General features: G+C 46.6%; 1 long non-coding RNA gene and 1 pseudogene across 1 annotated transcript; one reads left to right on the forward strand and one right to left on the reverse strand.

Moving 5' to 3' along the window:
- Positions 1 to 22537: 22537 nt before the first annotated feature.
- Positions 22538 to 30223, reverse strand: LOC144148345 (uncharacterized; annotated as a pseudogene).
- Positions 30224 to 35503: 5280 nt separating this feature from the next.
- On the forward strand, positions 35504 to 60264 carry LOC144149078 (uncharacterized). The gene is made up of 2 exons (XR_013318173.1): positions 35504 to 35714; positions 59942 to 60264. It is a non-coding gene; the product is annotated as an uncharacterized LOC144149078 (long non-coding RNA).
- Positions 60265 to 72089: the final 11825 nt, after the last annotated feature.

Genomic DNA, 72089 nt, shown 5'->3' on the forward strand with positions numbered 1-72089 from the left:
CGGGAATCGAACCCACAACCTCCGCATAACGCGTGCGGTGCTCTACCATTCAGCTAGTTCCGCGGCGACTTCTCTCTCGACTATAGCGCGGGGTTTTGTATTTTACGATTGCTCAGAGCCCGGTCAACTAGCGCCGCCCCTCGACCACCGCGGGAAGACGTAGAACGTCTTTTTCCCTGTGGCCGCACGTAAGACGTGGTCGGAAGTCGGGGATAGCCAAAGGCATTTCAGACTGCTGAAGCCAGAACCCTCGTAATGCATTTTCTAGAACAGAGACTTACGGGACGAGGGATTCCCTAAGGACACATATCAAAGTTGCAGTCCTCATTGCCAGTGCTCTTTGGCGTTTTAACAGTGTTTTATAGTGCCGAATGAGCTATGATTGCCTTTTTTTATGGAGGAATAGATAATTGAAAATTCAAGTCGAGAAAAAATGCGCCGTTTTTTTCCGGAAGCGGGAATCGAACCCACAACCTCCGCATAACGCGTGCGGTGCTCTACCATTGAGCTAGTTCCGCGGCGACTTCTCTCGCGACGATAGCGCGGGGTTTTGTATTTTACGACTGCTCAGAGCCCGGTCAACTAGCGCCGCCCCTCGACCACCGCGGGAAGACGTAGAACGTCTTTTACCCAGTGGCCGCACGAAAGACGGGGTCCGAAGTCGGGGATAGCCTAAGGCATTTCAGACTGCTGAAGCCAGAACCCTCGTAATGCATTTTGTAGAACAGAGACGTACGGGACGAGGGATTCCGTAAGGACACATATCAAAGTTGCAGTCCTCATTGCCAGTGCTGTTTGGCGTTTTAACAGTGTTTTATAGTGCCGAATGAGCTATGATTGCCTTTTTTTACGGAGGAATAGATGATTGAAAATTCAAGTCGAGAAAAAATGCGCCGTTTTTTTCCGAAAGCGGGAATCGAACCCACAACCTCCGCATAACGCGTGCGGTGCTCTACCATTGAGCTAGTTCCGCGGCGACTTCTCTCTCGACTATAGCGCGGGGTTTTGTATTTTACGACTGCTCAGAGCCCGGTCAACTAGCGCCGCCCCTCGACCACCGCGGGAAGACGTAGAACGTCTTTTTCCCAGTGGCCGCACGTAAGACGTGGTCGGAAGTCGGGGATAGCCAAAGGCATTTCAGACTGCTGAAGCCAGAACCCTCGTAATGCATTTTGTAGAACAGAGACGTACGGGACGAGGGATTCCGTAAGGACACATATCACAGTTGCAGTCCTCATTGCCAGTGCTGTTTGGCGTTTTAACAGTGTTTTATAGTGCCGAATGAGGTATGATTGCCTTTTTTTATGGAGGAATAGATAATTGAAAATTCAAATCGAGAAAAAATGCGCCGTTTTTTTCCGGAAGCGGGAATCGAACCCACAACCTCCGCCTAACGCGTGCGGTGCTCTACCATTGAGCTAGTTCCGCGGCGACTTCTCTCTCGACTATAGCGCGGGGTTTTGTATTTTACGACTGCTCAGAGCCCGGTCAACTAGTGCCGCCCATCGACCACCGCGGGAAGACGTAGAACGTCTTTTTCCCAGTGGCCGCACGTAAGACGTGGTCGGAAGTCGGGAATAGCCAAAGGCATTTCAGACTGCTGAAGCCAGAACCCTCGTAATGCATTTTGTAGAACAGAGACGTACGGGACGAGGGATTCCGTAAGGACTCATATCAAAGTTACAGTCCTCATTGCCAATGCTGTTTGGCGTTTTAACAGTGTTTTATAGTGCCGAATTAGCTATGATTGCCTTTTTTATGGAGGAATAGATAATTGAAAATTCAAGTCAAGAAAAAATGCGCCGTTTTTTCCGGAAGCGGGAATCGAGCCCACAACCTCCGCGTAACGCGCGCGGTGCTCTACCATTAAGCTTGTTCCGCGGCGACTTCTCTCTCGACTATAGCGCGGGGTTTTGTATTTTACGACTGCTCAGAGCCCGGTCAACTAGCACCGCCCCTCGACCACCGCGGGAAGACGTAGAACGTCTTTTTCGCAGTGGCCGCACGAAAGACGTGGTCGGCAGTCGGGGATAGCCAAAGGCATTTCAGACTGCTGAAGCCAGAACCCTCGTAATGCATTTTGTAGAACAGAGACGTACGGGACGAGGGATTCCGTAAGGACACATATCACAGTTGCAGTCCTCATTGCCAGTGCTGTTTGGCGTTTTAACTGTGTTTTATAGTGCCGAAGAAACTATGATTGCCTTTTTTTATGGAGGAATAGATAATTGAAAATTCAAGTCGAGAAAAAATGCGCAATTTTTTCCGGAAACGGGACTCGAGCCCACAGCCTCCGCATAACGCGCGCGATGCTCTACCATTGAGCTTGTTCCGCGGCGACTTCTCTCTCGACTATAGCGCGGGGTTTTGTATTTTACCACTGCTCAGAGCCCGGTCAACTAGCGCCGCCCCTCGACCACCGCGCGAAGACGTAGAACGTCTTTTACCCAGTGGCCGCACGTAAGACGTGGTCGGAAGTCGGGGATAGCCAAAGGCATTTCAGACTGCTGAAGCTAGAACCCTCGTAATGCATTTTGTAGAACAGAGACGTACGGGACGAGGGATTCCGTAAGGACACATATCAAAGTTGCAGTCCTCATTGCCAGTGCTGTTTGGCGTTTTAACAGTGTTTTAAAGTGCCGAATGAGCTATGATTGCCTTTTTTTTATGGAGGAATAGATAATTTAAAATTCAAGTCGAGAAAAAATGCGCCGTTTTTTTCCGGAAGCGGGAATCGAACCCACAACCTCCGCATAACGCGTGCGGTGCTCTACCATTGAGCTAGTTCCGCAGCGACTTCTCTCTCGACTATAGCGCGGGGTTTTGTATTTTACGACTGCTCAGAGCCCAGTGAACTAGCGCCGCCCCTCGACCACCGCGGGAAGACGTAGAACGTCTTTTTCCCAGTGGCCGCACGTAAGACGTGGTCGGAAGTCGGGGATAGCCAAAGGCATTTCAGACTGCTGAAGCCAGAACCCTCGTAATGCATTTTGTAGAACAGAGACGTATGGGACGAGGGATTCCGTAAGGACACATATAAAGTTGCAGTACTCATTGCCAGTGCTGTTTGGCGTTTTAACAGTGTTTTATAGTGCCAAATGAGCTATGATTGCCTTTTTTTTATGGAGGAATAGATAATTGAAAATTCAAGTCGAGAAAAAATGCGCCGTTTTTTTCCGGAAGCGGGAATCGAACCCACAACCTCCGCATAACGCGTGCGGTGCTCTACCATTGAGCTAGTTCCGCGGCGACTTCTCTCTCGACTATAGCGCGGGGTTTTGTATTTTACGACTGCTCAGAGCCCGGTCAACTAGCGCCGCCCCTCGACCACCGCGGGAAGACGTAGAACGTCTTTTTCCCAGTGGCCGCACGTAAGACGTGGTCGGAAGTCGGGGATAGCCAAAGGCATTTCAGACAGCTGAAGCTAGAACCCTCGTAATGCATTTTGTAGAACAGAGACGTACGGGACGAGGGATTCCGTAAGGACACATATCAAAGTTGCAGTCCTCATTGCCAGTGCTGTTTGGCGTTTTAACAGTGTTTTATAGTGCCGAATGAGCTATGAATGCCTTTTTTATGGAGGAATAGATAATTGAAAATTCAAGTCGAGAAAAAATGCGCCGTTTTTTCCGGAAGCGGGAATCGAGCCCACAACCTCCGCGTAACGCGCGCGGTGCTCTACCATTGAGCTTGTTCCGCGGCGACTTCTCTCTCGACTATAGCGCGGGGTTTTGTATTTTACGACTGCTCAGAGCCCGGTCAACTAGCGCCGCCCCTCGACCACCGCGGGAAGACGTAGAACGTCTTTTTCCCAGTGGCCGCACGTAAGACGTGGTCGGAAGTCGGGGATAGCCAAAGGCATTTCAGACTGCTGAAGCCAGAACCCTCGTAATGCATTTTGTAGAACAGAGACGTACGGGACGAGGGATTCCGTAAGGACACATATCACAGTTGCAGTCCTCATTGCCAGTGCTGTTTGGCGTTTTAACAGTGTTTTATAGTGCCGAAGAAACTATGATTGCCTTTTTTTTATGGAGGAATAGATAATTGAAAATTCAAGTCGAGAAAAAATGCGCCATTTTTTCCGGAAGCGGGACTCGAGCCCACAACCTCCGCATAACGCGCGCGATGCTCTACCATTGAGCTTGTTCCGCGGCGACTTCTCTCTCGACTATAGCGCGGGGTTTTGTATTTTACCACTGCTCAGAGCCCGGTCAACTAGCGCCGCCCCTCGACCAGCGCGCGAAGACGTAGAACGTCTTTTTCCCAGTGGCCGCACGTAAGACATGGTCGGAAGTCGGGAATAGCCAAAGGCATTTCAGACTGCTGAAGCCAGAACCCTCGTAATGCATTTTGTAGAACAGAGACGTATGGGACGAGGGATTCCGTAAGGACACATATAAAGTTGCAGTCCTCATTGCCAGTGCTGTTTGGCGTTTTAACAGTGTTTTATAGTGCCGAATGAGCTATGATTGCCTTTTTTTTATGGAGGAATAGATAATTGAAAATTCAAGTCGAGAAAAAATGCGCCGTTTTTTTCCGGAAGCGGGAATCGAACCCACAACCTCCGCATAACGCGTGCGGTGCTCTACCATTGAGCTAGTTCCGCGGCGACTTCTCTCTCGACTATAGCGCGGGGTCTTGTATTTTACGACTGCTCAGAGCCCGGTCAACTAGCGCCGCCCCTCCACCACCGCGGGAAGACGTAGAACGTCTTTTACCCAGTGGCCGCACGTAAGACGTGGTCGGAAGTCGGGGATAGCCAAAGGCATTTCAGACTGCTGAAGCCAGAACCCTCGTAATGCATTTTGTAGAAGAGACGTACGGTACGAGGGATTCCGTAAGGACACATATCAAAGTTGCAGTCCTCATTGCCAGTGCTGTTTGGCGTTTTAACAGTGTTTTATAGTGCCGAATGAGCTATGATTGCCTTTTTTTTATGGAGGAATAGAGAATTGAAAATTCAAGTCGAGAAAAAATGCGCCGTTTTTTTCCGGAAGCGGGAATCGAACCCACAACCTCCGCATAACGCGTTCGTTGCTCTACCATTGAGCTAGTTCCGCGGCGACTTCTCTCTCGACTATAGCCCGAAGTTTTGTATTTTACGACTGCTCAGAGCCCGGTCAACTAGCGCCGCCCCTCGACCACCGCGGGAAGACGTAGAACGTCTTTTACCCAGTGGCCGCACGTAAGACGTGGTCGGAAGTCGGGGATAGCCAAAGGCATTTCAGACTGCTGAAGCCAGAACCCTCGTAATGCATTTTGTAGAACAGAGACGTACGGGACGAGGGATTCCGTAAGGACACATATCAAAGTTGCAGTCCTCATTGCCAGTGCTGTTTGGCATTTTAACAGTGTTTTATAGTGCCGAATGAGCTATGGTTGCCTTTTTTTATGGAGGAATAGATAATGGAAAATTCAAGTCGAGAAAAAATGCGCCGTTTTTTTCCGGAAGCGGGAATCGAACCCACAGCCTCCGCATAACGCGTGCGATGCTCTACCATTGAGCTAGTTCCGCGGCGACTTCTCTCTCGACTATAGCGCGGGGTTTTGTATTTTACGACTGCTCAGAGCCTGGTCAACTAGCGCCGCCCCTCGACCACCGTGGGAAGACGTAGAACGTCTTTTTCCCAGTGGCCGCACGTAAGACGTGGTCGGAAGTCGGGGATAGCCAAAGGCATTTCAGACTGCTGAAGCCAGAACCCTCGTAACGCATTTTATAGAACAGACACGTACGGGACGAGGGATTCCGCAAGGACACATATTAAAGTTGCAGTCCTCATTGCCAGTGCTGTTTCGCGTTTTAACAGTGTTTTATAGTGCCGAATGAACTATGATTGCCTTTTTTTATGGAGGAATAGATAATTGAAAATTCAAGTCGAGAAAAAATGCGCCGTTTTTTTCCGGAAGCGGGAATCGAACCCACAACCTCCGCATAACGCGCGCGGTGCTCTACCGTTGAGCTAGTTCGGCGGCGAATTCTCTCTCGACTATAGCGCGGGGTTTTGTATTTTACGACTGCTCAGAACCCGGTCAACTAGCGCCGCCCCTCGACCCCCGCGCGAAGACGTAGAACGTCTTTTTCCCAGTGGCCGCACGTAAGACGTGGTCGGAAGTCGGGGATAGCCAAAGACATTTCAGACTGCTGAAGCCAGAACCCTCGTAATGCATTTTGTAGAACAGAGACGTACGGGACGAGGGATTCCGCAAGAACACATATCAAAGTTGCAGTCCTCATTGCCAGTGCTGTTTGGCGTTTTAACAGTGTTTTATAGTGCCGAATGAACTATGATTGCCTTTTTTTATGGAGGAATAGATAATTGAAAATTCAAGTCGAGAAAAAATGCGCCGTTTTTTTCCGGAAGCGGGAATCGAACCCACAGCCTCCGCATAACGCGTGCGGTGCTCTACCATTGAGCTAGTTCCGCGGCGACTTCTCTCTCTACTATAGCGCGGGGTTTTGTATTTTACGACTGCTCAGAGCCCGGTCAACTAGCGCCGCCCCTCGACCACCGCGGGAAGACGTAGAACGTCTTTTTCCCAGCGACCGCACGTAAGACGTGGTCGGAAGTCAGGGATAGCCAAAGGCATTTCAGACTGCTGAAGCCAGAACCCTCGTAATGCATTTTGTAGAACAGAGACGTACGAGACGAGGGATTCCGTAAGGACACATATCAAAGTTGCAGTCCTCATTGCCAGTGCTGTTTGGCGTTTTAACAGTGTTTTATAGTGCCGAAGGAACTATGATTGCCTTTTTTTTATGGAGGAATAGATAATTGAAAATTCAAGTCGAGAAAAAATGCGCCGTTTTTTCCGGAAGCGGGAATCGAACCCACAACCTCCGCATAACGCGTGAGGTGCTCTACCATTGAGCTAGTTCCGCAGCGACTTCTCTCTCGACTATAGCGCGGAGTTTTGTATTTTACGACTGCTCAGAGCCCAGTGAACTAGCGCCGCCCCTCGACCACCGCGGGAAGACGTAGAACGTCTTTTTCCCAGTGGCCGCACGTAAGACGTGGTCGGAAGTCGGGGATAGCCAAAGGCATTTCAGACTGCTGAAGCCAGAACCCTCGTAATGCATTTTGTAGAACAGAGACGTATGGGACGAGGGATTCCGTAAGGACACATATAAAGTTGCAGTACTCATTGCCAGTGCTGTTTGGCGTTTTAACAGTGTTTTATAGTGCCAAATGAGCTATGATTGCCTTTTTTTTATGGAGGAATAGATAATTGAAAATTCAAGTCGAGAAAAAATGCGCCGTTTTTTTCCGGAAGCGGGAATCGAACCCACAACCTCCGCGTAACGCGCGCGGTGCTCTACCATTGAGCTTGTTCCGCGGCGACTTCTCTCTCGACTATAGCGCGGGGTTTTGTATTTTACGACTGCTCAGAGCCCGGTCAACTAGCGCCGCCCCTCGACCACCGCGGGAAGACGTAGAACGTCTTTTTCCCAGTGGCCGCACGTAAGACGTGGTCGGAAGTCGGGGATAGCCAAAGGCATTTCAGACTGCTGAAGCCAGAACCCTCGTAATGCATTTTGTAGAACAGAGACGTACGGGACGAGGGATTCCGTAAGGACACATATCACAGTTGCAGTCCTCATTGCCAGTGCTGTTTGGCGTTTTAACAGTGTTTTATAGTGCCGAAGAAACTATGATTGCCTTTTTTTTATGGAGGAATAGATAATTGAAAATTCAAGTCGAGAAAAAATGCGCCATTTTTTCCGGAAGCGGGACTCGAGCCCACAACCTCCGCATAACGCGCGCGATGCTCTACCATTGAGCTTGTTCCGCGGCGACTTCTCTCTCGACTATAGCGCGGGGTTTTGTATTTTACCACTGCTCAGAGCCCGGTCAACTAGCGCCGCCCCTCGACCACCGCGCGAAGACGTAGAACGTCTTTTTCCCAGTGGCCGCACGTAAGACGTGGTCGGAAGTCGGGAATAGCCAAAGGCATTTCAGACTGCTGAAGCCAGAACCCTCGTAATGCATTTTGTAGAACAGAGACGTATGGGACGAGGGATTCCGTAAGGACACATATAAAGTTGCAGTCCTCATTGCCAGTGCTGTTTGGCGTTTTAACAGTGTTTTATAGTGCCGAATGAGCTATGATTGCCTTTTTTTTATGGAGGAATAGATAATTGAAAATTCAAGTCGAGAAAAAATGCGCCGTTTTTTTCCGGAAGCGGGAATCGAACCCACAACCTCCGCATAACGCGTGCGGTGCTCTACCATTGAGCTAGTTCCGCGGCGACTTCTCTCTCGACTATAGCGCGGGGTCTTGTATTTTACGACTGCTCAGAGCCCGGTCAACTAGCGCCGCCCCTCCACCACCGCGGGAAGACGTAGAACGTCTTTTACCCAGTGGCCGCACGTAAGACGTGGTCGGAAGTCGGGGATAGCCAAAGGCATTTCAGACTGCTGAAGCCAGAACCCTCGTAATGCATTTTGTAGAAGAGACGTACGGTACGAGGGATTCCGTAAGGACACATATCAAAGTTGCAGTCCTCATTGCCAGTGCTGTTTGGCGTTTTAACAGTGTTTTATAGTGCCGAATGAGCTATGATTGCCTTTTTTTTATGGAGGAATAGAGAATTGAAAATTCAAGTCGAGAAAAAATGCGCCGTTTTTTTCCGGAAGCGGGAATCGAACCCACAACCTCCGCATAACGCGTTCGTTGCTCTACCATTGAGCTAGTTCCGCGGCGACTTCTCTCTCGACTATAGCCCGAAGTTTTGTATTTTACGACTGCTCAGAGCCCGGTCAACTAGCGCCGCCCCTCGACCACCGCGGGAAGACGTAGAACGTCTTTTACCCAGTGGCCGCACGTAAGACGTGGTCGGAAGTCGGGGATAGCCAAAGGCATTTCAGACTGCTGAAGCCAGAACCCTCGTAATGCATTTTGTAGAACAGAGACGTACGGGACGAGGGATTCCGTAAGGACACATATCAAAGTTGCAGTCCTCATTGCCAGTGCTGTTTGGCATTTTAACAGTGTTTTATAGTGCCGAATGAGCTATGGTTGCCTTTTTTTATGGAGGAATAGATAATGGAAAATTCAAGTCGAGAAAAAATGCGCCGTTTTTTTCCGGAAGCGGGAATCGAACCCACAGCCTCCGCATAACGCGTGCGGTGCTCTACCATTGAGCTAGTTCCGCGGCGACTTCTCTCTCGACTATAGCGCGGGGTTTTGTATTTTACGACTGCTCAGAGCCTGGTCAACTAGCGCCGCCCCTCGACCACCGTGGGAAGACGTAGAACGTCTTTTTCCCAGTGGCCGCACGTAAGACGTGGTCGGAAGTCGGGGATAGCCAAAGGCATTTCAGACTGCTGAAGCCAGAACCCTCGTAACGCATTTTATAGAACAGACACGTACGGGACGAGGGATTCCGCAAGGACACATATTAAAGTTGCAGTCCTCATTGCCAGTGCTGTTTCGCGTTTTAACAGTGTTTTATAGTGCCGAATGAACTATGATTGCCTTTTTTTATGGAGGAATAGATAATTGAAAATTCAAGTCGAGAAAAAATGCGCCGTTTTTTTCCGGAAGCGGGAATCGAACCCACAACCTCCGCATAACGCGCGCGGTGCTCTACCGTTGAGCTAGTTCGGCGGCGAATTCTCTCTCGACTATAGCGCGGGGTTTTGTATTTTACGACTGCTCAGAACCCGGTCAACTAGCGCCGCCCCTCGACCACCGCGCGAAGACGTAGAACGTCTTTTTCCCAGTGGCCGCACGTAAGACGTGGTCGGAAGTCGGGGATAGCCAAAGACATTTCAGACTGCTGAAGCCAGAACCCTCGTAATGCATTTTGTAGAACAGAGACGTACGGGACGAGGGATTCCGCAAGGACACATATCAAAGTTGCAGTCCTCATTGCCAGTGCTGTTTGGCGTTTTAACAGTGTTTTATAGTGCCGAATGAACTATGATTGCCTTTTTTTATGGAGGAATAGATAATTGAAAATTCAAGTCGAGAAAAAATGCGCCGTTTTTTTCCGGAAGCGGGAATCGAACCCACAGCCTCCGCATAACGCGTGCGGTGCTCTACCATTGAGCTAGTTCCGCGGCGACTTCTCTCTCGACTATAGCGCGGGGTTTTGTATTTTACGACTGCTCAGAGCCCGGTCAACTAGCGCCGCCCCTCGACCACCGCGGGAAGACGTAGAACGTCTTTTTCCCAGCGACCGCACGTAAGACGTGGTCGGAAGTCAGGGATAGCCAAAGGCATTTCAGACTGCTGAAGCCAGAACCCTCGTAATGCATTTTGTAGAACAGAGACGTACGAGACGAGGGATTCCGTAAGGACACATATCAAAGTTGCAGTCCTCATTGCCAGTGCTGTTTGGCGTTTTAACAGTGTTTTATAGTGCCGAAGGAACTATGATTGCCTTTTTTTTATGGAGGAATAGATAATTGAAAATTCAAGTCGAGAAAAAATGCGCCGTTCTTTCCGGAAGCGGGAATCGAACCCACAACCTCCGCATAACGCGTGAGGTGCTCTACCATTGAGCTAGTTCCGCGGCGACTTCTCTCTCGACTATAGCGGGGGGTTTGTATTTTACGACTGCTCAGAGCCCGGTCAACTAGGGCCGCCCCTCGACCATTGCGGGAAGACGTATAACGTCTTTTTCCCAGTGGCCGCACGTAAGACGTGGTCGGAAGTCGGGGATAGCCAAAGGCATTTCAGACTTCTGAAGCCAGAACCCTCGTAATGCATTTTGTAGAACAGAGACGTATGGGACGAGGGATTCCCTAAGGACACATATCAAAGTTGCAGTCCTCATTGCCAGTGCTGTTTGGCGTTTTAACAGTGTTTTATAGTGCCGAATAAGCTATGATTGCCTTTTTTTTATGGAGGAATAGATAATTGAAAATTCAAGTCGAGAAAAAATGCGCCGTTTTTTTCCGGAAGCGGGAATCGAACCCACAACCTCCGCATAACGCGCGCGATGCTCTACCATTGAGCTTGTTCCGCGGCGACTTCTCTCTCGACTATAGCGCGGGGTTTTGTATTTTACCACTGCTCAGAGCCCGGTCAACTAGCGCCGCCCCTCGACCACCGCGCGAAGACGTAGAACGTCTTTTTCCCAGTGGCCGCACGTAAGACGTGGTCGGAAGTCGGGAATAGCCAAAGGCATTTCAGACTGCTGAAGCCAGAACCCTCGTAATGCATTTTGTAGAACAGAGACGTATGGGACGAGGGATTCCGTAAGGACACATATAAAGTTGCAGTCCTCATTGCCAGTGCTGTTTGGCGTTTTAACAGTGTTTTATAGTGCCGAATGAGCTATGATTGCCTTTTTTTTATGGAGGAATAGATAATTGAAAATTCAAGTCGAGAAAAAATGCGCCGTTTTTTTCCGGAAGCGGGAATCGAACCCACAACCTCCGCATAACGCGTGCGGTGCTCTACCATTGAGCTAGTTCCGCGGCGACTTCTCTCTCGACTATAGCGCGGGGTCTTGTATTTTACGACTGCTCAGAGCCCGGTCAACTAGCGCCGCCCCTCCACCACCGCGGGAAGACGTAGAACGTCTTTTACCCAGTGGCCGCACGTAAGACGTGGTCGGAAGTCGGGGATAGCCAAAGGCATTTCAGACTGCTGAAGCCAGAACCCTCGTAATGCATTTTGTAGAAGAGACGTACGGTACGAGGGATTCCGTAAGGACACATATCAAAGTTGCAGTCCTCATTGCCAGTGCTGTTTGGCGTTTTAACAGTGTTTTATAGTGCCGAATGAGCTATGATTGCCTTTTTTTTATGGAGGAATAGAGAATTGAAAATTCAAGTCGAGAAAAAATGCGCCGTTTTTTTCCGGAAGCGGGAATCGAACCCACAACCTCCGCATAACGCGTTCGTTGCTCTACCATTGAGCTAGTTCCGCGGCGACTTCTCTCTCGACTATAGCCCGAAGTTTTGTATTTTACGACTGCTCAGAGCCCGGTCAACTAGCGCCGCCCCTCGACCACCGCGGGAAGACGTAGAACGTCTTTTACCCAGTGGCCGCACGTAAGACGTGGTCGGAAGTCGGGGATAGCCAAAGGCATTTCAGACTGCTGAAGCCAGAACCCTCGTAATGCATTTTGTAGAACAGAGACGTACGGGACGAGGGATTCCGTAAGGACACATATCAAAGTTGCAGTCCTCATTGCCAGTGCTGTTTGGCATTTTAACAGTGTTTTATAGTGCCGAATGAGCTATGGTTGCCTTTTTTTATGGAGGAATAGATAATGGAAAATTCAAGTCGAGAAAAAATGCGCCGTTTTTTTCCGGAAGCGGGAATCGAACCCACAGCCTCCGCATAACGCGTGCGGTGCTCTACCATTGAGCTAGTTCCGCGGCGACTTCTCTCTCGACTATAGCGCGGGGTTTTGTATTTTACGACTGCTCAGAGCCTGGTCAACTAGCGCCGCCCCTCGACCACCGTGGGAAGACGTAGAACGTCTTTTTCCCAGTGGCCGCACGTAAGACGTGGTCGGAAGTCGGGGATAGCCAAAGGCATTTCAGACTGCTGAAGCCAGAACCCTCGTAACGCATTTTATAGAACAGACACGTACGGGACGAGGGATTCCGCAAGGACACATATTAAAGTTGCAGTCCTCATTGCCAGTGCTGTTTCGCGTTTTAACAGTGTTTTATAGTGCCGAATGAACTATGATTGCCTTTTTTTATGGAGGAATAGATAATTGAAAATTCAAGTCGAGAAAAAATGCGCCGTTTTTTTCCGGAAGCGGGAATCGAACCCACAACCTCCGCATAACGCGCGCGGTGCTCTACCGTTGAGCTAGTTCGGCGGCGAATTCTCTCTCGACTATAGCGCGGGGTTTTGTATTTTACGACTGCTCAGAACCCGGTCAACTAGCGCCGCCCCTCGACCACCGCGCGAAGACGTAGAACGTCTTTTTCCCAGTGGCCGCACGTAAGACGTGGTCGGAAGTCGGGGATAGCCAAAGACATTTCAGACTGCTGAAGCCAGAACCCTCGTAATGCATTTTGTAGAACAGAGACGTACGGGACGAGGGATTCCGCAAGGACACATATCAAAGTTGCAGTCCTCATTGCCAGTGCTGTTTGGCGTTTTAACAGTGTTTTATAGTGCCGAATGAACTATGATTGCCTTTTTTTATGGAGGAATAGATAATTGAAAATTCAAGTCGAGAAAAAATGCGCCGTTTTTTTCCGGAAGCGGGAATCGAACCCACAGCCTCCGCATAACGCGTGCGGTGCTCTACCATTGAGCTAGTTCCGCGGCGACTTCTCTCTCGACTATAGCGCGGGGTTTTGTATTTTACGACTGCTCAGAGCCCGGTCAACTAGCGCCGCCCCTCGACCACCGCGGGAAGACGTAGAACGTCTTTTTCCCAGCGACCGCACGTAAGACGTGGTCGGAAGTCAGGGATAGCCAAAGGCATTTCAGACTGCTGAAGCCAGAACCCTCGTAATGCATTTTGTAGAACAGAGACGTACGAGACGAGGGATTCCGTAAGGACACATATCAAAGTTGCAGTCCTCATTGCCAGTGCTGTTTGGCGTTTTAACAGTGTTTTATAGTGCCGAAGGAACTATGATTGCCTTTTTTTTATGGAGGAATAGATAATTGAAAATTCAAGTCGAGAAAAAATGCGCCGTTTTTTCCGGAAGCGGGAATCGAACCCACAACCTCCGCATAACGCGTGAGGTGCTCTACCATTGAGCTAGTTCCGCGGCGACTTCTCTCTCGACTATAGCGGGGGGTTTGTATTTTACGACTGCTCAGAGCCCGGTCAACTAGGGCCGCCCCTCGACCATTGCGGGAAGACGTATAACGTCTTTTTCCCAGTGGCCGCACGTAAGACGTGGTCGGAAGTCGGGGATAGCCAAAGGCATTTCAGACTTCTGAAGCCAGAACCCTCGTAATGCATTTTGTAGAACAGAGACGTATGGGACGAGGGATTCCCTAAGGACACATATCAAAGTTGCAGTCCTCATTGCCAGTGCTGTTTGGCGTTTTAACAGTGTTTTATAGTGCCGAATGAGCTATGATTGCCTTTTTTTATGGAGGAATAGATAATTCAAAATTCAAGTCGAGAAAAAATGCGCCGTTTTTTTCCGGAAGCGGGAATCGAACCCACAACCTCCGCATAACGCGTGCGGTGCTCTACCATTGAGCTAGTTCCGCGGCGACTTCTCTCTCGCCTATAGCGCGGGGTTTTGTATTTACGACTGCGCCGAGCCGGGTCAACTAGCGCCGCCCCTCGACCACCGCGGGAAGACGTAGAACGTCTTTTTCCCAGTGGCCGCACGTAAGACGTGGTCGGAAGTCGGGGATAGCCAAAGGCATTTCAGACTGTTGACGCCAGAACCCTCGTAAAGCATTTTGTAGAACAGAGACGTACGGGACGAGGGATTCCCTAAGGACACATATCAAAGTTGCAGTCCTCATTGCCAGTGCTGTTTGGCGTTTTAACAGTGTTTTATAGTGCCGAATAAGCTATGATTGCCTTTTTTTTATGGAGGAATAGATAATTGAAAATTCAAGTCGAGAAAAAATGCGCCGTTTTTTTCCGGAAGCGGGAATCGAACCCACAACCTCCGCATAACGCGTGCGGTGCTCTACCATTGAGCTAGTTCCGCGGCGACTTCTCTCTCGACTATAGCGCGGGGTTTTGTATTTTACGACTGCTCAGAGCCCGGTCAACTAGCGCCGCCCCTCGACCACCGCGGGAAGACGTAGAACGTCTTTTTCCCAGTGGCCGCACGTAAGACGTGGTCGGAAGTCGGGGATAGCCAAAGGCATTTCAGACTGCTGAAGCCAGAACCCTCGTAATGCATTTTGTAGAACAGAGACGTACGGGAGGAGGGATTCCGTAAGGACACATATCACAGTTGCAGTCCTCATTGCCATAGCTGTTTGGCGTTTTAACAGTGTTTTATAGTGCCGAATGAGCTATGATTGCCTTTTTTTATGGAGGAATAGATAATTGAAAATTCAAGTCGAGAAAAAATGCGGCGTTTTTTTCCGGAAGCGATAATCGAACCCACAACCTCCGCATAACGCGTGCGGTGCTCTACCATTGAGCTAGTTCCGCGGCGACTTCTCTCTCGACTATAGCGCGGGGTTTTGTATTTTACGTCTGCTCAGAGGCCGGTCAACTAGCGCCGCCCCTCGACCACCGCGGGAAGACGTAGAACGTCTTTTTCCCAGTGGCCGCACGTAAGACGTGGTCGGAAGTCGGGGATAGCCAAAGGCATTTCAGACTGCTGAAGCCAGAACCCTCGTAATGCATTTTGTAGAACAGAGACGTACGGGACGAGGGATTCCGCAAGGACACATATCACAGTTGCAGTCCTCATTGCCAGTGCTGTTTGGCGTTTTAACAGTGTTTTATAGTGCCGAAGGAACTATGATTGCCTTTTTTTTATGGAGGAATAGATAATTAAAAATTCAAGTAGAGAAAAAATGCGCCGTTTTTTCTGGAAGCGGGAATCGAACCCACAACCTCCGCATAACGCGTGCGGTGCTCTACCATTGAGCTAGTTCCGCGGCGACTTCTCTCTTGACTATAGCGCGGGGTTTTGTATTTTACGACTGCTCAGAGCCCGGTCAACTAGCGCCGCCCCTCGACCACCGCGGGAAGACGTAGAACGTCTTTTTCCCAGCGGCCGCACGTAAGACGTCGTCGGAAGTCGGGGATAGCCAAAGGCATTTCAGACTGCTGAAGCCAGAACCCTCGTAATGCATTTTGTAGAACAGAGACGTACGAGACGAGGGATTCCGTAAGGACACATATCAAAGTTGCAGTCCTCATTGCCAGTGCTGTTTGGCGTTTTAACAGTGTTTTATAGTGCCGAAGGAACTATGATTGCCTTTTTTTATGGAGGAATAGATAATTGAAAACTCAAGTCGAGAAAAAATGCGGCGTTTTTTTCCGGAAGCGGGAATCGAACCCACAACCTCCGCATAACGCGTGCAGTGCTCTACCATTCAGCTAGTTCCGCGGCGACTTCTCTCTAGACTATAGCGCGGGGTTTTGTATTTTAAGACTGCTCGGAGCACGGTCAACTAGCGCCGCCCCTCGACCACCGCGGGAAGACGTAGAACGTCTTTTTCCCAGCGGCCGCACGTAAGACGTGGTCGGAAGTCGGGGATAGCCAAAGGCATTTCAGACTGCTGAAGCCAGAACCCTCGTTATGCATTTTGTAGAACAGAGACGTACGAGACGAGGGATTCCGTAAGGACACATATCAAAGTTGCAGTCCTCATTGCCAGTGCTGTTTGGCGTTTTAACAGTGTTTTAAAGTGCCGAAGGAACTATGATTGCCTTTTTTTATGGAGGAATAGATAATTAAAAATTCAAGTCGAGAAAAAATGCGCCGTTTTTTCCGGAAGCGGGAATCGAACCCACAACCTCCGCATAACGCGTGCGGTGCTCTACCATTGAGCTAGTTCCGCGGCGACTTCTCTCTCGACTATAGCGCGTGGTTTTGTATTTTACGAATGCTCAGAGCCCGGTCAACTAGCGCCGCCCCTCGACCACCACGGGAAGACGTAGAACGTCTTTTTCCCAGTGGCCGCACGTAAAACGTGGTCGGAAGTCGGGGATAGCCAAAGGCATTTCAGACTACTGAAGCCAGAACCCTCGTGATGCATTTTGTAGAACAGAGACGTACGGGACGAGGGATTCCCTAAGGACACATATCAAAGTTGCAGTCCTCATTGCCAGTGCTGTTTGGCGTTTTAAGTGTTTTATAGTGCCGAATGAGCTATGATTCCCTTTTTTTATGGAGGAATAGATAATTGAAAACTCAAGTCGAGAAAAAATGCGCCGTTTTTTTCCGGAAGCGGGAATCGAACCCACAACCTCCGCATAACGCGTGCAGTGCTCTACCATTCAGCTAGTTCCGCGGCGACTTCTCTCTCGACTATAGCGCGGGGTTTTGTATTTTACGACTGCTCAGAGCCCGGTCAACTAGCGCCGCCCCTCGACCACCGCGGGAAGACGTAGAACGTCTTTTTCCCAGCGGCCGCACGTAAGACGTCGTCGGAAGTCGGGGATAGCCAAAGGCATTTCAGACTGCTGAAGCCAGAACCCTCGTAATGCATTTTGTAGAACAGAGACGTACGAGACGAGGGATTCCGTAAGGACACATATCAAAGTTGCAGTCCTCATTGCCAGTGCTGTTTGGCGTTTTAACAGTGTTTTATAGTGCCGAAGGAACTATGATTGCCTTTTTTTATGGAGGAATAGATAATTGAAAACTCAAGTCGAGAAAAAATGCGGCGTTTTTTCCGGAAGCGGGAATCGAACCCACAACCTCCGCATAACGCGTGCGGTGCTCTACCATTGAGCTAGTTCCGCGGCGACTTCTCTCTCGACTATAGCGCGTGGTTTTGTATTTTACGAATGCTCAGAGCCCGGTCAACTAGCGCCGCCCCTCGACCACCACTGGAAGACGTAGAACGTCTTTTTCCCAGTGGCCGCACGTAAAACGTGGTCGGAAGTCGGGGATAGCCAAAGGCATTTCAGACTACTGAAGCCAGAACCCTCGTGATGCATTTTGTAGAACAGAGACGTACGGGACGAGGGATTCCCTAAGGACACATATCAAAGTTGCAGTCCTCATTGCCAGTGCTGTTTGGCGTTTTAAGTGTTTTATAGTGCCGAATGAGCTATGATTCCCTTTTTTTATGGAGGAATAGATAATTGAAAACTCAAGTCGAGAAAAAATGCGCCGTTTTTTTCCGGAAGCGGGAATCGAACCCACAACCTCCGCATAACGCGTGCAGTGCTCTACCATTCAGCTAATTCCGCGGCGACTTCTCTCTAGACTATAGCGCGGGGTTTTGTATTTTAAGACTGCTCGGAGCCCGGTCAACTAGCGCCGCCCCTCGACCACCGCGGGAAGACGTAGAACGTCTTTTTCCCAGCGGCCGCACGTAAGACGTGGTCGGAAGTCGGGGAAAGCCAAAGGCATTTCAGTCTGCTGAAGCCAGAACCCTCGTAATGCATTTTGTAGAACAGAGACGTACGGGACGAGGGATTCCGTAAGGACACATATCAAAGTTGCAGTCCTCATTGCCAGTGCTGTTTGGCGTTTTAACAGTGTTTTATAGTGCCGAATGAGCTATGATTGCCTTTTTTTATGGGGGAATAGATAATTGAAAATTCAAGTCGAGAAAAAATGCGCCATTTTTTCCGGAAGCGGGAATCGAACCCACAACCTCCGCATAACGCGTGCGGTGCTCTACCATTGAGCTAGTTCCGCGGCGACTTCTCTCTCGACTATACGACTGCTCAGAGCCCGGGGTGGCGCTAGTTGACCGGGCTCTGAGCAGTCGTAAAATACAAAACCCCGCGCTATAGTCGAGAGAGACGTCGCCGCGGAACTAGCTCAATGGTAGAGCACCGCACGCGTTATGCGGAGGTTGTGGGTTCGATTCCCGCTTCCGGAAAAAACGGCGCATTTTTTCTCGACTTGAATTTTCAATAATCTATTCCTCTATAAAAAAAAGCAATCATAGCTTATTCGGCCCTATAAAACACTGTTAAAACGCCAAACAGCACTGGTAATGAGTACTGCAACTTTGATATATATAACTATATTTATATATATATTTATATATATATATATATATATATATATATATATATATATATATATATATATATATATATATATATATATATATATATATATATATATATATATATATATAGTAAAAAATGGGTATAGCTTCTAACAAAACTGTTTATTGGTTTATTTGTCGACGTTTCGATCGGATGCCGATCTTCCTCAAGACAACATTTCGCATTTCTGTGCTCGTATTTATAAGCTCGTCGTCCAACGACGCCGAAAAAAGAGAGAGGGGGGATTTGGGGAAAAAGGTAGCAACAAACACGCTCTCGGCGAGGTGAGGTGAAGGTTTGCAAAAAAGAGAGAGGGAAAAACAAAGGAAAAGAAAGGAAACGCAAAACAAAGATAAACCCAAACATGCAGAAAAGAGAGAGGAGTACACAACTCTTTCACAAACACTGTCCTCCTTCGTTCGTCAGCTTGTAGAACGAGTGACAGGTAGCGCCCGCTTCAAGGGGGGCCGCTCTTCTTAAGAAACGAAAGCGCAAAGCAGTAACAGGGGCGCTCTCACACCATCACTGGAAGGCACAGAATTCTAATGGTCACTGACCTTACGGGAAGAGTTTACAGGAAGCGGGCGCAGCCGCACACATATCTCAGTGACGCCAACCCCAGAAAACAAACAGGCTGGCTCGTTAAGAGTGTAGGTACGATCTCCACACTGTGGCTCAAAGCATGCACGATTCCGCCTACCGGCAGGACGGGCGAGCGCCATTCATCATTCTTAGCTATATTCTTCTGCCCTGCCCGGGCAGCCGACAGGGTCGTCCCTGACCATGAACCAGGGAGGAGCTTAACTAATCCTCTAACCGCACGCGGGAGTCGCGCGGGTCCTTTGTTGGAGTAAACGGCGGCGGGCGCCTCGATGTTGTTTGTGGCATATGCCGCCTTTGCGGACACCCCAGGGAATAAATAAAATAAGAATAGCTTGATTATTTGTTTAAACGACACAGAGACTAACAATTTAGATAGGGGATTATTCTGCAGCCAGATTATCAACAGCATGTATAGACGACATAATGCCCGGGATAACATTCGTTCCTGCCTTTACGGTGTTGTATTTGTAAATAATGTAAAATTCACATTGTTCGCGTTCTCTTATAGTAGAAAATCCACTCTGTAAAAGTGTGACCCTGATGGAGTCGAACGGGTGGTTTTCGGAGTTAATATGGCGTGATAAGGGTAGATCCGGGAGTGAACGAACATGTGCGCGATGGTTGTTTAAGCGCATGCGGAATGCCGTGTCCGTCTGGCCAATGTATTGGATGCCACAAACACCGCACTCCAGAAGGTACACCACATTAGAAGAGTCGCAGTCAAGTGTCGCGTGAATTAGATGCTTGAAATTTGAGTTGGTGCTTTCTGCAACCGTGGTTGTCTGCATGTGTTTACATACGCGGCACCGTGCCTTTCCGCATGGTCGACACCCACCCTTGGGTGCCCTCTCAGTTTTGGCGTGTACAAGGTAATCTTTAATATTTTTGGGGCTCCTGTATACGACCCGAGGAGGGGTGGGGAAGATTTTCGAAAGCCGTTCACTCTGTTGTAGCATGTTGAAGTGCTTTTTCAAGATTTTGTTTATGTTTCGGGAGTTGCCCCCGAACGTCAAAACTAGGTTGCCTCTCCCCTTCTGGTTTAGTTCCTTTTCATGGTGCAGCAACTCTTGGCGATCAAGGTTGACCGCTTTGCAAATAGCGTCGTTTACTATGGGTGGTGGGTATTGTTGCTTCGCGAGTACATTGCGCAAGTTTTCTGCGTTTGGCTCGAAGTCCTCGGTGCGGGAACAAATTTTCCTAAATCGGTGGGCTTGCGAGTATGGGACACTCGTTTTGCAGTGGCGCGGATGACAACTGCCGAAGTGCAGATACTGCTGCCTATCGGTAGGTTTTTTGTACACGGTAGTGATCAGTTCTCCATTGTCTGTATTTATACGCACGTCAAGGAAATTGATTTCCGCGGTTGAATAGGTATAAGTGAATGCGATGCTTGGATGGGCCTTGTTGAAACACTCGATGAAGTCGATTAAGTCATCCTCCGTACTGGTCCAAATAAGGAATACATCGTCCAGAAAGCGTTTGTAAAAGAATGGCTTAATCTCACGGGTTGATAGAAATTTTGTTTCGAGATCGTTCATGAATATATTAGCGTAGTTGGGTGCCATTCGAGTACCCATCGCAGTGCCGTTTATTTGTAGGTAATACTGATTGTGGAATTCAAAGCTATTTAATTCCAGCACTAGCTTGGTCAAAGTTTCAATGACTTGGGGGCTTGGCGACTCATGGTCCCGATGTATGCTCTAGGATTCAACCAGGGCTTCAATCCCATCTCGGTGAGGTATATTTGTGTACAGAGAAGTTACATCTAGAGTTACAAGGAAGGCGCCATCAGGGATTTTTATGTTGTCGATTTCCCGTAGGAAGTGGTTAGTATCACGAAGATACGACGAATGGGTAGCGGGTATTTGCTTAATCAGGGAGTCGATGTAGCTTGATATTGGTTCGGTGAGAGTGCCTCTTCCCGATATTATTGGCCTACCAGGCTTCCCTTCTTTATGAACTTTAGGCAGCATGTAAAACCTTCCTGGCGTTGCGTGTGCTGCTGTAAGTGCTTTACAGAGGCGTGGCTCTATTTCCCCAATTTTGACAAGATTATTTAGTGTTGTTGTTATTATTTCCTGATGTTCAACAGTTGGATCCGCGTCAAGGTTTTGGTAGAAAAATTCGTTATTTAACTCACGGTGGCCTTCTTGAATGTGGTCTGGTTTACTAAGTATTACAATGCCTCCACCTTTATCGGCCGGCTTTATGACAATGTCTGTTCGATCACCCAGTGCCTTAAGTGCCTCGCGCTCCTCTTTAGAAAGATTCTGGGCCCCTGGTTCGCTAGCGTTAGAAGCCCGCAGGACGTCTCTTTGAACGGCCTCAATGTACGAGTCCAAGTGTTTTTCCCGCTCTGATTTCGGTGTCCACTGCCGCCCTACATTGACGGAGGTTGGGGCAGTGCGCTCTTTGTACGGCTTATCAAAAAAATATTCTTCTAGGCGTAAATTTCGTGAAAAATTGTCCAGATCTTTTAGCAAGCTAAACTCATTGTATCGACCGGTACTTGGGCAAAATGTCAACCCGCGCGAGATGAACGACCGCTCATGAATAGTAAGGTGTACCCCGGAGAGGTTAATTATGTTTTCATCAATGTTGTTTTGAGCTTTTGACATTTCTTTCGACTTGCAGGGAGGAATTGGGGGTGTAATTTTGGAATTTCCAATGTCTGTGTGGTGCGGAGCTGAATTGATTTGAGAAAACTCGTTTGAGTATGGAACAGAAAACTCGTTTGAGTATGGAACTTTATCCCTTGACAATTTTTTAATTTTGATTCTCATTATTTCATCTGTCTTCTTCTTCTCGAAAAGTTCCAGTTCGCTGGCCTCCAGCGCAGAAAGGACAATATTATTCCTAGCACGAAGCTCCTCCGCCCTCAGAGACGCGAGTGTATTATCACAATGATCCACTACGATTTTAGTTAGCTGAAGTGATGCGGAATTAAGAGTTTCGTTCCAATTTTGTGTTTCACGTTTGTTAAACGTATGCATCGGTGGTGTTAATGATAAAAGAAGGCCCCGGGGGGCGATCCCAGCCTTTAGGTATATTTTGAGTGTACGCACATGTAGATCATGGCGCACCCGCTTGTCAATTGTTTTCCTTATCTTAACAAAATTAGGCGTCAGCAGCTGATCACGCGTTTCATCTGAGGGAGAGGAGGTCGGAACATTTGCGCGGCCAGGATTTCAATTCATGCAAATGCGACGTGCAGAGCCACAGTGTTTTCGGAGATCGTACCTTTTGATGGCGGGGGTGGCAGGGCTTTTCTCGTTTTCTGGACTGGATTCCAGAATCTCGCAGTCTCCCGCGCTCGGCTGGGGGTCAGAAGGTTGTGGGCTCGTTGAAGTCCGTGGGTTGAGTTCTGATTTCCCGGGATTGGGCTCGGTCGTCTGCAGGTTTTCCGACGGAGATGCGCTTGTGGCTGAGAGCCCTGGGTCCGGGCCTTGGGGTTGTTCAGGTGGTGCGCTGTTTGATCTGGTGATGGGTTTGGCTGGTTGCTGTGCTTTGATGATCGTTGGATGTTTATGGCGCAAGGCCAACTGGGGCAAAGAGCGCCAAAACAATAGTCGATGATAGGGGTGAAACCTTAAACACTAACTAAAATCAGCAAAAACAAAAGTAAAATCACAACACGACAATGAGCATGGCTGGTGTATAGGGCCAGATTTCATGATGCGTGATAGGAAATGAGGTTTAAAAACTTGACGTCGGACAAATACTCAAACACACGTTTCACGGAAACAATGGCATCATCACCTAGGAAAAACGATGGATGTAGGGGAATATGTTGTCTGTAGAGTTCTCTGAAGTGTTTGTGTCGTGTTGTGTGAAGTGCCTTGCATGTGATTAGTATGTGTACTACGGATAGGGCCTCGCCGCACCTGCTGCACTGGGGTCTAGGAGATCCCGTCAGCAGATACGAGTGAGTTGCATGCGTGTGCCCTATCCGTAGCCTACCCAAGGCGACTTCCGTGTGTCTGTTGCGTGAGTCAGCTGTGTACCGTCCCAAGTGTGGCTTTATTACATGTAGTTTGTTGTCTGTCTGTTCGTCCCAGTGTGTTTGCCATGTTCTGCGCAGGTGTTGTCTTATGTGTGGCTTGAGGTCTGTGTACGGTACAGTTGTTTCGTCTACAGTGTTCCTGAGTGCAGCAGCAGCTGCCCTCTCGTCTGCCAACTCATTCCCAGCGATCCCAGCGTGTCCTGGAACCCAGCAGAGGAGCAGCTGATGCTTCTTTGCATACACAGACATGATAATGTTAAATACAAGATTAACTATGTGGTTTTTGGGGGGTGTATGCGATGACAGTGCGCGAACAACACTCAAGGAATCTGTGTAGATGATAGATTTCGGAATTTGATTTTCATGTATGTGTCGTACAATCAGCAAAATCCCATGAGCTTCTGCTGAAAAAATTGTCGTGTGGACGCTCATGGTTCTGGCTGCACTGAAATTCGGACCATGAGCAGCGCAGGAGACCATAGTGGAGGTTTTAGACGCGTCACTGTAAAATTCTGCAAGTGGGTATTTAAATTGCAGAGACAGAAAGTGCTGCAGTATTGCAGCTCGCGGTACCCGATTTTTGTCAAGTTTCATAAAAGAAAGGTCGGAGGACACAGGACGAACTTTCCAAGGAGGTAAAATGTCTGAAAAGGTTGATCCGTACACATCTAAAAACGAAGCGCTCAGATCCGAGGCTCGCTCTCTCACTCTAAGTGAAAAGGGCAGAGGAACGGATGGGCGATTTACAAAAAGAACAGATGTGGATGTGTCATTAAAAACTGGATAGAAAGGATGGTTATTCAGCGATGAAATTTTAAACGCATAAAGTAAGTCCATGTACGTCCGTTGGTTCTCAAGGCTCCACTTACTACACTCGGCATACAGACTCTCGACAGGGCTAGTGCGAAAAGCACCCGACGCAAGCCGTAGCCCCAAGTGTAGCACTGGGTCAAGCATTCGCAACGCTGTTTTAGACGCCGACCCATATACCACACTACCATAGTCTAAACGAGACCCAACCAAAGCAGTATAGAGCCGTAGTAGGAGTTCTTTGTCGGAACCATACGATTGATGGGAGAGAACCTTAAGTATGTTCATTGTTTTCAGACATTTGTGTTTAAGTTTCTTGATGTGTGGAATGAATGTGAGTTTCTGGTCAAACACAACACCTAAGAACTTGTGCTCCTTGTTCACAGGAAGCGACACGCCATTCAGAGTAATGTCTGGGTCCGGATGGACCCCGCGCTTCCTGGAGAACACAACGCAGGAGCTTTTTGCAGGATTCAATTTAAACCCATTCTTGTCTGCCCAGCCGGCAAGCTTCTTGACACCAAGCTGGACTTCACGTTCGCATATTGACATATTACATGATTTAAAAGATATTTGCACGTCGTCTACATACATAGAATAAGAGATTGTTGGTGGCAGTGCCTTTCCAAGAGAGTTCATCTTTACGATAAAGAGAGTGCAACTCAACACGCCACCTTGCGGCACGCCATTTTCTTGGACGTGAACCTTTGAAAGTGCACAACCAACTCTTACTCTGAACGCTCTCTCCGACAAATAACTAACAAGGGTGTTCAACATATTACCCGAAACACCGAATGACATGAGGTCACTAAGGATCCCATAACGCCAAGCGGTGTCGTAGGCCTTCTCGAGGTCGAAAAAGACAGTTACGCAGTACTGCTTATGCACGAAGGCATCCTTGATGTATGAGTCAAGTGCAACCAGTTGATCGTTCGTCGATCGCCCCACCCTAAAGCCTGCCTGGCAGCTCTCGAGAAGACCATTGTACTCGAGGAAGTACACAAGCCTGCGATTGATCATCTTCTCGAAGAGCTTGCACAGGCAGCTCGTCAGGGCTATTGGACGGTAACTTGAGGGGGACGACGGGTCCTTTCCCTCCTTCAAGAAAGCCACTACAATGGCGTCCCTCCAAGAGTGTGGAATGTGCCCCGAAAGCCATATTTTATTATATAGATGTAAAAGTGCTTCAAGTGTGTCTGCGTGTAGATGTTGTATCATTGTGTATGTAATGTTGTCTCGGCCTGGAGCTGAGGGTTTACACGTGCTCAGAGCAGCCCTCAGCTCATGTAGTGAAAACAGGGAGTTGTAAGAAGTCTGTGATTTGTTGTTGTCGTGTAGGGACTTCTTTTCACAAGAGGCTTTATACTTCAGGAAAGTGTTCGTGTAGTGTGCTGAACTGGACACGTGTTGGAAGTGTTGTGCGAGTGTGTCAGCCTGGTCTTCCAGTGTGTCCCCTGTTGTACTGACCAGGGGCAGGCTGTGTGTATGTTGTCCTTTGAGTTTGCGTATACGTGTCCATACCTTGCGTGTGTCTGTGTATGAGTTTATAGATGTTATGAATGAGCGCCAACTCTCTCGTTTTGCCTCACGGCGCACACGTTTTCCTAACGCCTTGGCCCGTTTGAACAAAATGAGGTTACCCGACGTGGGGTACCGACGAAGGACACCCCACGCCTTGTTCTGGGCCTCTCGCGCCCGCCTACAGTCCTCATTCCACCACGGCCTCCGCCGGTTGCGCGGGGCACCAGAGGCGTGGGGAATGGACTTTTCGGCGGCGTCGAGGATGTGCGCCGTGAGGAGTTGTGCGGCTTCATCTACGTGTAGGTGTGCTATGGATGTGTGGTGTAGTTTCGATGTCTCTGTAAATGTGTTCCAGTTAGCTCGTGCTTCATTGAACCTATTATGGGAAGATGAACTGCTTGGACCTTTACCTATATATCTAAGTGAGGTGGGGAAGTGGTCACTACCATATGGGTCAGTTCCCACACCCCACTCGAGAAGAGGAAAGAGAACTGCGGAGCCAATAGCCAAGTCAAGACATGAGTATGTGTTGTGTCCTATGTTATGATATGTAGGCTGTTTATTGTTGAAAAGGCATGCTCCAGAAGATGTCAGGAATTTCTCTATCAGGCGACCTCGGGCATCCGTTCTAGAAGAGCCCCAAAGAGAGTTGTGAGCATTAAGGTCGCCTGTTAGAATGTATGGTTCGGGCAGCTGGTCTACCAGCGCCTCGAAGTCGGAGCTCGTAAGTGCAACATCAGGAGGAATGTATATGGAGCATACCGTTATTAATCTATTAAATATTATTGTGCGGACGGCTACAGCCTCAAGGACGGTGTTCAAGGTGACAGGGTGGCATGCTAAGGATTTGCGGGTGATTATAGCAACACCGCCAGAAGAGTGTGTGCAGCCATCCCTGTCTTTCCTGTATATCCTGTATAAACATCGTCAAGATTATTCAGAAGGCCTCTGCAGTTCCATTGAACAATATTTTCTCTTCCCATTATTATGTGTTCAGAGCTACTGGAGTGTGACTATTTATGTAGGGTCTTTCGGGGCTTGCACTCTTGGAAGGGGTTCTCTGACCTTCTCTACTGACCTGGACGTCGCAGCCCGTTCCTTCCGCTGCGATGAAAGCCGGAAGGGCTCGACGTCCATGTCGTCATCTGAAGGCAAGGGGGTGCCCAGCGGACTGGGCCCCCTTGACATGGTACCCTTTCGGGTGTTCTTTGCCTGCGCTGCCAGTGCCGAAGGCGTGGCGAGCACCCCAGATGGCACAGGCAGTGAAGAGGGGGAGGGGGTCGCTGCGACCGCCTCCGTCTCCATCTCGTCCGGGCCCTCGCGTGTGCTTCGGGCCGGTAGAGAGGGGGAAACGGTGGGTGCAGCAGCATCCCCACCGGACGTGGATGCCACCACAGCCGCTGCTGGCTCAGCGAGCGGTGCGGAGGCGGGTTGGGCTGCCAGAGGCAACCCAGGGGGGGGCGGGGGCGGGACCAAGTCCGACTCGCGGTACTGGGTCCCCGCCGAAACCAGACGCCGCTCCGCCCCCCGGCGAGCTGCGTCGGCGTACCTCCCCAGAGGGAAAGAGGCGAACCTCTTCCGCGCCTCTGGGAAAGTGATGTTTTCAGTGACCTTGATGTTAATGATTTTCTTTTCTAATTGAAACTTTTCGCATTTTCTGGAGTAGGCCGCATGTGGACCCTGGCAGTTTACACAAAGAAGTTGTTGCACGTTGCAGTTTTCGGCCGGGTGATCGTGCTGGGAGCATTTTGCGCAGGTAAGTCGGCCGCGACAGGTGTTTGTGCCGTGCCCGAACCGTTGGCACTTGAAGCAGCGCCGTGGGTTCGGGATGTAAGGCCGGACTGAACAACGAATGTAACCTGCGTTGATGAATTCAGGAAGGGTCGCCTTGTCGAAGGTTAGGATGAGGTGCTTTGTCGGTATTTGTTTGTCGTCTCTGCGGATGGTTATGCGCCTGACCGCTGTTACGCCCTGACTACGAAGGCCCTCCAGCAGGTCAGCTTCAGATTCATTGATTAGGTCATATTCGGAAATCACGCCCTGGGAGCTGTTTAGGCTGCGGTGGGGCGTGACTCGGATGGGCAGATCGGCGATGCGGGTTTGTCCAAGTAGTTTATCAGCCTGATCCTGGCTACTGACTTCAACAAGGATTTCACCGGTTCTTTGTTTTTTGGCTTTATATGATTCGCCGATGACACCTTCAAGAAATTTGGAGACGAGAAATACTGACTTTGAAGCAAGAGGGTTCAACTGGTCAACTGATTCTATTACTAAGAAGCGAGGGTAGTTGTTCGGTTTCGAAATACTCAAGTTGGGAAGTGGTGGGAACGAAGCTTCGGTGCGGCCCCTTTTCGGGGGCCGATCACGTTTGGGGGGGGGTTTGGAAAATGCCATATGACACATTGGGAAGCAGGGAGACGGGGGTACTTTCTTCTTTGACCTTACCCTGGTAGCCAAAGAGGTCCCGGAGCTCCCTGCCTGGTGAACAGACAGGGAGCCCATCCGCCGGAGCTTGACCTGGGCTCCGACGGCCACCGTTCATGGTTTCTAACCCTTCACCTATAAACACATTGCCACGGTTGGATCCAGCGTATGTTTGGGGGCTCGGGGTCCGCGGTATCGCCAGTACCGTCACCAAGATTGCTCAAGGTGCCCCGTGCGGGGGGTTGCTGTGCTTTACGAGGCATTTGGGGTTTTTTGTTGATAGCCCCAGAAAGAACGCTGCAAGGTGTTTCGCTAGGTTTCCACGTGGAGTCCGCAGACGCTGCGTCACCTTTTTGGGGAGTCACAGTTATACGCGCACTCCCACCTGTAAGCTTTTGGTGGACGTTCGGACGAGAACCGGCACCCAGCCCGGTCGCTCGTGAATCTGGAGTTTCTCCGTTTTTTCTTCGAAGAGTACACGTTTAGTGGTGCGCAGATTGTTTATTTTCTTTCCAAAATTCACATAAAAATTTTAGTTTCACTTCTGAATTCTCTGTAATGCTATATATAAGTAATAGTTTGCCTTTGGTACAAAAACAATTATCAAATGTCTGCACATTCACTGGAAGTTGCTCACTGTTTTATGTCTCAGGATCTTGTGAAGACCTGGCCAACCACGCTTTTTTCTCGCGCTGTTTGGCGCGTCAGGAACAAAATGATGCAACATGTTTTTAATGATCATTGAAGTACATGTAGAGGTGAACATCTGGGGAGAATTTCAGCAAAATCGAAGAAGTGTTTTTTTTTTAATAAGCCTCTGAACTCGGAGTGTTTTACTTTTTTCGTCACACTTGTGCGCCATTTACTTTTTAACCGTAGTGTGCACAGACACGATATTTACGGCCCTTATTTGTGCTTGCCAGGAACAGCCCTCAATCAAATTTGAACGCTCTAGCTCCATTACTTACGATAATACTGGCCCGCAAAGTACACAACAAAATGCGGTCTGAGCAAGATTTGGAAATTTATTTTAAAAAAATATGTTTTTCTAGCCGACGATATTTCGGGCACGCAATGTACACCAGGCGTAGATTAAGCATAAAAATTACCATTTTCGCCTGAACAGTATATTTCTTGGTAGACGCCGCTAAATTTGGCCGCGGCGCATGTGCAGGTAGCGGCTGGGGTCCCCGCGGGTGGGTTCCAAATTTTTTTTCAGCCGGCCAAAATTTTTTCCGACGAAAATATTTGTGAATCCGCACATTACATACATGCGGGAATGAGGTAAAAAAATTTCAAGCAAATTGAAAAGGTCGACCAGCCATGCTTTGTTCGATCTTATCTGAAATGACCCACTGACGTCATCGTCAAGTTGGCAGCACAGGGTAGATCACAGTAAGCAAAACGATCCCGTGGCATGGTGTCCGCTACTGATCTAACAGCCAGGCCCTTCTTCCAAAAAAATCGTATTCTAGGATATACAATCACTCCCATCAGTATGAAACAACCCAGACACTGTTTAACTTCCTGACCAGTGATTTTAGATATGATTCCACGCTCTCTCAGAATTCTCTGGTTTGTTTTCTCGGCCATTTTTTCGAGCAAGTTGTCATCTACGTACTACGTGTAGTAGTCGGCAGGCGAGAACTCCAATCTCGTTTCCGAAAAAACACACCCCGTGTCGAGAACAGGCACATTGTTTGCTGGTGAAGAATTCGTTGCCTTCCACAGAGGACGCCTTTGCAATATGCTTGCGCCGCTGGAGCCATCGTCGTCACTCTCAGCAGATGAACCAGCATACTCCTCAGTGTCGGAATCATACGCGGCATTCACGTGGTCGACTTCGTCTTCATTCTCGGAGTCCGAAATATTGGAAGTTTCCCAGTAGCAAATTGATTGCAATGCTTCGTCTGCCTTTCTGGTGCATATGCCTGAAATTACAAAGCAAAGGGAAGTTAGACCTAAATCCCCACTGGTAATCTTTCATAAAAAAAGAATGTGCTAGTCGGCCATCTGACTTCAAAATAAACACGCACATGAATCCAATGTCCCTGTGCGAGAACACTAAATTTAATAAGCTGCGAAGGTCCCAATAAAGTCAATGTTTTTCTCGAAACTGGCTCAATGTGGTCTCCAGGCATTAAACCATTACACTCCGTAGCAATTTGTTTAAATGAGGAGCATTATGAACAAAGATAAAGCGACTTACCTCGCCGTGTCGCATAAAATGTGTTGGTGCTGATTGCCGCCATGTTGTCTCCCAGCGGGAAAGAGGAATTGCGCTGAGCTCAAGGTAGATGGCGCCACAGGCCTTGTCCTCCTAGAGGGACATTGGTTCTCTTCGCTGCACCAGCCATTGTAGTTTTCTTCGCCGGTGAACCGATGTCACTGTGGAGGGACATATATATATATATATATATATATATATATATATATACATATATATATATATATATATATATATATATATGTATAAGATAAACTAGGCTAGTGAATGTTAAATAGAAACAAGAGGCGCAATAAAAATGCATAGCATATTTACTTCGAAAACATAACTTTACATCGACGTTTCGGACGGGGACTTGATAAAGGACGGACCCCGTCCGAAACGGCAATGTAACGTTTTGTTTTCATAATACAGTTGTTTTTTTTATTGCGAACCTTTTATGTCTATATATATATATATATATATATATATATATATATATATATAACATATGGCTTCAGAATTCCGGTGCCGGACAATTCCCGCACAGTAAAAAAAAACCCTATGTGTGGAATTGCAGAATGACGCTTGGGGGACGGCCTGACGCGGCCGATTATTGCCGCTAACAGACTCCCTCAACGGAGCATGATTGCCCACCCTGGGGTAGTAATTGCCACAGCTTTCCATCAATACGCGAATTAACCCATGGCCCTCAGTCGCAGTATCTGTGTAGGCGGCGGTCAGACCTGAAGGAGGTCAGACTACGGCAGCTGTCAGACTTGTGACTTAGCAGAGGGTGCTAAGAATCCAGGGAGCCGGACAGGCCGCCATTGGAATTAGAACCTGGCAAAGTTTAACACTTGAACCTGGCACCGTTTAACACGTGAAAAGTTTTCTATACATCTTAGTATGTTATAGTCAATATCAGGTTTCCTTCTTTTAATAATAGACGACGGTGAGAAACGGTATCAAATGCTTTATGGAAGTCGTAAAGATGCAGGCAATGAAAGAGCCGCGGTACGTGTAAGAAAATAGGTAATTCTTAAACAGTAGAAATTGGGTTTCACAGGAGTGATACTTCCTAAAGCGTTGCTGGTGTTTTTAAAGAAGTGAATAGATTCAAGAAACGTTATAAGATGGGAATAGATGATATGCTCTAAACGTTTGCAAGTGATACAAGTTAGAATGATTGGTCGGTAGTTGATGGGTTGTGTAGTCACCTTGCTTCGGTATAGAGCCACTCTCCCCGCCTTCCCATCACCTGATAGCATCGAACATTCCAGGGACTGAGTGAAGATTTTAAACAACAATATTGATGAATACTTTCGAATATGTTTCAGCTCTTACCGAGGAATCAGAGTTTACGATACAGATATCCAGTGACAATCTTACAGGTGTTATCACGGAGTGGGAAGTAGAAGTCGGGGGCATGATGGCTACACAGGATACTGGTAAACCTTCACAGGAGAGGAAAGATCTAGTTATGAAGTGTCGAACCATTACAATCTTCACCCCAGCTGACTGAATAGAATTAGTGGAGGTTTCTAAGTCAACCAATGCGCGCAAGACAGCTTACATACGGAACTATAATATGGATATGAGCGAATATGCTATAAAGAACGGAGGCAGCCTGAAAGCAGTGAAAGACAAGCAAGCAATGTAATCTCAAATAGGGATAAAGTAAAAATTGTACCCGACGAGCTGTGTAGAGATCTGCACAGTAGCCGGGACATCCAGGATAACTACGAACGAGAAAGTAGTTTAGAGGAGATCGAAATCCCACAAGTAACGACAGAAGAAGTAAAGAATGCTTTGAAAGTAATGCAAGGGGGGCCAAGCACCTGGTGAGGATCAGATGACAGCAGACCCCTTGAAGGATCACCAGAAATTGTACTTGAAAAACTGGAAAACCTGTATATTCAATGCCGAATACCGCGAGTATACCAGAATCTTGGCAGAACGCTAACATAATCCCAATTCATAACAAAGGCGACATGAACGAGTCGAAAAATTATGCGCCGATAAGCATACTGTCATTCGTCGAAAAGGTACTTACCAAGGTAATCGCTAACAGAATTTCTGCAACCTTAGGTTTCAGTCAACATGAAGAACGAGCAGTGTTCCGTAAAGGTTATTCAACAATGAACCACATTCACACGATCAATCAGGTGATAGAGACGTCTGCAAAGTATAATGAACCCCTATTTATAGCCTTCATAGATTATGAGAATGCATTTGGCTCGGTCGAAACCTCACCAATCATTTAGGTATTACTGAACCAGGGTTTCGATGAGCATTATATAAGAATAAGAGATTATATTTATAACAGATCCGCAGCTACCATCATCCTCCACAATGAGAGCAGTAAAATACGCTTAAGGAAAGGCGTCAAACCAGAAGACACAATCTCTCCATTGTTATTCACAGCATCTTTACAAAAAGCATTCAGAACATTGTACAGGGAACTGCTTGGAGTAAGGGTTAATAAAGATTACCTCGGTAACCTCAGATTTGCTGACGACTTTGCCTTGGTAAGTAACTCGGGGACGAATTGCAAAGCATGCTTTCCGCAGTTGACAAACAAAGTAGAACCATGGGCCTTGAAATTATTACGCAGACATTTAAATTTATGATTAATAACCTCAGGACAACACAGCGGTTTGCGATAAGTGGTGAGGCACTGGAAGTGGTAAGCGAATATATTTGCTTAGCCGAAGTTATGACCCCGGATACCAACCATGAGGTCTAGGCAGAAGGATAAGAATGTGGTGGAGTGCATACGTCAAGCTTCTGTGATAAGAAATGGCAGCCTACCATTGTACCTGAAGAGGAAACTGTATGACAGCTTCATCTTACCGGTACTCACACGCGGGGCGGAAGTTTGGAGGCTCAGTAAGGGGGTTCAACTTAAATTAAGGACGACTCAGTGAGCAATGAAAACGAAGATGATACGTGTAACATTAAAGGACCAGAAGTGAGCAGAGTGGGTCGAAGAACAAACGCGTGTTAAGGACACATTCGTAAAAATTAAAAAGAAGAAATGGACTTGGGCCGGGCATGTAACGCGAAAGAAGGATAACTGTTGGTCATTAAGGGTAGCAGAGTGGATCCTCACAGAACGAAAGCCTTGCTGGGGGCGGCAGAAAGTTAGATGGGCAGATGAGATCAAGAAGTTTGCGTAGACAAATTGGTCGGAGTTAGCACGGGACCGGGATAATTGGACATTAATGGGAGACGGATTTGCCCTGCAGAGGGCGTAGATAGCCTGGTGATGATGACGATGATTATAGTATAAACTAGGGTGCAGGGGTTCTTTCTTATTGAGATTTACCCTATTAGCTAGAGAGTTCCCCCAGTGCCCTGCATGGGAAGCCGACAGGGAGCCCATCCGCCGGGGTTAGACTTGAGCTCCGACGGCCCCCATTAATACTTTCTACCTTTCACCTTGCAACACATCGCCGCAATTGGTTCCATCTCATGTTTTGCTGCTCGTGGTCCGCGGTGTTGCCAATACCGCCACCAAGATTACTGAAGGCACTCCGCACGGGGACGCGGCAACTGGAGTTTCTGGCACAAAAAAAAAACAATTTCCGTAGCCATAGGCCAGTTTCGATCGTACACAATGCGGTTGTAGATCTACCCATCATTGCAATCGTAGCGTACGCGCCGCTTACTTGTTCGCGTTGAAACTAGCAAAAGTTTTCCTTCTAGGTATTATTGTATGAAACTCAATGAAGTAGGGCGCGTAGATTCAAGCGCGTCTCCGCCGTAAGGCACCGCTTGTATCGAGTTAACCGGCCGGGAGCATTGGAACGCGGTAAATTTAAATTGACTTGAGAAAACCTCTAGCGTGTTTGCCCAGGGAGGAGGGCGATGGGAAAGGAACAGCATGAGACGTGAGCGGGAAAGCAAAGGGAGGCATCCACTGGTCAAATATACTCGAAAGAGGTTAGTCTCGCGTGGGTATTTGCAAGGAAAGGAGCAGATACGCGCTATATTTTGGTCAACAGCCCTTTAGGGCCTTGCCTTGTTGTCGTAGTTCGCTCTCCGTTGTTGCGGTTCTCGATATCAAGCGACTGTGGGAATCAGGTGGCGCTTCGACAAATCTGACCCAGTTAGAGCCAGATGGCGTACTGTGGGTGTGAGACACTCAGGCTTGTAAAAACGAGCGGTTTATCTAGTCACTACCGTCCGAATCTCGTGAACTGCTATGCGTATCATATTTTTGCAAGTTGTATAGCGCAAGAAATTAAACTGCAGGTGCATTTGAGGCGAAATATACGCACCTAACCTGCAACCCCCGGGTTCAGTTATTAAGAAATGCTGTGCGGACGGGTTTTTACGTTAGTAAGCGAAAAAAGGTTGTAATGGAAGAAAAGAGATAGCGCGTTTCAAACTGCGCAGTAGGGCGCCGGGACTTTCCTACGCATTGAAATCAAACAACTGTAGTTCTGCCCCGTTGCTTTGAGTACCCTCAACCCCTTTCTCTTCCCCTGTTTAGACCAGCGGTCTCCCGTTTCGATAAAAGTTGTAGTGCTACTACTCGTGGATGAAAACCATGCGCAAAACGCACAGAAGCCGTGCTGGCGCTTTTTCAGTCAGGGGTCGCGCGATTACAGTGAGGTCGGTAATTTTTAAATGCGATTAGCAAACATTCGTCAATTCTTCGGGACAGGTGTGAGGCAGTGCGCCGAAGAGCGTGATGGCTGGTTAGCAGCGAGCGGTTAACGGCGTCAAAGCCCATTTTGGGGAATCGCTGCTCTGCACTTCCGATAGCTTTCAGATTGAGTGGATCGGTTTTAATTGTTCGCAAAACAGCGAGCTTATTAACTATCTCTTTATTGGATGGAAAACTGCTTTAGCAATATGTTGACAACGGAATGCTAGCCAGCACTGCTAGACAACTTCTGCCCAGTGGATGGATGCGTTCGTCCGCTCCTAGCTTCAGCTACAGAAGGAGTTAGTTATTGAAGCCGCTAAGTGATGACGACGCTTAGGGCCGCGCCCACCGCCGCCTATGTGTTCTTGAATAAAGAGTTTTTATTTCTGTTTGGCACTGCCTGCAGTTCTCGCTGTAATCAAATCAACATTCGCCGAATTGCTTCTTAGTTGAATACAATGACGCGCAAGCATATACTGACCTCACAGCCACCCACTATTACACTTGACAAAAAAAACTGAAAGAATAATTTAGTGTCTTTGCACACTGTACGTTAACAATACAAAGTACCTGCGCACAATAAAACGGGATGACATTGACGAAGAATCTGTACGGTCTTTTTTATTTCCGGAACCAATATATAAAGTGCTACAATATGTACGTATTGGCCACAAATGCAGAAACTCTCAAGCATGAAGGCGGTGCAGTTTTTCTGCATGTTGGCAGTTATAATTTTTGCTATACTGCTGCAGTGTTCCGAAAGTCCTCCACCTCTGCCCCCGATCACCGTCGGCGTCGGCAACGGGTCGGGCCCTCCTATTCTTCGTCCAGATATGAATGGAACGAACGTTTCTTCGGCCATGTAAAGAAGTTTAATGTAAGTATGAAATTCATACCTAGTAAAGCCCAGCAGAGCAAGGAAGTGAATAATCACTAATGTGGATTTGATGGCCTGGTTTCATATTCGCAATATTAAGGATGATAAGGATTAACTAAAATGTCAAATAACAATATGAAAATCCATCAGACGGGGTGGAATAGTGAGGTGGGAAGGCAGTGCACTTAGCAGACAACCGTAGCAAGCACATGGACTGAAGTATTTTTGCTGAAATATCGTGCCATCGCGCCACCACACCTTCATATCATACACAATTCTGTAGGCAACTGATATGGGAAGCCGGAACCGTCGGATTAACTGCATTACCTTTGTGCACTTAACCTCATTTGTAACCACAAGAGACAATTTGAGGGATATAGTGTTAAAATATCCCATTACTAAATAAAAAAAAACACAGCGTCAGGTGATGACCGACAAGCAAATATAGTCGCGGTCCTATTTTTTAGACCATCAAGGGGCCTAGATTACGACGGGAAAATTGGTAACTCCAAACAAACGAATTCATGCGAAACGTTCTCTTTATATACCGAGCCATCGAAAAAACATGTCAATATATTTCAGCGGGGCGCTACATTGCCGGAGGAAAAGGTCAGCCTGAACGTGAGCAAAAAGTGAGGTTTTTATTGTAAAGAGCACGAAGCACCATCCAGGCTTCCGTTACTAGAAAAAAAACGCGAGCAGCAAGTGCGGCTACTATCGAGGCTGTTTACTATATCAGCTTACAATAAGCGAAAAACGCGTTTTCGAGGCTGCAAAAAATGCCGCCGATATTGTGTGCATATGCTGACCTTAAGACCTCTCTCCAAATAAACTTAGGAAAAAATTAAGTGAGCTCTCACTAACGCGTAATACTTAAAGGTAGCGAAGCTGTACGCAACCTTCACGAACGCTAGGAAGGATCAAGTCCACGATTGCAGCCGATTGGCTACTTTGCTGCCGCAACACCTTTTACTCCTCAATGTCGCTGGAAATGTGAGCTTCTTTAATTTTTTCTAATTGATATCACTGGATGTTACCTTGGATGGGCCCACGATATAACTAGTATTTGTCGTTCCGGCAAGTGTTGCCACGAATACGGCGATCGCTGAAGTCTTTCTCGTTCTAACTAACAGTTTCCACGATTACGACGAACGCTGGAGTGTTTTTCGCCAATCATAACCAATTTTCGTAAGTGGATATGCTTGGCTTGACAGGCGTGCGTCGGAGACACCAGGTGGCGGCCGCGATGCACGCGTGCACGAGCGATCGACATTTTCTTTTTTTAACTCTTGCATGGTCGCCGCAATCTTGGCCAATCTCTCTAATTGGGCAAGCTTGGCTTGAAAATCGTGCGCAGGTTACGCTGGGCGGTCGCCGTGAGGCCCGGTCTGCCGTGCGGGCGCTTGGACTATTATTGGTATTTTTACTGCGGGCACAATAAATTACAAATTCCTGAACACCTTCGCTGTTAAAATAGGATGAGAAGTGTTTTAAACATCCGAAGTTTTTGTCGGTGTTATACTTTACTCTGTGGAGTGCGTTACGGTGCCACGAAAAAGTCGGATAGTCACGAAGATTTGTAAAAAAAGGCTCTCAAAGAATTTATGGGTGACTTTACTAGAAACGGGGCTAGCCATGAATTTTTTTTTAATTTCATATAAGAAACGTTTTTTTTTTGTTTCGTCATGGTCTCTCGCGTAACAAAACGAACATTTTCATTTTATGTGCCTCTGAAGGGCGGCTGACACACGAGTTAGTTGCCTTCGCCATGAAAATGGCTTGCAGCATCTATCTACAAGAATTGTAGGTGAAGCTTGCATGAAACTTGGCACTGTCATCGTTTTGGTGTCGGTTGTATTGGTGGAAATGTTTTGCTATTAATTAAATGACTGCAGAAATGAGCGCAACCAGTAGTGGTCCACGTAATATACAATGTAACTACACTCAAGTGTGGCACTCACACAAAGGCACAAATTGTAAGGAAGATGAAAAGGAAATTGATGTCCAAGTACTGTGTAACACGACATTAAACGCTCAATTTCCACGCTAATGCGCACAAGCCATGATAAATGACTTCAGCAAAATATGTGGCTGCCTTGTTGGTGACGTCTGATTAGGGCTTTGTATACTTTTCTTTGGAAATTAGGCTCACTAGCCAACATATTTGGTTGAGGGTGCGGGGTACAGTCCGATCCTGGCCCCGTGCTTCACTCCACCTTGACTCAGAAAGCGGTCTTATCCTGACACTTGGAAAGCGTCGGCCCTCGCCAACCCCGGTCAGCCATAGACGCGACCATTCCCCCGCCCTGTGTCCCCTGCCCATGTCCCGCCGAGACCAGACGAACTGACCAGCCACGACCAGACGTACAGCCGACGACGTTACCCCGCCAAAACCTCCGGCGCCTCTCCGAGGGATTTGGACGCTGCCTCGTAGGTTCGGCGGTGGTCACAGCTGTTCCGGAGTCGGTGCTTATCACGACCATCACCATCACCTGTGGCGGCCAGGACTCCACTTTATATACTCATCCCATCTCATCTTCACCGCAGCTATCGACGTCAAAACTTTCCGGCTGCGCTTCGACATCATCGAGCTCGCGCTGGCTACTTCTTGACGGATTCTCCGCGACGGGAAGAAGGACCGTGGTTCGAATCCCGCTGCCGGACAATTCCCACCGGATTTAAAAAAAAAAAATCCGCGTATTGATGGAATTGCACAAAGGGGCTTGGGGTGCGGCCTGACCCCGGCGACCATTGCCGGTAATGCACTCCCTCACCAGAGCAGGATTGGCCACCCTGGTGTAGTACCGGCCACAACCTCCAATGAATACGCCAGCGACGGGAAAAGCTTTGCCACAAAGAAATTTAGATACTGGTGCAACAGCTTATGGACCAGGTGCTCCATGAAGCCTCCCGATTGATAGGCCCCAATAACAAAATTGAAAGTCGTACAGGCACCTCTAACCTTACAGCATCCGTCTTCTGCAAAGCGCTCAAGCCATCAGCAGCCGCGTGAACCAGTGCGGCTGGCAATCGAGAACTGCTAAGACAAGGTGGAGCTGCCGACTCAGACACTCGCAGGTGAAAGGAATCAACGACACCACATTCGACTCGTATCCCTATGGCCTCGCCCGTGATGATCGTCTTTGCCCTGGTGGGGGGGGGTAGTGTCACGGGACCGGCGGACAATGCCCCACGGTGGCATAGCTCGGCGTGGAAGATGACGAGGAAGAGGGAGCGTGCAAACTGAGCGGACTCGGCCATGGCCGCTTGTAAATGCTGTAAATTGATCGTTCCTCCTTCTTCACCATGGTTGTGCCATCTATCCTGCCGCGTTCTTACAATATGTTTGGTATTTTAGAGTAATATTTCGCAAGGCGACATTTCTGGTTCATTCTGACAGCTGCACCGCATGCTCAGGATCTGCAGAATCAAACGCCACTTTTGTCACCATCAAGCATAGCTTGACAGCTTGGCAGGACATACTGAAGACAATGTTGACATCATACCGATGTGCCACATTTTAATGACTGTTAGACACTGCGGCCTATGCGAATCACGTGTAACAGCTTCGAAGCGACGTTTTTTTCCATTTTTTGCAACTTCCATTACTGTTACATCATTCAAAGAAGCGTTTAGCAAACACTACACAGTGTGAGCGAAGGTAATGAGCAGAAGAAAGGCTGCTGCCTATTTAAGAGGGTTGGGAACACATTGTTGCGTAATATATTGTAAATTTTCCATAAAACGTTTGTAGTGCGACTGCTCTAACCCCTGTCCTCTGCTGTGTTCGTTGGATTGCACAGTAAATTTTAAAATATAGGCACCTCAAAGCTTGTTTGGATGCATTTTATTCACTGCACAACTGTGAGAATACTGAGTCGTAAATTCTTCATTTCTAAGTAACAAATATTCCTTGGCCTTTCAGGATGGCACCGAAGTCGACAAAAGCAACAGTCTTAATATTTATTTATATTGAGAGATGAATGACGAGAGAGTTTGGTTATACAGGTTTTTCATACCTAATACTTTGCTGTTCTAAGGTGACACTGTTCTCTCGAATACATTCCTTTTACGCTGTACCCGCTGGAGTTCTAGGCGCTTTCCCGCGGCTCCCTTCGGCTGCACCAGGCATTAGTATCTATTGAAGGAGCAGCTGAGAGAAGGCTTGGCTCTAGAGAAAACATTATAATACCCCTCCGGGTTGTCGAAAAAGTGGATAACCTTGTTTTATTATGTTGCACTAAATATTTTTAAATACATGACAGAGGAGAATGATCGATGTCATGCCGCATCGTCACAGTCCTAGGGAATCAAGCTGATTGTGTTCGTGTTCATTAAGGTGTACATACGGTGTTTAGTATAACTACGTGACAGAAATGTTTACCCATACCAGCATGTTTCCACTTGCCTGCAGACGAACTGTCAAGAGATTAGGGACAGGCCGTCAAAAGGACAACTGTAGGATTCGGTCACATTTTTGGGGTTTGTTATGTGTTTTGAGAAAATATTCCGTATTGCAGCCATTCCGGTTTCCGGACTGGTAACAGCCTTTGTAGTATTGGGGCATTGAAACAGAACCATTATGACTATGGCCAGATCAGTCTGAAAATAGCTATTACAAGTTCTTTGCGCGTCGCTACAGCACTTTTCTGCTTTGGGTTTACATTGTCTGCTATCTTCTTTTCCTGTTTGTAGAAGATCCCTGCCCAAAAATGCTACGCAACTCTGTTTATTTTTATAAAAATGGCGCCTTCATCTTCCTTCACTATATACCTTCCCAAAGAATGTTTTTAACCAAAAATCATCGTTATCAAAAACATTTCAAAATTTCCCCGGAACAAACCCAACAAGGGGATAACACGGGTAATAATACCGAGTTAAAAGTGTATTCACGGCCCGGTAGCGTTAGATGCATTACATACGACCAACGTAGACCCACCACAGCAATCCAACCATCGTGCTTCTATAGTTGCTTTTGTTGACCGCCGAGAATGGCACAAATAAATAATTGTGACAACCCCATAGCACGGGGAGAAAGTGGTTTGTTTGCCGATTTTTGGCTATATCAGCTGATTTTGGAAGGATCTTGCTTTGTTCTTGGACGTTTGCAATAAAATCGAAGTAGTCTTACTGCGTAGTAGAGTTTTGAGAGAATCAAACTTGCATATCGTTTTCATAGCCTCTATAAGGGTGCGACACTACCTTGCATTACTAGCATAGTTCCTTCCTGCCCATCTAACTCTGTTTGTGGGTGAAATACTATTGAGAAGGACACACTTTAACTGCGTCTTGGTTCATCGTAGAGTAAGGCAGGCCAGTGGAAGCAGGTAGCCTTCCCTGTATTGCGTTCCTACGCAGCGTTGCTCTTGCTTAAAGGCAAACTGCAACGGAATTTTCTGTCTCGTAAATGCACTGTTTTCCGGGATTACTGCTTTAAGAGCTTATAAATGCAAACACTGGAGGCCGAAATATGTGTCGTTGCATTGGAAACGAACATCAAAAATGGCTTTTTCCCAAATAGAAACTAGATGAATTGGCGGCCATTACGGCTAGCCGGAAATGCTTTGTAGTCCCGAATTCATTTGGCGCAGCCGGGAAGATCATCCGTGGCTGCCTGAGTGATGACATCGCGCATTCAAGGTGTTCCATATATTGCATTTTTTCAAACCTAAAGCAGTAGCGAAAATGGGTTAGGAAGTCAGTTCAGTCATTATTGCTTCAGTGTAACCGGCTGGGACATGCCTATATTCGCCTGCTAAAAGTTTAGAAGAGACATCCCGAGCCCTTGTGCTGAATTGGGGGGCTAGGAAGTATGCGCAAAAACTGCCCGTCTTAAGGGCCGAATTGGCGCCTAGACAGAGTTTTTTGGGGGGTTTGGGGATTAAACCACCGTGCGTTCGACAGAGAAGAAAAGATCGCTAAAAAGATACAGCGACAGAAAGCGTCTTAACATATTCTCTGGCCATCCCGATCAGCAGGCATAGGCAGAAGGATAAGAATGGGGTAGAGTGCATTCGGCAGGCATTCTAAGGTAATAAATGTCAGCCTACCATTGTCTTTAAAGTAGAAAGTGTATGACAGCTGGTTCTTACCGGTACTCAGCTGCGGGGCGGAAGCTTGGAGGCTAACTAAGCGGGTGCAACCTAAATGGAGGACGACTCCGTGAGCAATGGAACGGAAGATGCCAATGCTGGCCATCCCGATCAGGAAGTAGTGTGCTTTCGTGAAGGACACTCTCAACCACAGTCTAAAATGTAAAGTCCACTTGGGTTGAGACAGCCCGTACGGAAGACGGTGCTGAAGTAGAGGATCTTGAATATATAGACTCGGATTCGAAACGTCGGTTGTGTTCTAATGCTGTATGTTAACCCTGCGTGCAAAGGAGTGAGGCGTGTTCGTGGCGTCGACCCTCGAAAGTGGAATCACGATGGTGGGATCGCTCTCCTGGCTTGTATGGGGCGCTTCATGCGCTAAGGCGTTACCGACGACTCCGCAGTGACTTGGTAGCCACTAGAATGTTACGTCATGGCCGGTTGTGAGGAATTGAAGATATTTTTATCTTATCTCCGACACCAGTTCATGGAGGTTGCTGTAGCGCATGGCTGCGGGTATGCTCTGTATGGCTGCTTTAGAATCAGAGAAGATAGCCCAGTTTTGAGAAGTGGCTCCGATAACATGATCAACAGCCTCACGAATGGCGGGAAGTTCTGTAGTCGTCGAGCTCATGGTGTGGGCAACAAGGAATCGAGTTGTGGCAAAATCTTATGGCACAACCACCGCACCAGCCGAACTGTACGACGTCACTCATCCACACCTGCACATGTTTCCAGTCCTTGTACCGTTCATGTAGTGGGAGCATCGTAAGCTGTTGACAGGCCAATGGTGACAAGGTGGTTTTTTTACAATTCTGGGAACACTGAGACGAATCTTGAGTGTGCCAGGCACTACAACGGGGACGCCAGCCCGGTGTTACCGCAAGGACATACCTTGACGGGATTTCAGCCCTGTGTGTTGTTACAGTGGCTGAAACGGTAGGTCGGGGTTGACTCTGAGGGGGCTACGTCAGATGGTGAGATGGTAGCCTGGTGAGGAGCTTATATACAGGCGTATCCTTTCAGTAGCTACGTTCTTTGCTACTGGGTGTTCCTAATGATGCAAATGGTTCCCAGTGTTCATACACAACGCGGCAACCCAAGAAACGTGCGCAGAGCCTGCGCATGGATGTTCTGTGTTACCCGAAGGTTAGTCGCGCAAGTATTGGAAATTGTTGGCAAGCTGTAACACAAGGGTCCTAAAAAGTGCGGGGTACAGTTGCAGCTTTCCTCTTACGGATGTTTCTCACTTGTTTCGAGCAAGAAATCTGAGTATTTGGCCAGTGGTGGTAAGGTTCTTCTTAAGAAAAGACACATGTGCGCTCTAAAAAATGTTCCTGTCCATGATGAAGCCAATGAATTTGTGATGCCTGGTGTAGGGAACGAAAGTCTCTTTGATCTTGATGGAACGTCCAAAACGCGGGCTTCCGGGTAAATGAAAAGAGCGCGCACTTGTCATCTGACATGTTCAGACCGTGTTTTTGCAGGTAACATCCTGTCACATTCGCCGCCTTTTGAAGTCGTGTCTGTAGCTGGGGCCAGTTGACTTCCGAAACCCCGCGACAAATGTCAACGCATAAATGGAGATCCGGATGTTCTTATGGTGAGCGTGCGCAACTCTGACGATCGCTAGGTTGAAAAGCATTAGACTTAGCACAGTACCTTTAAGACCACCAAGTAGGATAAAGTGCTGTTATTGTGCGCTGTCCACCGTGATAACATAAAAAGATCTTCCGTTTCCGGGCATTAAGCTTTTTATCCATGGTCCACTCTCTCACCAAGTCCGAAGTGCTACAGGGCGCCCAGAATAGCCTCATCCACAAAGTTTCATAGGCGCACCTCACGTCGAGGAGTAGGGCTTCTGACTTGCATTTCTGACGTTTTTCTTGCTGTGTAAATATTACCAAGTCCACCACGCAGTCTAAGGTGGAACGCCTACGTCGCAAACCGGCCATAACTTCAGGGTGTGATATATTGTTGTATTCGAGGTACCATAGCAGTCGCGTATCACTCTTTCTATGACCTTGCAAAGGCAACTGGCCAGGGTGTTTTGACGGTATGATGGAAAGTTATGTGGAGATTTTTCAGGCTTGTAAGGGTACCAGACGGCTTATTTTTATCTTCGGTTGAACAATTCTATCAATCTACATCCTGTTAAACATGTCCAGAGGCGTTTTACGTGCTTAAGGACCAAGGTGGCGTAGTCCCATAGGCGTAGCTTATCCCCGGGTCCCCATCGGGCCCGGAGGTAAGCTACACCTGCAGGATGCCAGAGCCGCCTCGAAATCTTTTATGGAAAGAACACGTCCACGCGTTTATCGCGTGACGCAGAAACTTCGCGGATCCTTGCAGATTGACTGCCACGAGGTCTTAAAGCAACCCTCGCGCCGACATTTTTTGCTACTTCCAGCTCGAGAAGGTTTTCATGTTGCGCCAAAGCCTTCAATGGGAGCACTCTTGCACAGGCCACGCACTACCCTCCACATAGAAGACAAAGGCTTCCGAAGGTCAAGGGACTTGGAGAATGACTTTAACGTCGTGCCTGGACCTGAGCAATGGGGCACTGTATTTTCTACGGTATGCTTCTTGCTATCCTTACGTCATGTACATATTTTCTAAGCCTGTACTATCGCTCCGATCCCCGTCGAATTACCCAGAGGTGTTTGATTTCGATAACGAATTCTATCACTTTGGGCGGGCATCATGAGAGTACGCGGGAAAGCATTGGTTGCACAGCCAATCACGCTCTCTATGCTTGTGGCTGTACAGCAGGCGTCCTCTATAAGAGATTCAAATTTCTGCCAGTCAGTATATTTCGACGCGTTGAAAAAATGGTCTCCTTAATTTTTATGTATTTTGGAATGTGATCACTGGCGATGGGGTTTCAAGATTAGTATTGCTTGTATTCACTGGCCAGGCGCGCATGCAGGCAACCGCGTGAATGCGCCGTCAGTGGCTAAGTTGGGCTCCTCGGAATGGCGTTTCTTTCCGTGCTAAGCACCTGACTGTTTTGCACGTTACAAATTCTACGCCACCGAACGCAAAGTATTGCCTCCAGTCCACTGTGAGTGCGAATAATGACATCCGTTGACACCCCCGATGACAATCGGGTAGAAACGGGGCATGCGACGCACGCAGGTGTTTTTTTTTGTTCAGCGTGCGGGCGCACTGGCCCAAGCCACGCTATGCCCATGCCGCATCGCCCATGTCTATAACCGTTTAGAGTGTTGCCAGGAGAAGAAATTGACCGCAAAACGTTTCAACAAATTCCACCTTTTTCACCGAATTGCTTTCGAGCCAAGGGGTCAGATCCAGGCAGCTCGCATATATCGGGCTGGCGAAAAATGTAGAACCTCCATCTTTGTGTATACAAAGCCCATATTCTGACGCGAATGATGCAAGTCTTCGATACCTAATGTTTATTTTGGAGCTTCTCTAAAGCTGGTGGGAAGGCATTAAAATCGCCTCTGAGGTCCGAAGAGACTGGTGTCCTTTCAATGATATGCTTTAGCCTGCGTCGATCAATGAAAGCTAATGGGGATATGCAGGCTCCGAAGAGCATGAAAGAGCGCTGTCGTTTTTTAACAGTTAAGCTTACCTATGTGTTGGTGGCGCATCGACAACACAGGTTATGTTAATCTCCGGCGTATGAATTCCATGGATTTACTGCTTGTTCCACAAGTATAATATGCGATGCATTCATAGCCGGATAGTGTTATTGCAGATGGTAGGTTTCGTTAGCAGATCACAAAAATCGGGAACAGATTACTGAACACAAACTGCAAATATCACTAGTTTGGTGTTTGAGACCTCGGGCATTCCACTCAAAAATAGACGCTCCACGGACTTCTAGACGGAATGATGCGGAAACCGGAGCCATGATATCACGCGAGGCTTGCCAGTATAATGGGCCCAGGGCATCACAACTTCCAGGGTGGTCAAAGCGGTTGGCGTTTTTCAGGTATCCCGAAATGTACGATTGGCGAAATACAGCATGTTGAGTAAGCGCATCAACCCTCACGGATTGCTCGTACTAGTTTTCGTCGTATTTGGGAAGCTGTCGTGCTGATACCGCTTGTTCCTGAACTTTTGATATTGAATATTGGTCCCGCATTGCTATTTATACAATTATTGTACACGCATCGCCGTTATTTAATCTGGTAAAAGGTATCCTATATGCGTATCTCAGCGACACAAGCAACGACGGTTGGGTCCAGACAATGTTTTGCTTGCGGCATGAGCTATCCGAGCCACGCGGACTTCACAGGTTACAGCCTCATTTTTCTTATAGGATGTCTCATTTGCAATCTGTTTTTTCTCCCGTGCGGGTCGGTGCCACCAGGCTTTGTTCGTTGTCTTTCTTTGGCGTATTCGCTCCATGTATTCTCGCGCATACTTGTTCGCACGCCGATGCGCCCACTGACCGCGCCAAAAGTGCATCATCAGCTGACGACCGTACTCGCGTCTCGTACATACGCTAGAGATCCTGCTGCCACCATCTACCACGGAATGAGCCGTCATGCAGGTGCCACACCCTCACTCGCCGACGGCGTATCGCCTCGCGTAGACCAGCCCCGCTCATTTCGAATTAGGTCTCTTTGTCTCGGCTACCCAGAGCATCTTCAGCTCCTGGAATTCTGGACACCCGTGTAAACGATTAGTTATGCAAGATGAACGTATTACGATGCTCACTCTCATGAGGTTGTATTTGAATGGATACTGAGGACAGGTGACGGCAATAACAGGAGTCCTGATTTGCACCGTAACCGGAAGTTCGCCGCAGCGGCGCCCAGTTGTGGCTACGTGCTGCGTCGGCTGGAGCAGCGTGATTTCAGATGGTTTTAATACAAACACTGCGTACGTGGGGTGTTCAAAATTTTTTTGGTATAGAATTTGGCACCGGTTAATTTGTTATGGTACTTTGCCTTAACGGAAAGGCAACTATGTGTAAAGCGCGCGCTGTTTTTGATCGCCGATGAACAACAGACACTTCTTTGGAGCATTCATGAATGGGTATTTCTACTGATTCTTTGCTGCCTTACCCACACACCAGGTTTTTCTCGTGAGCATGGTAGAGAGGAGAGAGAGAGAGAAACTGAAACAGAGTTCAAGTGAGCATATTTGTTCTAGGGGTCCTCATTCCAAGACCGTCGGTACGATTGGCTGTATTCGCCGTTTCGGAAAGCAAAAGCTGCGTTTTAGCAGAGATGCTGGCCGGCGTACTCTGCAACTGCGTGCAAGAGGGGTTGCGGATGATGTGGCAGAACTGGGTTTAGATGACATTCCTAGACATTGTGGTACAGTTTGCGTGGGGCTTGACAGCGATGTCATAGGGGATCACAAAGACTAAGAGGGGCTTGTATGTTTTGCGTGCGGGTATATGTTTGTCGGTAGTTGTCTCAGGATGTCTTCCTGTTCTTTCGTGGGCGAATCGATGACTGGTGGATAAACTTGTTTCGTTAGTTGTGAATGTTTATTTAAGCCTGCGTATGTAAGGAGTGGTTGGTCGGTTGGTCGGCACGGTTGATAGTTCTTGCTGTGCCCAATGGGCGTATTTCTGAGTAGAACTGGTGCTGTCTTGTGGCCAATGTGAGCTAGTTATAGGGTTCATATGATTTTGACTTGCTTCCATGTTGCTTTATAGAGGAGAACCCGACTCGCTTGTCTTAAAATCCTAACTTCTTCGAATGCTTGGCAAGCGGCTTGGCCGGAATAACTAGTTTGGTTTTTGCCTGAGAGAGGGCAAGGGCGATAGCCTCCTCTTCAGCCTGCTGGGTGTTGAACGACTGAAGCGTCATAGTTGAAATATTGTCAGTTCCGCGGTAAGAAGCGCCGATATTACCGCGTATTTCGCGTATTCCACCGCGCCTTTGTCGATGACGTGGTCTTGGCCTCCTTGCTGTCTGAAAAGAATGGTGACGCTTATGTCACGCTGGACATCCGCTACGGTTTTTTTTTTTTTTTTTGTGATGTGCGGCGCTGTCACCTCAAGCTTACGTAGCGTTTCCCTTCCCGTTGGGCTTGCTCCAAGTCTTACTTTTTGTGTCATTAAGTGGGTTTCTATCATTTTTTCGAGGGTGTTGCGCAGGCCAAAAGCCATGAGGCTAACCTGAGAGGTGCTCATATGAAGTGCCGAGGCTGTTTTTTCGGCTTTCGAAGAAGTGTGTCTAGCTTTTCTGGATCCAATCCACCCAGAACAGCACAAGGTGCCACGTAAATGATTTTGGGAACGACAAAGGCCTGCACAAGACAGGCCACGTCATTGTCTGTCAATACATGACTGCTGCTCGCTATCCAATGCAGCATCCGAACATTTTTGTCTCTGGTTTTTTGAAGCCTATTAAGGAGCAGGGTGCTTTTGCATTTTTCCTCGTAGGTCATTCGTAATGTGTTTATTGATGATGTGGTTGGGTGAGTATACCGTCAAGTCATATCTTGATGTTGTCTGAACACTACCGGGGGCAATTTTCTCTTGAGTTTTGACTTTTGCGAGACACAAAAGTCTTGCAACATTGTTTGCTAACTTTTTTCTTTTATTTTTTTAATATTTTTATTTTTTTCTCAATAATACTTTTTGTGCTTCCCCCTGTTCATAGAACTCAAACCTTTTTTTAGATAATATTGCAGAATTTCTTGTTATAGTGTTTGCATATTCAATTAGCGTGCTAAACTGACCCGTACCTCGACTGCCTACATATTTTTTAACAACATTTTCGCATTTATTAACAGGAGGTCCCCCCGACAGTTTTACTTTGGGACATCCTTCTGTACTAATAACTACGTGCAATGTGTATGTACCGAAAAATGTTTAATAAAATCCTTGAAATCCATGACAAGTTAAACCGAATCGGCTGGCCAGGTTTGGACGCCGTCCACTGCCGTTTGCTGGTGGTCCTGCATGATGCCATACGGACCCTTGGCAATCCAGATCGTTATACTGTCTGCATACAGCAGGGTAGTTTGCCCCTCATTCATTAGGGTTGTCATAAAAGTACCCTTTTACTATACTGTCTACGTGAAATCCCATTAAAACATGGCACGTGTGTATCTGCGTAGTTTATATTGTTCGACAGAAACACCTCAGTTGACAACTTAGATGTTTTGAGGAACTTAAAACTAGAACGAATATGATGTTCCATAAAACACCCAACTAAAATATACATGACATCAAAAGGAATTCAACAACAATGCAAAATGTTTGTGCCCAGTTTAAAAACGACACTGTTTTGCATTTCAATTTCTTCTAAATTCGAAATAAATGGTGATGCCTAGGCTCTCGCCAGAGTGACACAATTTATAACAAACCTTATTGCCTGATTTCATCGGTACACTGGACATTCTTCCTCCCTCAATATTATTACTCCTGCAAAACGGCGGAGTTGGCATAGTAATAAAAAGATAACACAATGAATATTCACCGCTACATACAGCACGGTGTTCCACGAAACCAAGAAAATATTAGCCCATATCGAAGTTGCTACGTCCTGAAATACCGACATGAACCAAATTTCCTATCACTGTCCATCTATCAAGGATGATTGTAGCACGTGAAGCTTTCTGGCGATGGTTTCTTTGGTTGGCTAATCCCACACAATGAGTGTGTCTTTATCGGAAGGTACGCAGCCTTTTCTAAAATACCCACAGCAACTTTGGTGTGTGCACTCCGTAGGCCTAACGTTTGGGTGTAGGGTGTAAAGGGCAAACCGGTATGTGTTACATGGCGTTCGCTTAAACCATATCGAAATGTAGCCCTAAAAAACACCGGCATCATAAAGCGAGGGATCCCGGTTCAATTGCGGCCCCACGAAGTGTTTTTTTTTTTTCTTTCTATTCACCTGTGATAATTCATAATCATCCTTAGAGAATGTTGGCTGTATCAGAGGGCGTATTGTCGTACAGCCGAATAAGAGAGGTCACTAAAACTTCGCTTTAAAATGATTGAAAAAATCAATGACTAGTGGTGTATGTGCAGCATTACTCATAACTTGAAACAGCACCACTAGCTCCGATGTGGTAAGCGGTTGTAAAGCTTTTTTATCGCATAGTCATGGACTTGCCTTGTCACGAAGTACTGCGCACTGAGCAGAGAAATATTCAGGCTAAGAAGGGCTGTGTACCCGGAAGCACCCAAGCAACACTACAAAGCGTGATACGGGTAAACACCCTTACAACGTTTTGTAATAATATTTGAGCGTTTGTCACTACACAGCTGTTCTTTGCCGAAACGTTGGCTGCTGAAACCCCCTTTAAGAAAAAAAACAATTTTGTCGCTCATAAATTCCGCGTAGCTTTTAAATGGTGCATCACCGGGAGTGTGGTTATAGCGTGGAGCTAATTTTGGCAAAGGTTCATATGTTACTCCAAATCCGTGATTCATTCAGTAGGTTCACTGTAGCACTTTCTAATTATAAAACCGCAGTTACTTCGTGGCTCCATTGAGTCACTCAGACTAGATTGTCAACAAGGAAATATCACTGAAGAGCTCACTGTCGCGGAGGAGATGTCCATCGGATAGGTTAAGACACCATCGCTTAGGTTTTTCTTCTCCCACCTTGACATCACTTTGGTTAAGGTTATCAAAGTGAAAAAAGCATGCTCTTAGGTCACCTAATTAACAACGTTAATTATGTTTGCCGTAACACAGAAATACGAATATTATATTCGTCACTCAACGCGGTTGGTCTTGCACTCGGACACACTACTTCCTAACACGCATTGACAAGATTGCTTTGTAGTAGCAAGAGCTATTCTCAAAGACCGCGCTCTTGGGTATAGAAACTCGGTATATCTTCCGTACTCGCTCCGTGCAAAAAATGGCAATCAGGTCATCCCGAAAACAGGTGCGGAAAGACGTAGACTAAGAAGAGAAATACACAGGACGACGCGCTCTTCTTAGTCCACGTTTTTCCGCGCCTGTTTTCGGGGTGAATCAGCACCAACTCGCCCAACTTGCCATCCTATTACGCGATAAGGTGTTTTTGACGCGAAGTGTCACTTCGGCAAATTAATAACTCACAAATATTTGGGAATCCAGTGCTCGCCAAGGTAGCAACCCCAAACTCACCCCATTGCTTTCCACACAGTGCCATCTTAATGGGATGGCTTCCATTGGAGTTCTGAAGAAATGTATAAAAAGTAAAAAGTAATGTAGAAGCAAAACAGATTATCTAAATGTTTTATGTTGGCATAGTTGGGGTGGTGACGTGTGAGATGAATGTTCTAATTTAACTAGGGGCAAGCAGGTGTTTTTAACTCATAGCTTAAAGAAACCTTAGGGAGAGAAGATGCGGTGTTCTTGATAGAATTTGCCGAGAGCAAAGAATACAGAGCGCACTCTTGAGCCAATCTATGATTCACAGGGCAGCGTATTCAAGACTCCATGACTCCTCCGTGAAACCATGAATTCGCTATAATCTTTGCTGAATGGTTTTCATTTATTCCTATTTTTGCGCGTGCTTTCATTTTAAGTGGCTGTGTCTGCTTTTTGTGACATTTTTGGCAGCAGTTTTAATCTGATTTTTTACACTAATGAAGGTGAATAATTATACTGTGAAAAAACTTCACAACATGAAAATGCGCGTGGCCTTTGAATAAATTATACAATATTATGAATTTTAGGACACACATCCTCTGTGATTTGCTCGTTAGTATGTTCGTATTATAAACAGTTCGCGGGAAATAAAGCGCCACACATTGTCAACTTCAGTCTGCATAAATGTAGCGTAATTGTACGTGTACGCGTGAAAATTGAAGGTGCCACCACAATGTAATAGGACAAAAATATCTCTGAAATTCGCGGCAGCGTAATAACTGTGAATATGCAACAACCGTTGCTCTTGAACAGGCGCGGCTTCAAACTGTTTTCTAGCAAAATAAATATCGGTGTTACTCGCATTTATGTGGGATATTACAGAGGAACAAAGAACGTAGCGTACTTCGTATTTACGTTTGGCTCTAAAATAAAGTTCTTGGTTTGGCGTAACTGCAACACAAGTGGGCAGTGCAAGTCCCTTCTTTTAGAAAGAACCCAACATATTGAATTTCTACGCACTCTTCATAGTAAGCTCGTGGGTGCGTGGTAGACGTCAAGAGAATACTAAAAAACTGACTGTTTTATTTATTGCTGCCTTATTTCAGCTTGGGTTAAACGAGCGACAAAATAGGCAGCATAATTGCACTCTGCTGTTATCAGGCGTAGCGGTTCGCTTTTCTTCCCGCCTCTTAGAACCGAACGTCGTGACCGTGTTGTCGTGTATTTATGCCGTAAACTTGCAACATAGCAGCCCACGGCACAGTTGTGGTGGTGATGGCCGGCAATATGATAGCACAAAAATTAACTTGCAATCAATTGTAAAACAGAGAGCTAAAATGAGCTAATAAAATCGATTAAAATAATAAATAGGTAAAAAAAGTATCTGTGCACTTTTTTAACATATTCCTTTCGTTCCCTTTTGGTTCAGCATTACTGAAAGGCCTTCTAGTGTTGACGCCAAATTATTTCGAAGGATTGTGTTTCTTTCGCGAGCCTCAGCTACTGCCCCATTTACTACAATACGTGGGAAATGCTTCCACATCGTGTCTCACATAATATGCTAGTTTGGTAGTTAAATTTGGTAGCTATGCGCAAAAGTAGAGTGCATGCCCCGATGGCTCTAAGTGGGCATGTGAAGGATTGCTTTCGTTTTGCGTATGCAAAAAAACATGCGAATTCTCGAATAATTCACGAAGTCGGTAAGAGGATCTGGTGGTCGAGCCATTAAGAAATAATATTATATGAAAGAATATAAAATGTTTTGACACTAACCAACAGCGCTAATGGAACGATGACGTCAGCACTACCGCGCACGGTGCTAAATGTTGACAAAATGGCCACGGGTATTGACCCACAATGGGGATCCCATTTTATAACAATCCCATTCCGAAGTATTGAAACTTGTCGCAATTGCACTTTTTTATTATTCAGAATGACAAAACAGCCCATTCCAACTCCTTCAATGAAGGGGAAGTTCAATTCAATCCTTTAATTTATCAACGGGAAAACTGCCTCGTGGAGCTGTATCGAGTTAACGAGCAGCACGCCTTAAATCTGCCGCTTTCTTGCGCGTTGAAAAATACAAAATTATGCAAAACGTGTCACTTATCTCCGAACTAGGGAGGTGGTAACCGCTTTGAAATATATCTCGTTCAGTACAATCGTCTTGCTAGTGAAAAAAGCGCATTTTCAGAATTTCCCATATTTGCTTAATAAGTAGCCGGAGTTAAATGATAGCATTTGTATGCTGGCTTGTTCTAATGGTTCGTTCCCGCGCGACCCAAGATGAAGCAGCTATTATGATCATGTTTGACGTTTCTATTTCGTTTCACAGCCTGCCGAGTGCTATTTTGCTATCGGCTTCACGACAGTGACACCAGTGCCATTAGTGTGCTATGGATAACTCACACGCTTGTCGGGCGTACCTTGCTCACCTCTACAATCTCTTGAATTGCTTATTTTAATGACTTTAAGTGAATTATAGCATTAAGCACTAGTGTTTTGTACCAACACAGCGGAGCGTGACACAACAGTGTTAACAGTTTTGCATTCAGCGTTGGGATGTCAACTTTGCTTCCAAGCTGACCTTCACTTCGCGTGTTTTTTGCCCTGGCATTACGTGAGGCGAATCCGTTAAATACATCACATATATTTACGACCAGGTCATATTTCTGCGTATGTAAACATATGCCCCGACCCAATATGTGTACTTTTTGGGTCCCGACTTAAGCGGCCGGCCTTTTTCGACATAACGCATGGAATTGAAAAATTAAATAATCGGGTTTTATGATAATCCGCATTGTGCTGCTTTATGTCTTAGGCGTACAGCACTCGTGTCAGCTGTTTTAAATATTGCTTACGCAGTTGAACTGATCGTTAACAGTTAAAGTGACAAAATAATGTCGTGATGAAAGACATGGGGAAAATAAAGAAGTATGGTTAGACAGTTTGTTTCCTAGAACCAGCAACCTCTACGCAGCAGGGCCTTATAAATATTACAAAATTAGACCGTCCTGCCGGTATAGTGGCGCAGCCCCCGCTATCCAGCTGAGGACTCAGGTTTCAAGATTTAGGTGCAACGGCCATCTCCAGGAAACACAGCCGTCAAACAAGGAACATGATTGGCACAACTGGAGGAGGTAGCCCCACATATTATTCTAAGCAAAGGTAGGTGTCGCTCGGCTGAGAGCTCTCAAAACACACGAAAGCAAGGTCGCTGGTGAATCCGGAACTGTAAGAAACAAACATCATTGGCAGCTGTGTCTTCTTCATTGTCGTATATATTATCCAATGTACTCATGCATCCAAGATGCCCACTACCGGAGCAGAGCGTGGGGTACCAAGCTAAGTAACGCACTCGAAGCTCGTTTCTTACGCTTATGATGGGTGCTTAACCCATGGGGTCCTCACCCACAATTTTCTCCTTGCTGCTTTTATTTTTATTTTACTGAATCCTATGGTCTATAGGCACAGCAGCCAAGCAGAGAGCGTCGGGGACGCGCTGCTACACAGACAGACGATCTACAGGTTGGCGCCATATTCACGGGAGATGACTACCAGGGCGTCTATTCTAAAAAAAAGGCCGTAGGTTTGAAACTGTATGTTAGCGCTCTGCAAATGTATCTCTTCTCTGGTTGGCTCAGCGCTTTGAGGGCCAGAGGAAGATAAAAAACCACTGAGGGGAGCAGAGTAACAAGGGTGCAAGGTGACATCAAGCACTGTAAAGGCGCCACGCAGCACTGCGTGTAACTTTTCGAGTGTTCCCTCAAGGGGTTTGCTCGTCCTCCGGCCGTAAAAGTGGCGCCCCAACCCGAGAACGGCTACTACACCGTTTCAAAACGACGGCCCTCTTTTACAGAACTGGAGCCCAGGTCGGCTTACGTGTCACAACACTCGGCATTGCGCGGGGGGTCTGAAGAGAACGCCGAGAAGGCTCATTGTTTTATGCCTGCCACTAAGACGGCCGTATGTCATCGTTGCTAGGGATAGTACTACAGGGAAAGATATGTCTCAAAAAGACTGCAAAGCACGAAGATCCGATGTAACGGCACCCCCGGTCGTAATCAACGATTCACACCGAAAGGGGAATACCCGTGTTCATATGTCCAAGGCATTTGGAAGTGGACAGACAACGGTCCGCGGCCTAGACGGACGTCCCCAACAACTAATATCTTCATGTTACACCAGCAATCGCTAGCGCAACCTGCAAAGCTCATGTAAATGGTTTTAAACCAGACGTGGAGATACATTTCCTCTCAAAGTGTCCAATATTTCATTACAGGCAAACAAGTGTACGTTCGCAAATAAGTGTAGGTTCAGTGAATTCACAGTTTTTTTTTCAGTTACCGAACGCAAATAATAGCTATGCGCTGTTGCACTATTTCGGCAGGCGGAACACAAGTAAAAAAGAGAATTCAGTGAATGTGATGCAAGGAAGCAGTTTCATGAACTGTGTACCTTAGATGAGGGGTTAATGCTCATGAAGCGTTTTACAAACATGACGAAGGCAGCCATCAGAATAAAACAACAAATATGAAAGAACTTGTGCTACGGAAACAACTAAATGCGTAAATTTTCTTGAGTTGTAGCTTCAAAACATTATCCAAAACTCCTATACCTTTTTGCTTCCACCTATCTGCATGAATAGGAGCCACTGTGACCAATTAAACACTGTGAGCAGTTAGTGACCTGTGCACGCACAGCTCTGACGAGAAAGAGTGCATTTGAAGCTTAGAGCACAAAGATAACGGCCTTGCTATCAAATATTGTGGGTAAAAAATGTACAAACACTCGCAATGTGTGTACAAAAATAACAAGGCAGCTGGAGTTTGAAAGCGAAATTTTTGACGATAAAATCGGCGGCCACACGACAAGGCGTTCAAGTAACACCTGTCTAAAAGCCAGCGATGGGCGTGGGTTAGGCTAAAGTTTTTTGAAAGGTAATGTTTTTTTTTTTATAGTTTACAACACTGCCTTTACTGGTATGTATTTATTCATTTCAATTGCGTTTAGTAGCAGAGTTAACATATCTGCTTTAAGGTGAACTGGCGAGCCGTTTGCTCCATTATCACGACCCCAGAAGTCACCCCGGCCACGCTATCGTCTGTTGTTATGTGAAAAGTTTATGACGTATCACAGCAGAAATGAAGGAAACTCACACTAACTCGTAAGACTTAAAGGTGGCGAAGATGGACGCAGCCGTACTGCGTTTCCTCTTTTTCGCCTGACGGCGTTGTTTAAGCGCCACCGCTGTACGCAGCGGGGTGTTCGTCCTACTCCATCGCACAAGGCGCAGCGCGCCCTTGGACTTCATTCCTCGTAAAAATCGCTGCTGCGGTGGCGTCCTCTCCTCCTTCCGCCAGGTAGCGGGACGGGACCCGCGCGCTTCTCCGTTCCCTCCGCACCCATGTCACTCCGCCATCGGGCGCTGCTCCAATCTGGGCGCTTGCGGAACGGGGTGTGGTTTGAGCTCTAGCTCTCAAGGTCAAAACTGGTCACCTCGCTAAGACTGCCGGTGGTAGGGTACCGTAGTTTCCGCTACAACAGATGACCGTGACTAGTGTCATTAGATAAGGTTACAGTGTGTTGGCACTCTTTTCTCCTATAGTTCCATTCCTCCGCGATCATCAGTGGTAAGTTATCATCGCGGGACACTTGTTTATACTGCGACAGTTCATGGGCGCCACCTTTTGTCGGTTGTGAATTTTCAGTCGGTAAACTGTAGTAGATTTAGCTTGTCCTTCGTGCACTGCGGGTACGCGCGGTGGACGTCGTTCCAAACGCGAAACAAAGATAACGCGTGCAGCAGCTTTACAGCAGCAGAACTTTGTTCGAAGATGCTGTTTTGCTGCATCTTCGGCAGTGTTTTTTACAGACGACCCGGTAGACGTTAGCGGCGAGGCCATAGACGCGGCAATCTGGCAACACTGATAAACACCAAAATGACCACCTTTGCTGACTCAGTGCATGCTGATTTGCGTGCGCCTCACTGGAGCTACTGCTATACCTAATCGGGCGTCACTACCAGTGAACATGACGGGGTAAAGACAGCGCAACGCTACACATGATGATGCCAGAGTGTACTGATTCCGCTGACTCACTGATTCGTTCAAGGTCGACTTCACTCAGAGCAGTACGGGACAAAACAGCGACTTGTTAAATTTTTCTTAATTTCATAACTAACCCTCCACCTGATTAAGGTCGGGATGGACAGAAGAAATGCAATGTGTCTTTTGTAATAAGGACGCTTGTAATGCGCTTTTGGTTTTATCTTACTCCCAAGGAATAACAGCTAATTTATTCCGGAACGTAAAGCATTACTCGGGACATTTAATTTCTGCTCCGTTTTTGCTGACTCTCAAGCAGTCAAAATGATTGTTACTTTTATAGACAAGTTTTGAACCGCGCGTCGCGCGAAACTGCGCCTGTTGGAGATTCACGAGTATTTCAACGCAAAAGAGGCGTGAACTTGTTCGCCTAATTTCACGGCGATGGCAGCTGCAATTTGATTGCTCTTACGGAAAACAGCGCCACTTTTGCCCAGCCCGAGGTTCCGAAGTTTGGCGTGTTCGTTCACTTGAACTGTTTGTGTTGAGTCACGTCTAACTCCATCGCAGAGTAGGTGGCCTACAAGCAATATTGACGTTTAAAGCAAAACCGGCCTCCTTTGTCCAGTCTGTTGCAGCTCGTGTAGGTTATCAATGCCGGTCAAGCATTATGCGCTCAATTGCTAGAAAAAAAGACAAACTTTGGACTGGTGTCAGAAAAAAACGTAACGATATCTAATGGTGATAGGAACACACCCAGTCACTTCTTCCGTTGGAAGCGTTGAAATAAATGCACGACAACGAGAAAATGCTTCCGACTAACTCGAAAATTCTCAAGGAATTCATGGAGTTGAGACTACGGAACCGCCTGCTATCCGGCGTGTGGGCGTGGCTGTTGTATCCGGCTTTATACCACGAGCCTCTGGTACAGACTCTTGGAATAGGGGCAAGCTGCATTTCGAGACGGCGACGCCAACCTTGCCACCAAACCGGTTTCTTCCCGGCATTGACGCAATGCCTACTACTGGCCGCAGATGCTTAACAGACGACTCTGCTACCATACATCAAGAGAAAGTTTTGCATTCGTCAAAGAGTTAAGAATAAGCGCGGTACGTCTCCCGAATTAGGAAGAAAGGGGAGACAGTTCGCGGGTATACGTTACCTGATGAACATGACTTAGCCGACCACGGCCACCGCTGCCTCTCGAACGCACCGCGTAGGACTATAAACAAATCTTACTCCGTAGCACGCCTAATGTGCGTGGCGCATATTCGCCAACCTTATTGCAAAGTAGGGTTACGCTTTTGCGTTCGTTCGGTGATAGAGATTGTATTCATTGAAAATTTAAGCGGCCGATTTTTTGCTCGGTGACAATAGAAACCTCCATGCCGGTGCCGGTGTGCCTGCGGATGAGCATTGCAGCCGCACCTCGAAGAAAAGAAAAGCACCTGCACGCGTCGCCTGCCATGTTTCAGAGCAATATTCAGCCGTGGCTTGAAAAGATATATTAATTATTACCGCCACATAATGTATGGAAGCTCTTGTTGCCCTCGACAATTTCTCATCAGCAGAGAATGAAACCACTCGTGTGAATTGAATGGACGCGGCCCGGAAGAGGACGTCACTGCAGTTGCCTCCAACCATGGATGTCGACACAAATACCCCCTTATGCGTTGTTGAGTACAAAAATCATATGAAGGTTTTAAGACATTTTAACGCGTAACGTGATTAAATACGTTCTTAACCTATCAGCTAGTACATGCGAGGCCGTCTGCCTAGCAGTGGCTTCATCGCAACTCCCCAATCGGCACAAGGACTGGCGAATCGCAAGTGGCTTTTGAGCAATGAACTTGAGTGACCTAGTGATTGAGCCGTTCAGCAAGATAACTTCCCGAACAATATTTCTTTTTCGTTTCCTTGAACAGGTAGCTGACTTTGAAGGGCCAATATCCTTCCAATAGCATACTCACACGACTTGGATCGTCACGACGCTGTAGAACGCGGACGCAGGGTCCGAAATTCTTACCGCATCTAAGTAGATCATAGCGTGCTGTACGGAAAAGTGTTGCTCGAGCACTGTTTAGAATAACTGTCGTCATGTGCTGTGTTTTATCTTGCGCGAGCACGTACAAGTGCCACTATCTCGCGGAGCCCGAAATAACTTTTGACATGTGATTTTGCGGCTTCAGCCAGCAACGCAGATGGTTACGTAGGCGCCATTCCAAGAGCTACCACCTGCACCCCACCCATGGCTTTGTCTATTGCCTTCCCCCCCCCCCCCCCCCAATTACGCAACTTCATATTGGTGATAAAATCATGCGCCCAATAAATTTCTCACAGTGATAAAATAAATTCAGTTGCAACCTTCTTTCGTATTGTTGTTTGTTGTTGTTTTTTGTGTGTCATTTTTCCCAACTGTTACACAGCGATATATTACCACCTTCCCACGAATGCTACCATTGCTCTTATGACTGAAAAGTAATTTTCTGTTTTTTTGAAAATCGACATTAACGCATTTTTTTCACAATTATGAACACGCAAAAAGCGGGAGAATACTTTTAAAAGGCTTTTTGTGCCTGTAATTAATCAAGATGTGTTAAAAGTTTCTTCATGAAACATAAGCACGCCCCATCGATTTAAACTAACGATCTCTACGTGTATATATCGCCAAGGAAAATTGTGTCCTCATTTCGGGTGCGTAGTCGCGTTATATGTTGCCAATTTATAGTGAATTTGATAAAATTTCCAGTGGTGTCGGCAACCAGGCATTTAGAGAAATAAGGTCTTGCCAACTAAGGTATCAAAAATTGGCTACTTCACTTTCAACCGCACTTCTCGTGAATTGTGCACCACGACATAACAATAGGCACGGTGGTTTGGTAAAATAACTCGCAGCTACTTTTTTTTTTCATTTGCTCCAATGTACATTAGAAGGTGGTGAGGTTTACACAATAAACACCTGTTATTTTAAATACCCCCTGTTCATTAAAGCGATCTTATTTTCGCCTCGTAGTTAATACTAATGTGGCGATATATTTACATGGTTGTCATTTTCAGGAAATAGGCAGCCGGCGAAGCCAAGCAATTGCACCACTGACAACTGAATGCGCACCTGTTGTTTGCAACCAGATAGGAGCACAGATTGTCGCAGTGATCCCAGCTCCAACAGCAATGAAGACAACGGCCGCAGATGTCGAAGTAGCGATCCCGAGAAGCGGTGATTAGCTCTAAAAAGCGTGGAAGGTTTTGTTACGAATGTTCAAGTGTTGGGAAGCAAAAGTTAGCTGTGACGCTGTTTTCCGGAAGGCTGCTGCTATTCTCCTGCAAAACGATTGACCGCAAATATTTCTATTGCAATAAATGTTTATGCATAACCAAAACATTAAGACTTCTCGTTATTGCCGTACCCAAATATGGCTGAAAATGCTATGAAGATTTTTTTATTCTTTTTTGAAAAAATGACAATGTGGAACGCATGACATTGGTCCAGCACATCAAGGCAATATATACGTTTGCTTTTCAATCCGGCGCTTGCATTTGTCGGCACGGTCTTTTATTGTTTTTATAGTTTAGAAAAGTAATTTTTTTCACTAGATCTCTAGATGTTTGACAAACGTTTCTTCACACCTCGGATTATCCGCAAGGAGTATGCCATGTTTCTCTCATCATTATTTCTTGACGCGCACAGGGCCTAAATCTACCAGAAACGTTTAGTGACCAACGCTATAGCTCTGCTTCCCGCCTACTCTTAGTTGGGCGGATTCTACTAAGGTAGAGCTACTTAAGCTTCATGTTCGCGTAACGTCTGTGGAACGGGGGTTCGACATTTCATCCCTATTACAAAAATAATTTGCTGTCATGAACAGTCCCACCCACTGCTTAGTGAATAAATCTAAAGCGCCCCGTAATTAGTGTGAAATTCTTTGTTATACACATCCTAAATGAGGCATTTATTGTGAATGATTAAAACTACATATATCAAAGGGGCTCTGTTTCTTGCGAGCATTCAGGCCCCAAATGATGTGTGATAATGTTGAAGATGTTAGGGCGGGAAAACCACCGAGCACTCAAAACAATTTAAACAAGCGCCTCAAATTACCTTCACCAATTTTCGCTCAAAAAAACAGTCTATACAATGCCTGTAGAGCAGAGAGTTCTAGCGGGTTGTCAGTGTCCTGATAAAAGCATAGTTCTCAATGCATTGGATATAGAAGAATTGCGCTATCAGGATGTCATCGTGTTTGTCTTTTACCTTTGCATACGTTCTAGGTGCAATTTTGGCTGGTAGTAATTCTCTCACAAGACAAAATGCAATATCTACTAAAATCTAACATTCCTGTTCTAAAAGGTGTTGCTGATAAATGTTTTACAGATTTTAAATTGAGTGAAGCAACACCGCTTTGATGTGACCCGGGAAACCTATAGAGTGGCTCATAACCGAGGAACGTGTTCGCCTAAAAATATGTGTGCTTAGCCGGAGTAGACTAGAATCCCGTTTCTTTTGGCCGGTAGTCGGCGACTCCTTTATTATATGCGTAATGACAGCCTTTTATAACAAAAATTATTTGTAATCTAATCATCCCTTTAATTGATCAATACCCGTCTTCCATCCTTATTTGCTTTATTGTAGGTGCAGATGCCCTCCTATTGTTACATCACCCGTACCTCTACCAATTGAGCATTATTAACTGAATAAAGATGTCAGTAGTCACAGCGTAGCGGTTAAATTTACGTCCTTTCACTTCAAACCTGGTTCAGAAGCTCTGTCTAGAGGAGTTAAAATCCTTTTTGGCACAAAAATAACCTAGAACATGTCCCAAAAGCCTTCTTCGGGTAATGCTGTTGAATGTAGTTGCATATAAAGGTAAGGGTTTTATAGGCGATGCAGCAGGGCATGTTGCAAATTGTGCGGCAACAGCTTAGATTATACCTGGGATTTTTATCTGAACAACAAATGCTGTCTCCAGATTTTGCTTAATCTGGCATCCCGCATTCGCAGAATAGTAACAGCTCAGCTAAAAATTTCGTGCGGCATGTCCTCGATAACACAACAGATCAGCAGCAAGTATTTCAATAGCAAAGCCCAACACGCAACCTGTAGGTCTTTTCAAGGCTATTCTATCCAGGTGTCTTTTCTGGCAGTGATAGTACCTTTAAGAATACTTAAAAAATGAGCTAAAGAAGCTGTTCCGTTACAAAAGTGTTGTTATCTTGGATATTTATTTATTCAGCTAAACATAATGTATTATAATAGATAAAATTGGGTGCAAGATTTTCTATCGAGTATGCACTATGCCTAGCAATGCGTCAATATACAAGAGATCGCCTGTGCCATGGTTTATTTTTAGACTTTCATTAGGATACATGCGAGTTCACTAGCTGCAGTGGTTGTGGTACACTAGCCCTGGTCAAGAGCACCAGCACAAGCCAAAAGGGTATAAGCTATTAGAGTTACTTTTCTTAACAGTTGTTGAAGGAGGTGTCCAGGATAGTTTTGCTTTTGTAATGTTGTTTTTGGTTCGTAAGGTTTTCCTACAGCACTACGTTTTCCACCACCACCCGCCCGACATCACGAGAGTGTGATGTCGTAGCCTCCTCGAACAATTCTTCGAGCCTGTTACGTAACAAATACTACAGTAATTTATTTTAATAATGCAATCACGGAAAGGCTCGGTGACCCCCTTCAATACCTTTGCGTACTTCTAGGAATGAAACCCTATGGCCGTTATCCGAGCCACCAGTTTGAAAATTAAGTTAAACATTTTGCATCTGTGAAGGTAAATGGACAATCATCCTGTTGCGAACCTGTATAGTCTGTTGAGAATGATGTTTATCTAGATGCCTCGTATCTCAGGCAGCTCTTACTCAAACGACATAGATTTAGCTGATCGTTTCGCTCTGCAAAAAAACTGCTAGCAGCGCACCACTATATAATACTCGAACCCACGTGGAGCCGCCATTTGTAGTTCAGAAATAGAACGAACATTTGTTATCAGGATCGATGTTTATGAGATAGAAACGCCATATAACTAACCATGTAGAACAGCACAGAATAAATTAGAACATTCCACAACAAACATGGTAGGCACTAACAGGATTTAAAATGAGTGTTCGTACCGATGCAAGACCGCCTTGTAGTATTTTATTCATATTAGTGCAGAATCCTTAGCAATACCAAAACTAAATTTAATGGGGATTAGTTGCCTACTCATGACATAGTGAACGCGTCAACGTGTAGAAGTTAATGGTCAGTGCCTTTGTTATTATGCACAAATCCACTTATGTGTTTCTAGTTATTGCCCCAATTCAGTGACCCACATCATTATTTTTGGCTGTTTTGGCATAAATAGAAGCAAGGTAATGTAGTTGTTTCATTAAAAAAAGTGAAAGCGTTTTGTGCAACCTCTAAAAATCGCCCTCTCTGTACCCGTAAAAAAGGACGCCCGCGCTGAATAAAACCCATAATATACTGCTAGATGACCTAAAAAAACACTGCGCCGTCCGCATCGCACGATGAAAAAATAAACACTGTTTCAAGCGCTCGCTTATTTTTTGTATCTGTGAAGTAGGTCGGCGAGAAAGCGGCGTTAATCCTAGTAGCGCACAGCTCACGCAGTAGAGGGTGCTTTTAAAGTTGCTAGGCAACTTTGGATGAAATTAACGAAATGTGTATTCTGTAGACCTATGCTTGGAATTGCCATAATACATGCAGAGACGTTCGCATTTCAACAAAGCTTTCTCTATCACCTTTTCCAAAAGTGTTCGAAACAATGGCTGGCTCAGCGTTCTGAAGCACAATAGGTGTAGCGGTTCCATGGCTAAACCTCCATAGAAAATACCGGAGATTCGTTGTTAAACCTTCCCATACAATGCACCAAGGGGTAACACGTCAAAAGAGAAATGATCTAGTAGTAATATACCAACATAAAGTTGCCATCGCCTACGATTTCGTAGCGAAGGAATATAGAAGCTTAAGAGAAAGACAAATGTAAGTTATTGAAAATAAAACTAATGGAGAGAAAGGCGCAATGTTAACCTAGATTATTTATCTCAAGTCAGCTCAAGTTTTCAAATCAATTAGTTGCGCGCCGTGGTCGTGTGCGTTGGTTGTTTGTTCTGCCTTCAAAGGTGTTTATGGTATACTTTCAAGCAAAATTCACGACCGTATACTGACAAACAAGAAGATACTTTTGCGTGCTTCCTATCAAAGATATCAAAAATTCTTTCTGTTGCACGAGAGATTTTCGGAGAAAACGAGGTATCGGTCACTGCGACAACGCGATGGGAACCCCAAGTAATAATAATAATAAAAGCGTATGCTCTTTTGCTGCATGTCTGAGACTTCATTGTGGGGTGAAAACGCAAAGGGTGAAAGTCCTGCGCAAAGAGGTTTTCAGATTATGGGGAATAGACCTAGGAGCACATTTTGACTTATAAAGAGGTAGGAGGTCAACATGTGAAGACAGAGAGAGAAAGAAAAAAAGTTTCTTTATTGAGCTAGGTCCAGCCCATTGCTATATCAAGGGCTGCCAGCGTAGGAGCGCGTTCCATCCAACATAAGTGTGTGCCTTTTCCGAGTGTGTGGAGCTTATGCATAGTAACCACTGTAGCTATTGTAGCTAATGTAGCTATCTGGCGCCTCAAGCACTGAACTTCTTTAGAGTCAACGTAAACTTTGGGAACATACCGTTGTTCTGCACAGTTGTGGCTGACGTAGGGCCCTGTGCTGTAATAGGGCCACAAAAGGGGTGAAATTTTATTTCTGCTCTTTGTTGTCCAACCTACACGAAGTATATATATATAAATATATATATATATATAAATATATATATATATATATATATATATATATATATATATATATATATTTATATATATATATATATATATATATCTATATATATATATGCCACGGAAACTTTCGACTTTGCCAATTTTTCGAAATATGCCAGTTCGAGTTAACGACGTATTACTGTAAATATATTAGCCAATATGATTTGTTCGACATTACTCTGTTGGTCTCACAGCGATTCTGTTAGCGGTTTTCTTTTGGTGGGCGATCCCAGTTTGTACTGCCAGTCATTGCGAAGTTCCATTTTGGGTCAAGTGGCTTCCTGCGATCATTTGATGGGGGCCCGCCGGAACAATTTTCTTAGATTGAGTGGCCCAGAGTGCAATTAGGTTCCTAAACCATCAAAATAATATTTCAAAGTTTTATTTTTCCGAATAGGCCACCACCTAAAGATAGTGTTATCACATCACCAACACTAAACTTAAGCGACTGCAGTGCGTACGAAAGATCAAACATGCTGGGAAACAACTGTTTTTTGTCTGTGCTTGTGAAATGCATTTTATTTGGAATAAAACTACGGAATTCTCTGTATAAAAAAGAATGGCTTTATTGTTCATTGTGTTTGAACTGCGCAAATTCGCCCCATGTGCCAGGCACAAGAAATCGAAGGCGGGCTTGAAGGCATCGATCAAGAAAAAGCATTGATACTCTACCTCACAATATCCGAGCAAACTTCATCGTACCCCATTGCTTATTCCGCTTTTACCGGCAGACCGAGAGCACACTTTGACAGCAATGCAGTGAAAGCTTGTTAATTGGGATTTCTAGGGAGTAAAATATGTACCAATTATACCTGTGTCGAATTATCAAAGCAACGACAAAAACAGCCCCTAACAATTCTTGTATGCAACCTTTACTTTTGGAAGAAGTCAGTGATGCTAGTTTTCCTTTCGGCGGATAGCGGGGCAGAAGCAACATGTTTTCAGAAGACCGAAAACGCGGTCAGAGCCAAGACAATTGCATACAGCATCATAGCAGAATTCTTCTTGAACAGCGAGAGCATCCGCCGCTTTTTTGCAGCACGGGCGGCCAGGAGCAGGACATCGCAAGGATCCTCCTCATGCCGACGGGGAGGATCCTTGGATCTGGGATCAACGTTTTTGTTCCTTGTATCAAAGAGCATCCTTGAGGAGGATCCCTCATACGCCCCACCCAACAAATACGTGATAACCTCAACACCGCTTAATAGCCAGCAACAACAGCGCCATCATGTATTGACAACATGGTCAGCAAGCTGCACTTCGGAAGGGCGCAGATCAACGAAGACCGATGTTGTTTGAGGTTTCATGGAAGGGAAAAGGAAAGGAAGTGCACTGGGGATATTTTTGTGGTGAGGCCCTAGGAATGGTCTAATTTGTGTCGCATCATGACCGCCGTTCCGGAATTCACGGTGCGTTTCCAGAGCTCGCGCCTTGTGGCAGCCGATAGCACAGCTGGTGGTGGTTTACAGAAAAAAAAACAGATTTAAAAACAATTTTAAATATCAAATGAAGGGTTGCTCCTGTTCGGTGTTATACTTTAAAATTTCGCGTTGGCTTGGGGAATTTCCCCACAAAACAACATGGGATAACAGTAACAACAGTGTTACTCTTTCCTTTTTTCTTGCACCCATGAAGTCACGCCTGACGGCCTTCGTAGAGGTTGTTTTATCTTTTTTTTTCGTTTTCTCTTTCGCGTGCGCTTCACGACATCAACGCGGGAACGCGCACTCACTCAGCTGGCAGTAAGAGAGGGGTAAACAGGCATCTGAGAGCAAAGGCAGGTCAAGAGGATAGGGAACATATCAGAAGGAGATGGACCTAAAATGGGAGCAATGTAAGCAAATGAAACAGGAAGTGCAGCAGTTAGTGCTGGCTAAAATAAAGTGGGACAGCGAGCGATGGTAGCCGAAACACGAGCGAGGGGTAGGGACGCGCCGAAAAGGTTTTGAAACAATGTGCACGCATTAGAAAAAGCACAAGTCCCACACAGTGTGGTACTATAGAAAACGAGCAGCGGAAGATGCTCAAAGGAGAGGAAGCATTGGCATACCTACAAGAATTAATCACGGAAAAGTTCGGTAGGATGAATGAAGAGGCCCCGCAGCCACACAGAGAGGTCGCGATGGGTAGGCTGGAATCTCTGGAGATGGATGCGGACAGGCTGAATGGAAATAAAAGCAGAGGCAAAAGTCCCCAAAAATACCGCGGTAGGCACGGATGGGATACCGATAAAGTTGATTAATCAATTACGACCGAAGATCAAGGGATAGCTACTGCAATCCATAAGAACAAGGACTGAAAGCAAGGCAATAGCAGCCGCGTAGCAAATGAGCAAGACTAACTTTGTTTACAAGGGAAAAGGACACAGGACCAACCCGAGCTCGTATAGGCCAGTAACCTACACGTCACTGCTTTACAGCTTAGCAACGCAGGCCGTGAATTGCGAACTAGAACAGAGGAGAAAAAAATGGGATATTAGGGGAACTTGAAAATGGGTTTCGAAAGGACACAAGACAAGACGACAACTTATTTGTTGTAAGCCAATGCATAGAGGTGGCGAAGGTGCAAAACCAGGTATTGTGGTTAGCCTTTAAGGACATAAGGGCGGCGTATGATAATATAGGCAGGAAGCGGCTATGAAGTATTCTTGTGGGCGAGGGAGGGGGTGGGGGCAGAATTTCATTAGCTTACTGAGGGAGCTGTACCGGGAGAAAAAAGTACAAATAGTGCGGGAGGGGATAACATACAATAGGCCGGTATACACATACAAGGGTATGACCATATTTCTTCTACATGTTCATCAGCTTTGCGGAAATTGTGGTTTTTATATAGAAAACTTAAAAGGGCGCAAGCACAAATCAAACTGTTAGCTTATGAAACTTTAGTGAAAGCTAAACTCGAATATGCGGCAGTTGTTTAAGAGCCACGTTCTAAATTGGGCACTAGGAATTTGGAGCGCGTACTAAGAAAAGCCGTCAGATTCATCTTTCGAATATATAAAAGACAGGAATTTTCCGACCTGGCTATTGGTTAGAAATAAAATCAGTTCGCTAGAACGCGTGCGCAAAGTTAGACGTCTCCAGTTTTTACATAGCATCATAAGTGGGAAAATCGGACTTAAACCACCTTGTTACGTAACCTTTCATCAAGCCCGAAAAATAAGATATAGACACAACCCTTGAGTTACGCCATTATTTTTTTATTTTCCAAAACAAGTTCCCACATGAATAGTATTTTTGTGCATACACTAACAAATGAAATTCCCTCCCGCTTGAGGTTTTACAATAAAAAACTTCTCACAAGAACTGGAAAACTACTTGCCTAATGAATTAAAATAAACTAATCCAGGCCTTCTGACCACTTGTGCTTTATAAGAAAATTACCTGCTGTTTTTTATATTAACGCTGTGCTGTTGTTGGGGCAAGGCGTTTTGCCACACTCTGATTTTATTTGTGTTATTCTTACGTGGCGGTTTTTGTGCTAAGGAAAGTATTGTTTGCAAGATCTTATAGGTAGCATACTGTTCAGGCATTGTTTGTACTCTTGCGCTGTATTGCCCTCCCTGCTTCTGCCAGCATCTTGGCCTGCAGTATGAATAAATGAAAATGAAAATAAAACAAGGATGTCCACTGCCTCAACTGTTGTTCATGACTTACATGATGGGGTTAGAAAGAAAATAAAAAGTCATGACGCTGGGGTTTGAATTATCATAACTCAAAAACGGGAAGGTGGGGGAACAACGTGTCCAAGGAATAATGTATTCAGACAACATATTGTGGATGGTGGACAACTGGATAAGTATGCAGGCCTTGATGGATATATGTGGCAGACAAGCGACGCACCTTGGGCTATCCTTTAGCGGAGAAAAGTCCGGTATCATGGTCCTTAACGACTTCGCGGAGCACAAAACAGTACCAGCGCAATAAGTAGAAATACCATTGGTTAAAGAGTATAAATATTTAGGAGTGTGGCTGAACGACAGCGAAGATTACACGCACGCGTATGAGGCTCACCTTAAGACGAAAGGAAGACGGAACGCAGCTATTATGGAGCATAGAGCCATCTGGCGATAGTAAAAACACGAGGTGGTAAGGGGAGTTTGGAAAGCTAGAAAGGGATCATGATAGCAGGATTAACTTCCGAAAATTTGGTTCTGTGCATGAAACCAGAGACCCAAGTGGGCCTTGAGGTAAATTAGAGTGCGGTAGGCAGATTGTCCTTAGGGGCCAACAGCAAAACCTCAAATGTAGCAGTACAGGGGGATATTTGCTGGCCGTCTTTCGTGACAAGGGAGGTGCTGAGCAAGATAAAGTTTGAGGAGCAACTTTGTGACATGGAGGACGAAAAATGGTCAGCGAGCGTGTTTAAAAACCTGTATGTGAGGAGCATGAACACGCGGTGGAGACGGAAAACAACACAGCGGACGAAGTCGTGCGGAGAGTCCGTAGGGGAAGTGTGGTTTACAGAACAGTTAAAAATCACGTAAAGGCAGCAGAGACGATAAAACAGACCCAGAGAATGCAAGCGAAGAGTACCATTGGGACTCATAGGACAGCGAAACTGGAAAATAAGAAGGAATGATTATATGGCAATACGAGAGGCAGTGCATTGCGCCTTGAAGTACGAGCGGGTTGCCTGAGAACCAGGGCATACACGGGTATATGCAGGCAGCCGGATGAAACATGTGCAGGCTGCGGCAGTGTCGGGAAACTATAGACCATATTGTCAGGGGCTGCACAGAGATTCGACCACCGTGGTGTGAGTGAGAACGACACTGGCGGGAGCTTTGGGAGATGGTGCGAGGGGAACTTCACCTTCAAGGCAATAAACGTGACGTAGAGGCAACTGGAGTGGTCGTGGAAAAAAAGTAGGTAAAGGATTGGTACGCAAACGGAGTAATCATACGGATGAGAATTTTGAAAAGTGGGGGCTGAAAAAAGGGCGGTGGAAGTGATGACAGTTTAAAACAGGGATGAGGGGAACATTGGGGGGAACAAGCAAATATAGCCGGTTAGCTAGGAGTAGGGCAAGCAAGGGTAATAAAATAGGCACGTCGGCTGCTGACAACCGACTCCCCGATTCAAAGGCAGAACTACTAATAATCATCATCATCAGGTCGGGAGCCGTGCGTGAATTTATTCTCTTTCGCGCGCGCTTCGCGACACCGACGCGTAAAGGCCCGCTCAGTATGTTAGTTTCTAATGACCATGATTGACTCGCGCAGCAGTTAGAAGCTCTAGTTTGCCATAAGCTATCTTGGCGCTGCAGGTTGTTTTTGTTTTATTCTTTCCTCGTGCACGCTTCGCGACATTAACGTAAACAGGCACGCTCAATCGAAGTGCGCAGCCGTACGCAGACAATTTAAAGTGCAATGCATTTGTATAACTCACGATGTCACCCGTGCATCGGCGTCCGCAGAAGCCAGCCTCCCCCTACACTATAAAAATAAATAACAGTTACCGGCACCTGGTTTCGATCCCACGACCCTGCGGCCGGGACGCAAGGTACATGGTGCTCTACCCACTGCGCCACAAAACAGATACAGATTCAAAGGCTGCGAACGCGCCTTATATCCTTGACTGATTAAAACTAAGTCAAGAAGCTGCTGATACAACGCATTCACTACCTGTGGGCGGAACGCGAGGTACAGGGTGCTCTTCCCACTGCGCCACAAAACCGACACAGAATCAAAGGCTACAAACGCGCCCTATATCCTTGACTCATTCAAACTACGTCGTCAGCGGCGTGCGTTGGCGACTCAGCGGCGTGCTAGCGGCGTGATAGCTGCGTGGTGTACACATGATAGCACCAACCCGCAAACACTAAACGTTAGCGCAATACACCCACCCCCTATGCAACGCATTTACTCGAGTCCCCCTCACGGGGAGATGGGCCCATTTTTAATTGCAGAGCATTTGTATAACTCAAGGTGTCACCCGTGCGTCGGCGTCCGCAGCAGCCACCCTCCGCTACACTATAAAAAGAAAAAGAAATAACAGTTACCGGCGGCTGGTTTCGATCCCACGACCCTGCGGGCGGAACGCAAGGTACATGGTGCTCTACCCACTGCGCCACAAAACGACACAGAATCAAAGGATACGAACTCGCCTTACATCCTAGACTCATTCCAACTACGTCGTCAGCGGCGGGCGTTGGCGACTCAGCGGCGTGCTAGCGGCGTGATAGCTGCGTTTTGTACACGTCATAGCACCAACCCCCCGAACACTAAACGTTACCGCTATGCAACCACCCCTATAAAGCGGGTTGGCGCGGGCTCCATTCCAGTCAACTCCTGCGCTCTCTTCTCTTGCGTTCGTCGGAGTTCGCAGGTGATAAGCGATGGAAGCAAGACCTTCAACTAGCACCGCGACGCAATCCAACATCAGCGTCACAGAACCAGTACAAGACATCGTACCATCGTCTTCGTCGACGTCGGAAGAAGACAAGGCGGCGAGGCGGCGCGCTGCCTACGCCGAACGCAATCGTCGTAAGCGTGCCGCCGACGCCGACCTTCGTGAACGAGAAGCCGCGGCCAAGCGTCAACGTCGAGCAGCGGATCCAAGCCTTCTTCGGGAAGAAGCAGCGTCTCGACGAACGAATGGACGAGTAGGTAACGTCAACAAGTTGATGTTACCTACTTACGTTGATGATGATGATGATTTCTATTGGTTTCCCCTTTGTATCGGGGTGATGACATGTCATCTTACCAAAAAAGACTAATATACCTATGTTTTACACTTTTGGTTCAATACTAGCGCTGCTTAGGGCAGGCACAAAAAGCTTATTAGGCACAAAATACTTTTTTTTCTGTTGCAAGTGGTAACTGTCCTAGGCAATATTCCCCTCTCTGCTTTTCGTCCACAGGCATTCTAATCTTTTCGTCCCCTCGACAGTCTTGAAGTTAACTTCCTCTGTGATACCTTTAAATCCTAGGGCTTCTGACAGCCCACTATTCCCTTCATGTAGATTTGGATGGATACCCTCACATTCTAGCACGATGTGCCGCATAGTTTCTGTTTCTTTTCCGCAGACCACGCATACCCCATCATTTTGTGAATACTTCCCCACAAAACTCTTAGTTCGCAGGCAACCTGCTCTAGCCTCAAAAAGCAAAGCACTACCCTGGGAATTATCGTAGAAATTTTCCTTTCTGATGTTCATCTTCTCAGCCCTGCACATCTCTAACGACGTTTTGGCTTCCATTTTTTCCCTCCATTTATTCGTTTCAATCTGCCTTGCCTCTTTTTTGGTTACCTTGGCTGTTTTGGATTCCCCACTGTTCTTTCCGCACTTCATCGTTAGCCTTCTAGTCTTTCTTAACCACTGCGTGTCCACGCTTTTCAAGTATAGGTACCTAAAAACCTTAGCTGCC

This window comes from Haemaphysalis longicornis, unplaced genomic scaffold (genome assembly GCF_048455015.1).
Source record: "Haemaphysalis longicornis isolate Haplotype H1 unplaced genomic scaffold, Haemaphysalis longicornis Haplotype H1 scaffold_8, whole genome shotgun sequence".
NCBI lineage: Eukaryota > Metazoa > Arthropoda > Arachnida > Ixodida > Ixodidae > Haemaphysalis > Haemaphysalis longicornis.